Source organism: Pinus tabuliformis, chromosome 8 (assembly GCF_031772625.1).
Source record: "Pinus tabuliformis cultivar Carrire ecotype Pingquan chromosome 8, CPIR1, whole genome shotgun sequence".
NCBI classification, from domain to species: domain Eukaryota; kingdom Viridiplantae; phylum Streptophyta; class Pinopsida; order Pinales; family Pinaceae; genus Pinus; species Pinus tabuliformis.
Genome location: NC_142294.1, coordinates 1,382,946,313 through 1,383,018,401, shown reverse-complemented (window position 1 = coordinate 1,383,018,401; position 72,089 = coordinate 1,382,946,313). Strand labels below are relative to the sequence as shown.

Genomic DNA, 72,089 nt, shown 5'->3' with positions numbered 1-72,089 from the left:
GAAAGAGAGCATGGGATGATAAAGTAGTCTGGGGAAAAGAAGCGCAATTTCTAGGATATGCGTAGATTTGGCCAAACACAAAGGCCGCGGTCACGCGGAAAGGTGTGCGTTGATGCATTGCTAAGAGGAGAGGTGACCATTCCTGTCACTATTGATGACAAGATGTCTGCATTATGGCAAAAGGAAGTGGGCGGCGGGAAATAAGAGAAGGAGTAAGAGCCAGATATGGAATGAGATGCCACAGATTTTACATGAGGATGCCAGACCAGGCGGGAACTAGTGAATTTGAAATTTGAATCGCTTATAAATCATTGAGGGGCATCCATCGAGTGACCTACACTTCAAGAAAACATATGTTGGTTATCGATATGGAACTTTTCATTATCTTTGCACAAGGAGTAAGCCCGAGGGTGGTGATATGGCCGATGGGAAGGCAAGACTCTCTAAGGAACATGGTGTTGACACCTGAGGGTGTCCTGCAGCATGCAACATCAACAGTAGGTGATGTACTAGAAAAGGGGAGACAGGAAGCAGAATTGGTTCGGATTCGGTCGCCCCACTTGGGTGTAGGCCGGTGAGCTACAAAAAAACAGAGAAAGGATGGAAAGATAGAGACCACTGGTAGAATGCAGTGCATACATCATCTCTGAGGTACCTTGAGGATCAGGATTTCACGAACAGCAGTAAAGGTCTTGCAAAATTGCAACATAAGTTGCAACAGACAGTGCGAAGAACAAATACGAAGGTCGGAAGTGCCTGCGGTAGTACAAGGAGGTCCCGTATGTGGCTCTCCCGCTCAAGCTAAAATCTTATGAGGGGGTGTTCTGTGTTAACCGAGTAGAGCAGAATGAGCATTATCAGTCGCAAGACTTGAAAGAAACAATGAAGCAGGAGCTGGACGAAGCGTTGTAGGAGAAAATGAAGAAGCAGTAGGACAACGAGCGTCACTCAGAGGGAGGTGAAATGCGAAGCCAAGGTAGTGTGTCACGCTGCACAGACGAGTGACTCAGGATGAGTCATGATGATTGTGTTAGGGGACTATTGGGTTGCAGATGTCCCGTGTAACAGTTTTGAGTCTGATAGCCTATAAGTTAGGATAAAAATATTATAAACCTCCGAAATATGCGGAGCGCGAAATGTAAAAATTTGAGTCAAAGGGTTGTACGACCAAGAAATAATATAGAATAATAGGTAGTAAGTTGGTCCACGGACCATAGGAAGGTATAAATAGAGCACGACTCTATGGGGAGAAGGTAGTTCTAGTTTTTGGTATGTAATCTTGGATCTGATGTGTAATGGGTTTTTGAGAAGGATAGTTTTGAAGCATCTGTAAGTCCAAGTCAAGGGTTTGGGGTAGTGGATAGAGGCTCTAAAGCTGTGTGTGTAGAGGCCTGGAAGAGTTCGCAGCTATGTGCATGGACCCCTGCAGTTGAGTACGCAGGGAAAATCTAGATGTATTGGTGATAAAGTGGAAATAAAGATAAGTTACTTCTATAATTTTGTGTTAAATCTGAATTATCGCGGATCTGGATTTTTGCATGGTTAAAATAACTATCTGATCTATGCCCATATGCTTATGTTATGAATGTATGTGAATCTGAGTCTATTCTAAGTGCGCGAATTGGTTAAATTTGATAAATGTTTGCTTAAATATCACAATAAGTAGATTGAATACATAAACAATGCAATAAGTAGTAAGGATTATTCTGAGTTCGAATCTGCGTGAAACAGAGTAGCGTGAAGCTGCAGAATGGCATGCGAACCCTCCAGACCACATCTAGACATCCCAAGGGTGGAGAAACCTGGTTCCAACACCCTCCCCTGCTACCTCGAGTGAGACCTCAGTCCGCGCTTCGCGGGATGTTGCTGAAAGGGCTGGTAGCTACGGGATTTGTTTGGCTAAATAATTTTTCCGAACCTGGGTTAGGCCCATATAAGCCAACAGTCATCCACACAGACCACTGACCCCTGCAATTCATACAGACCCAAGAGAAATTGAAAATTGATTGCCATCATAAGTGGTCCACATACCTACAATAGTTCCATTTGAATATCAAGTATAATAAGGGTAGCACCAATAATGTTGCAAACTTCCTCAGTCGACGACCGATCATGGTGTTAACCACCGTGCTCAACTCTTGTGGGCATGAGACTTCTGATTGGTCACTTCTCTACAAAAGTGACCTAGAATTTGGCCACACATACCAGACACTCTTGGAGGGCCAGCATGTTCCAGATTTTCACCTCCAGGATGCCCTATTATGCCACCTGGGTCACCTTTGTGTTCCTTCAAGCGAGCGTGCCAAGATGATTTGGGAAGCACACTACAGTCGGGCTGCTGGGCATTTCGGGGTCGAGAAAATGGTGGTAGTACTGCAAAAGTATTTCTATTGGCCGAATCTTCGACAAGATGTCGGGAAGTACATCAGATCATACATTGCCTGCAACATTGCCAAACCGACCATCAATAAGAAAGTCCTCTATACCCCTCTACCTACCCCTAGTTGACCTCGGGAATCCATCTCCATGGATTACATGTTATGCCTTCCTTCCACTAAGCATGGAAACGACTGTGCTTTTGTGGTCGTCGACAGGTTCTCGAAGATGGCCATTATGGTGGCCTTTAAGAAGAATATCACAGCCGAAGCCACTACTAAACTCTTCTTTGAATGAGTGTGGGTACACTTTGGGACGCCACAGTCTATCATCTTAGATCGGGATAGTAGGTTCCTCAGTATATTTTGGTCCAGTCTTTGGTCGATGCTGGACACCAAACTCACTAAATCCACAGCCTTCCATCCTCAAACTAATGGCCAGACAAAGGTTGTCAACAGGATGATCGTACACATTCTCCACATGTAAAACTCAAAGCATCCACGCACATGGGACAAGAGCCTCCCCTATGTTAAGCACAACTACAACTAGGCTCTCAACAACTCAACTGGCCACAACCCTTTTCACGTGGGCTTGGGATTCCAACCACTATGTCCCTTTGACGTGGCCATGCCATTTGCATCTACTCACGCAGATTCGACTCATTTCTAGTCCGAAACAGATAAGACGAACAACTTCATTTAGAACATCCAACATATTCGCCAGCAGGTCCATGACATTATGGAGAAATCAAATGCCAAGTACAAGCAGTGATATGATTAACATCAGGTGCCACACAAGTTTCAGGTGGGTGACAAAATCTAGTTGCATTTGCAAAAGGGACACCTTACTGGAGCCTATCGGAAACTCAGCCCACTCCAATATGGTCCTTAAAACATTACCAAGGTTATGGGAGACATTGCATTTGAGCTCAATATTCCCCCATTCCTTGGCCTGCACCCAATGTTCAATGTGGACTGCCTTCAACCATACTTTCCACCATTACTAGACACATCCGACATTGATGAAGAACTCGCACCCAAAGAGTTAAATCCAGATTGCATGAAACAAGCTGCAACTAATCGGATCGTGGACACACAGATCAAGCACACTCGCTAGCAGAATATCCAACTATATCGATTTGTCAAACTAGACAACTCCTTCACCAAGGCAAGTGGCTCACCAGGGACCAAGTTGAATAGAAGTTTCCTCATCTCATGGAGGAACTCAATGCAATGGGGACCATTGATTCCTAAGGGGGGAGGAATGATCTAGGTGGATATTGGTGGCCACCCGCAAATTCCACTTGGATCCTCACCATTGGTTCTTTCAGTTTTTCAGTTTCCTTAATTGTAGCACAGTTTACTATTTTTAGCAGTTTTTCAGGTCCTAAACTTCCGAATCAGTTTTGCGGCCCTAAATGACATTTTCTTGGAAATCTAACACCAATGATTTTTTGTTTCAAATTTTATTTTTCATCGTAGTCCTTGGATAGATCTTTCCAATGGGCTGTCATGTGCGTCAAACAGAGATAATATGACCAAGTCACGACCCCAGGAAGTTGGTTGTCCAACTCACCCCAACAAGGCCCATAAATTCTTGGTGTTACATCTCCTCGGGTTAGGGTTTTGGTTGTTTAGGGTTTTCTCTTATTGTTCAATAATAAAAAGGCCCTTGAGCCTCATTATAATTGAGTTCAAAGGCATGTAGCTGCCACATCTCTTCTCAGACATAAGCTACCATCACCTAGCTGGTGTATTTCCATTTCTGTTTGTAAGCATATTTCAATATTTTACATTAATGAAATGAAGTATTATTTCCACTGCATCTCTGTGTTTATGGTTATCTCTATAATTTGTTGCGTTCATGTTTAAATTTGGATCATTATTGGAGATAGGAGTGTGATTTAACTGCTCCAAGACTACAAAATTAACTTAGCAGCTTGCAGTAGGGAGTTAAATATATTTTCAGTAGTGTTGCCTAGGAAGCCCTCCTTTCAAAAGGTTCAAGCATGAGGTCACACTTGGGCTGGGCGGGGTGACATGACTTATTTCACTTAGTTTCGGGTGGCGCGATATAGTGGAATTTTCACTCATACAAATTGTGTTATTATCACTTAGAGACCACTTGGGAGGTAACTCTCAAAGGCATTTTAGTCTTAGTGTAGTATACCTAAGGGGAATATTATGGGTACAGAGGAAGGTACTCAAGCGAATAATGTAATAATGTGATGGGGCATAGTTAATAAATAAAGTGGTTAAATGGCATCATGTAAGGAACCACAAGTATTTAGGAATAATGTGATAAGCCCATTGAATTATATATATGTTATTGAGAGACCCATGGTATTGTATGTATGAAGACTATGTAGAGGCTAGAGACTCCCCATTGAGAGATGTCAAGAATTATTGTATTGACAAGCATATGGCACGTGGAGTGTTCTCCTTCCTTAAGGAGTGATTGTATTGTGTTACATACCTCAAGGGTTTTGATTAATAAAGAGAAGCATTTCTATATTTCAATCTTGTTAATTCTGGGCATATTTTCTATTTTCACATATTCATAGGTCATATCTAATACAAATAATGTAGTCTACCTAGGGGGGATATTATAAGGTACAGAGGGAGGTACCCAAGGGATAATGTAATAATGTGATGGGCCATAGTTAATAAATAAAGTGGTTAACCCGCATCATGTAAGGAACCACAAGCAGTAAGGAATAATGTGATAAGCCCATTGTATTAGATATATGGTATTGAGAGACCAATGGTATTGTATGTATGAAGCCTATATAGACGCTAGAGACTCCCCATTGAGAGATTTCAATGGTTATTGTATGGGAAAGCATATGGTGTGTGGTGTGTTCTCATTCCTTAATGAGTGATTGTATGGTGTTACCATACCTCAAGGGTTTTGATTGATAAGGAGAAGCATTTATATATTTGATCTTGTTATTTTTGGGCATATTTCCTATTTTCATATATTTGCAGTTTAGATCTACTACAAGTGGTATGAGAGCACTTTCTTGGGTGAAGAGGGGGGTCATTTTTTTTAATATTTATAGGACTTTTGGGTGGTGAGTTTATAGATCAGATCTGAAAATTTTGGTACAAAATTTGAAAAAATAAATAGAAGATCTAAATTATTTGCGGAAAATTACCTGATTTTAAAAAACAAATAAGCCAAATCGGAGTCTGGATGAGGGATATATCATTGATTTAAAATCAGCCATGTTGCAAAAAAATTTCTGACGACAATTCATGGATGGCATCTCTCCTATCAATTTTCAGAGTTTTGTACAAAATTTAAGAAAATATATTGTTGATATGAGCTCCTCTTAAAAAATTACCTAGTTTGGAAAAAAAATCTGTCGAATTAGACTCTAGATGAGGGAGATATCGCTGATTTAAAATCAACTCCTTTTTTAGAAATTGGCGGGATAGTTGCAGTGCGAATCTGAAATTCCAGCCTGTCTAGATCAAGATTTCTATCACTCAAGAAGATGCAGAATGACTATTCCATTTTAGAAAATAGGATATAATAAGGTTTCTAAGCGATATTGATCGAGTTATGGCCCTTTTAAATTTACCGCATAAAGTAGGTAATTCTTTTTGAAAACCCTCATTCTACTTCATGGCTTCTAGAAAGATGTTTTTTACAGGAAAAGATAATGGTCCTACTATTGAAGAATTTATAAAATATATTATGTCAATATATCTGAACCTTTGGAAAGGGATGTCATGGCTTCATTTTAAAGATGAGGTGGCTAAATGGTGGAAGTCACTTGACAACAAGAAGTTGCTCAACCTTCCTAATCAAGAATTTGTAAAAGTCCTTTGGGACAAATCGTCTCATGCTAAAAAGAAGGAAAATGGGACACATATAGAGTTATTTTCTGATGGTATCTCCTTATTACAGGTTCATGGATGTATGCATAAGGAGAATATCATTGTGTTTATCAATCCTAGTTTCAAGTATAATTTTATAATGTTCATTTGGCTAAAAGATTGCAAGTCCCAGCCAAACAAATGGAGCACACACAGGTTAATAATGAGGACGTGCAAGTTTATAAAGATTTGAATATTTCTATGGATAACTATGTATTGCATTATGATTTTTATGCTTCAGATATGGCTAATGTGGATGTCGTTTTGGGATACCCTATGATGGAATCTATTGGTACTCTCAATATTAATGTGCAAAAGAAATTCTTGAAGCTCTGGTATAAAAAGAAGAAAATTACACTACAGGATATTTCCATCAATAAACATGTAGATTCCAAGGAGGATGAATCAGAAAATGTTGCAGGTAGTTACACATCAAATGAGGAGTTTGTGGTTGAAGCAATAATGGAAGATAAGAAACAACCATAGGTGCCACAACATATACCAAATACCAATCAGACTCCATTAGGTGGTGAATTAAAGAAAGATACACCATTGGTTAAAACTTCAACATATCACCACCCACATCACCCGGTAAGAAAATAACCAACAAGATGACAATGAATTAACAACAAGGACAACAACCCCTACAAGGAATACCGAGAGGTGCAAAAATCCACCCACAACACATCAACACAGAAGAACCCCCAGGATCAACTCCCATCTCAAGCGAGGGAGGCACCAGCTAGATCGAGTAATCACCTTTCTCTAGGATGGCTAGATGTGCGTGCATGGTACGAGTGGACTACTCTTTTGAGTAGATCTTATTATTTTTGTTCTACTTATGTTTCTGGGATGAAACATGTTTAAGGGAGGTGGAATGTAGTATACTTAGGGGGGATATTATGGGGTACAGAGGGAGGTACCCAAGGGAATAATGAGATAATGTGATGGGCCATTGTTAGTAAATAAAGTCATTAACCGCATCATGTAAGTGACCACAAGTAGTTAGGAATAATGTCATAAGCCCATTGTATTAGATATATGGTATTAAGAGTCTCATGGTAACAACCCATGGTATTGTATATATGAAGCCTATATAGAGGCTAGAGGCTCTCCATTAAGATATGTCAAGGATTATTGTATTGGAAAGCATGTGGCTTGTGGAGTGTTCTCCTTCCTTAAGGAGGGATTATATGGCATTACCCTACCTCAAGGGTTTTGATTAATAAAGAGAAACATTTATATATTTTGATCTTGTTATTTTTGGGCATATTTTCTATTTTCATATATTTGTAGGTCAGATCTACTACACTTAGCTCCTTTTTGGAGTTAAGTGTCCTGCCCTTTCATGTGAATTTGTCCTACGACTGGCCCCGCAGGTCCTGTTATTGTAGGTGGTGACCATAGTGGCATATCTTCTTAGGGCTCATACATAGGTGCATGGTTGACGTCATCTTCTTTGTACCTGGGACATATATTATTCATACTCTCTCAGTCCTCCCTGGGGGTGTTTCACATCTTTTGAGGGCACTTGTGCCAAGTTCACAACTAAAAATGTTTGGAAGCAGGTCGTTAGTATGATTATTCCACCACTAGCTTCTTTGTATTTTTGTTTTCGTGTGCTATCTTTTGGGACGTTTCTAGTGTGTGTTGTTTGGTTTGAGTCAATAGTTTTGGCCTTAGGGTGTTTTGCACTAACATAATTGGGTTTAAATAATAATTTATCACCTTGGCTAAATTTTTTTCATCGAAGGTCACATCATCTTTATGATTTACCTCTTGACTGAGGTGGGCTTGTTACTCCTGCACAGAGAGTGTTTCTCAGTGCTCAAGACTTAGACCAACACATTGTCTTCGAGTCTATATGTGGTCCTTTTGTTAGTGACCTAATTTCTATCTACACTTTGGAAGATGACTCGAACACTCCTGCCAATCCACCTTTGATTGACCCATTAGGACCGAAGTTATTCTGGCTAAACCCTAATGATTATACACCACGCTACACTTGTGTGCCATTCTTCATGATTTATCCTATGGCAGAGTCTGAGACCTCCTTACCTTTTGCATCTACAGTATCAGCTGCCATGTCATCATTGCCACCTCTTAGTGTGGCTATACCCACTCCTCTGCCCACACCTCTCACTTCTTCTTAGGGCATTCCACTAGTTTCTTCTATAGCACCCACAAATTTCTTGAACATTTCCATTCCCACACCATCACCTATGCCGAACGTGGTGCCTTAGCCTAGTTAGTCAGTAGGTTCAACAATATTTGCACTGCTCTTTGCCCAACCAACTATTCTTGTGCCTTAGTTAGGCATGGTTACTTCTAGTAATATGTGGGGGGAATCAAAAGTTGTTCCTAGTGAACCTAGGGGAAATGCTGCTTCTAGTATGTCACAAGCCTGGTACAATTCGCTCTTTGGAGGGGTGCCACCTATGAGTACTTTTATTGGAGGGGCTATTTTACTTGGGGGCAACCCCGCTTCCAATACCATTTCTCATGCAGGATATCCTCCTTATGTCGATTCCACTGTGCAGAGTGGTCCTTCTTTTATCCCTAGGTATAAACCCATCAACAACCATGCTTTTGGGGCTCCTTTTCTCTCTGGAGGTACTTATCCCATCGGCAACATCGATCCCACTGTGCAGAGTGGTCCTTCTTTTATCCCTGGGTATAAACCCATCATCAACCATGCTTCTCGGGGTCCTTTTCTCTCTGGTGGTACTTATCCCGGGGGAAACACCCATTTACCAGTCACCCTAGTCTGAAACAGTCTTATGTTGAGGTGAACCCTTTTCCTCACTAGCAGATACATCATTCTACTCCTTATATGGGGGGACCACACCATTGGTCAGGGGCTTCTCCTACTTATGACCCATTTAGTCTCTTCACAATCCATTTTTTATCTTCTCTTGATTTAACATATTTGGAAAAATTGACTAATGACCCCATCCTACATGATCCCTAATGGCAACCGATGCCCGCCAAATTACCATAAGATATTATATCATGTTTCCAATCTATTACGATCTCATGGTTTTATGATTCATGTGTAATATGTCATGATTTATATGTTTATTCTTGATTATCTTACATGTTTATTATGCAAACACTTTGAACTACTTGCTATGTATATGATTCTTTGAACTATGTTGAAGGACTGCTCTCTTGGGAGGTAACAGAGGGTTTAGACCATATGGGATTGACAACAAACATAGGACATACGCGTACTCCTCTCCAACCCAAATTTGGTAGTTTGTATAGTTTTCTTGCTTGAACATATGCTTCTTGTTGATTCTCCGCCTTCGATCTGTTGAGGTTGTCAACCCTCACCTTAGGGAAGTTTTTCCCGCCAACACTTATCCCTTGGGGTTTAGGTTAAGTTCCATATACTATTCGAAATCTCTTTGATAGGGCTATCCAACCAAGAAAATTTGATGTTATTTTAAGCAACATACCTACACACAAAATTCCTTCAAATATAGTCTAATCAATAATCAACCACGTCATCATAGGATCAACGCATTCTTAACATAAACAACCAAGACATAATAACATCATAAGGATCATGTATGAAAATATCAAAAAGTTTCTCTTGAACTTAACATTACTTGAAATCAATGACTATACTTAACATCAACGATAACTAATGCTAACATCCTCAATAATCTACCCCTTTGGCATTGATGTCATTTGTGCTTGACTCCCACTATCTCCTCACTCTCCCCTTTTCCTTGTGAAGAGCCAAGTTCTTATCTCTCTCCCCCTTTGACATAAATGTCAAAGGGATTTAGTTTCTCCCCCTTTTATATCACTTCCCCCTTAGACTATGGTTATTGATTTGAATTTTTTGTGGAACATATTTGTCGTGGTGTCTTAAATCAAGTGAACCAAGGGAATAAAGATAGAGAAAAGCTTATGAAAAATGGAAATATTATGTTTCATGGTGAATTTTACTCCTAGATGTGTAATATTATTGTCGATCATAAAGCTCACCTTGATCTTAGTCCGTTTTCTTTTCTCCAACCTCATAACATGCAACTATCCTTAACATATTTGGAAAATTTCCCTATGTGATTTTGATGAAACAAGTGAAGGGATAGGGATATATCACTCCCAATTTTTTCCTTAAATATTCAAATGTCTCTTAGGAAATAGGCTTGATGAAGATATCAACAACTTCTTCTTTTATGGATATGTACTCCAACTTCACAATCTAATCAACCACCTATTCTTTAAGAAAATGATACTTTATGGGAATATGCTTAGCCTTTGAGTGAAGAACATGATTATTGGGTATATCGATAGCACTTGTGTTGTCACATATAGAATGGGTTCATCATAAGTTACCTTCATTTATTCTAATGTTTTCTTAATGTACAAAATATGAGTACACCTAGTTGCAAGTACTATGTACTCAACTTCAACAGTGAAAAGAGAGATATTTTTTTTTTTTTGTTAAGGAAACTAAACAATTTCCAAAAAATAAAGCGCCACTACTAGTGAATCTCCTATCATGTACACTTCCATCTCAATCAACATTTATGTATGCAAATAATGGGATGTTTTAACCCTTTGTATACCATATACCATAATTCATTATGGCTCTTAAATATTTGAAAGTCCTTTTTGCAGTTAACACATGACTTTGTTTGGGGGTGCATTGATATCTTACAACTACACCAACAACTTACATAATGTCTAGCCATGAGATTGTTAGGTACAAAAGGATACCAATTATTGATATCTACATTTTTTTATATACTTTTGTTGACTCACCATATTTTCTTAGTTTGCATCGAGTGACCATAGGACTACTAACAAAGGAACATTCTTCCATCCCAAATTTATTCAAACTTTCTTTGAAGTATTTTCCTCAAAAAATGAATATACCTTTTATTGATTGAGTAATCTACATGCCAAGGAAAAATGAGAGTTCCCCAAGAATATATGTATATGTATATGTATATGTATACATATACATATACATATACACATACACATACACATACAGATACATATACAGATACAGATACACATACACACACACACACACACACACACACACACACACACACACACACACACACACACATATATATATCTCTCAAATTAAGCTTGCATATCACCCACAAATTTTCGGTTAAGTAAATATAAATCATTACCAAACATGATGTCATCAAAAATAAACAACAATAATTAAAAGATTGCCATTTTCATATCTTATATACAAATTACTACCCATTTTTTCTCTTTTCAACCCTTATTGTTATAGGTGTTTGTCTAATTTTGAATACCATGCCTTGAGTGTGCACTTTACTTCATACAATGCCTTTATCATCTTACACACTACCTTAGGGTTGTCTTACAATAAAAAACCTTCAGGTTTTTCAATATAAGATTCTTGTTTAAGATCTTCATTCAAGAATGTGATTTTACATCCATTTGATATACTTTGAAATCTTTGTGATAGGAAAAATATAAAAACATTCTAATTTCCTCTATTCTCGCCAGAGAAGAAAAGGTTTGTTCGAAATATATTCATTTAACCTAAGCATAGCCTTTACGTACTAACGTGGCATTATTTCTTACCACTTGTCCATTCTCATTAAGTTTTTTCCTAAAGACCCATTTTGTGTCAATGGCATTTTTATCTAAGTTTTGTAACTAACTCCCAAGTTTTGATTTTGATCAATTTGATCGAGTTCCTCATCCATAGCTTTTATCCAATCCTTATCTTGGCTTATCTTAGAAAAACATTTTGGCTCAATGATGGACAACATAATAATATGTCCTTGATTGGATTTATTTATTAATCTTCTTTGGCTTTGAATCCTACTTATTACCATCAATATGATTTGTAATATGATGGTTTTGAACATATCTTGATGGTGATTTTATGTGAGAGCACTCTGCCTTTTCTTCTTCTTCACTTGAATCTTCATGTTGTTCTTCTTCATCTTCACTGTTGGTTTAATTAGGTGCACTGATAAATATTGGTTGCTTGTTTTTTATAGGTAACACCTCACGAACATTTAGATCATTGTTGTCAACAAATTTTCATAGTATTTTATTGTAATATATGTATCCCTTGTTATTACTTGAATATCCTAAAATATCCCTTCATCAAAACTTACATCGAAATTACCCAAATTATCATCAATCTTCTTGATGCAACACTTGCTACCAAAGACTTTGAAGTGCTTTATTGAGGTTGGTTTTCCATTTCACAGTTCGTAGGAGGTATTGTCACTGTTTGGCCCAAGATGGCCTTTTTTTAAATATGAACTATTGTATGAACAAATTCAACCCAGAAGGTATTTGGTAGATTTATTTCATCCATCATTTCTCTTGCCATTTGTTGCATTGATATATTTACTGATATATTTTTCATTTCAACCACACCATTTTGCTATGGAGTATTTGTAATTGTGAATTGTCTTTTTATACCATGCTCTTCAAAAAAATTATCAAACCAATTTGAAGTAAACTCTCCACCTTTTTCTAACATTAGACACTTCAATTTGCAATCAGTTTGGTTTTAAGCCACAACTTTTACAATTTTGAACTTTTCAAGCACTTTAGATGTCTCCCTTAAAAATGCGACCCATGCAAGCTAGCTATAGGAATTAATGATTAACATAAAGTATCATTCATGACTTGGGGTGTCGATTCTTGAGGGCCTACATAAGTCGATATGAACCAATTGTACAGGCCTAATAGATAATTTTTCTTTGGTCTTGAAGGGTACTTTTATTTGCTTGCTAATTTGATATGATTTAAAAATTATATTTCTTGCATTAGATATTTTCAACAAGTCTCTTATAGCTTCCTTTTTCCCAAGCTTCACTATATTATCAAAATTTATATGTCTCAATCTTTTGTGTCATAACCAGCTCTCACCAAACTCTCCTAAACAAAATTTCTCATTTTCTTCATTAAATATGTATACATTACTTGATGTTCTTGTACCTATTTCGAATACTTTCCCTATGTCTTCAGTGTTTATTTCATATCCTTTGAGATGAGAAGTTAAAGCATACCCCTAGTCACACATTTGACTCACACTCAATAAGTTGTGTTTTAATCCATCAACAAAAACAAGGTTTTGTTCCTTTCCTCTTCCATTTACCAAGCTAACTATGCATTTTCCGATGATCTTGTCTAGAGCATCATTTCAAAAGGTAACAATGACTATATTATATTCGCTTAATGATAGGAATTTTGTCCTATCACCATTCGTAGGTTTATAACACCCACTTTCCACATACTAGTGGTTTCCTTTTCTTTGGGAATATAAGACAATGCCACATTCTTTAATTTTTTTGTCATTTTTCTTCTTCCATGTCTTGGGTTCCTCTTAATCTTGCTTTATCTAAGGAGCTAGCTGGAATTTTTTGGTTTCATTCTAAGCTAATTTGTGTCCATAATTATGATAGTTATAACATTCAATATAATCAAATATAGGAGCGAAAGGATTGTTGTCCCTAAGATTATTCCTTTGTGAATTTACAAATCGATTATCTCTATTTGACTAATAGGATTTATTTCTTTCATTTCATATCTAATTATTTCGAAGATATTCTCTATAATTTATACCATTTATGTCAAAAAATTGTACATGAAAAATAGTAACCATTAAAGATATTTTGGTAACTGGGAGAAATTTTCTTTTAGGATATGACCTATTGATTCATTTATGACTTTATTTGATGGGGATGAATTATTTGTTGATTTATCACTTGATATTTGTGGCTCTTCAAATTTTTCTTATATAACCTTTCTTCTGATGCAACTAAGTTATATTGTTGTGATTTTATTTTATTTTCTATCAGTGATTCTTTTCCTTTCCTTTTGTTGCATTGTTGTATGGTCCTTTGATTGCTTCAACAAAGTTGATTGGTTCTTTGTCTATATCTTTCTTGTTGCTCAATTATCCTTCATATCCCAAACCAATTTTAATGAAAGGAGACATATGAATACTTAGGATCTCATCTAACGCATTATATCCTTTAAGAAACTTTAAATTTTGGTTCAATTGAATCTTGTTTTTCCCCAATTCCTTTCTAAGAGAGACTATCTCTTCTTATAGATTTTCGAACTATTTTCCCTTCTCTTCCAACTATTGTAAGAAAGTTTCCTTGATTTTATTTTCTTCTTTTGACTTAACTTTTAGAAGAAGAAGTGATGAATATTCAAAGTTATCCTTTTGTTTTTCAAATTTTGTTAACATCTATTTCTACTTCTTATTCTTTTTCCTAATCCTTTGAATTTCTTTCAAGGCATTGATCAATTCACCTTCTAGATCTACTTCAACCTCTTCTTCATCAAACTTAACTTGTCTTGCATCTAAAGTTTCTAAGGCAATGAGCATGATGTATTTTTTTCTTTCTTCATTAGAGGATTGTTAATCTTCATATTTTTAGGAATTGTTATCTTCTTGGGTATAGAAAATTTTATGTTTGAACTTCTTTTCATTCTTTACTTTCCAATAATTACTCTTCTCTTTATGAACATATTCATTATTTTATTCCTTATGTGGAAATTTATATACATAATTATTTTCCTTTCCATAATTAAGGCATTTTTACGGTAGCTTACATTTGTACTTCCCGTATCCTCTCTTCAATCTCCTGAGAAACATTTCCTCATCTTCATCAGATCCATAGCTTAAGTTTTCTTGAACTTCTTTCCTCTTCTTGTAATCTTTAAAGGTGTCCTCCTTTGAGGTATATTTTCCTTCTGAGGTTATCATTTCATAGGCTATCAATGTTCCATGCAATTAATCCATTATTAATGTGTTGATATCTTGTATCTCCTCAATGCTCGACACTTTGGCATTGAATCTAGCACGAAGAGATCTCAACACATTTTGAACTACAAAGGAATCATTCATAGGTTCGTCAAGTCCTCTTATGGTCTTAAATATTTCATACAATCGAAGAAATAATTTATCTATGTCCTCATCTCCATTCATATTTAATGATTCAAATTCCATTTTATGCACTTGGAGTTTGGCTTCCTTTACTTTATTCTCACCTTCATAACGACTCATCATCTTATTCCATATTTCTTTGGTTGTTTCTTTGTGCATGACTTTAACCAACTTATATTTAGATAAACCACCTAGGATTGCATTCATTGCTTTAGCATTGTATGCGAACTAAAGCTTATCTTCTCTATCAACCAATACATCTAGCTATGTATAGCCAATTTTCATTGTATCCCAGACATTTACGCTAAGAAAAATTATGTAGGTTCTCATTCTTACCTTCTAAAATGCATAATTTGTTCCACTAAACATAGGGGCCTTTTTGGTGAGATTTCCATCATGGTTATCCATTGTGTCAAATCTACTTTCCAGTTGTTAGAATGTTGTTGAGGGAACCAAATATGATACCAATTGTTATAAACTAGGAAAATACTGATACGGGGCAAGGGAGGGGTGGGTCAATCAATATTTTAACACTTTTAATAATTATTTAACGAAATTAACATACTCAACAATACTATAATAGAAAATAGTGCATCAATCACATAAAGATTTGACGCAAGAATTCTATGTGGAAACCCATACAAAAGAAAACCATGAATTATTTTAATTATAAATTATTCATGTAAAATGCAAGTTCCAACTCCAAATTACATAAAATTATGTAGGAATCAAGATATAGGAGGCTCCAACCCCCTATTATTTGAAAGCACCAACTCCCGTAGTTTTCAAGCACCAATTCCCATTGATTTACAAGCACCTAATTTCTCAGCCTCTCATATCTCTCTTTCATCAATTTCCACACTCAGATATGAGGCCTTATATTTAAATTATCCATTGATACAATTGTTAAATCTCATTTTTTATTCTCCTTTCTATGTAGCCACATATTTTTTGTTTGGTCTTTTTATTCAATTAAGGTTCCTCAAAATTACAACATCTCGCATTATGATACATTCTCTAATACATTTTTTCTTCAATTTCATGCATAATTCTTCAGATCTATGAACTCTAAGTGAATCACCACTTTGGATCACAATCTATGCTCTCTCTCTCTCATCACTCTGTGTAGCATGTAACTATCAATTTCATCTTTTTCTTTGTTTTATATCTACTCTTGTTCACTCTGTTGGTCAACTCCTTCTCTTCTCTTGGATGCATTTAAAAAAACATGTGTTGTTGTGCTTTGAAAATAGCTACAATGATATTTCTTGCACTGGAATCACTCATTTGATGTCGTATATTTTCCTTGTATATATATACAACACCTTTAATTTTGTTCCTATATGACTTTAATTCTTTAACATAATTGGCACTCAAACATCAAATTTTGATCTCGTAGCACTTGGTTGTTAGCTCCATCGTCCATATGACTATGGGCTAGGACTGATGACTTGAGCCCCAGGGGAATTTAGCCTTGAACCACTATGAGCCACCCAATAGTTAAATAAGCCATAAATTTGATGGTGCACATAGTCACCTGATTAGATCAACAAAATATGCATTACTTCAAGGTCACCTCACCTATTTGAGCTTTAACGATGGGGGCTCTACAATTTGTTTCATATGTGACTTAATTGACCCCCACCTTCTTGGAGTGTGCCAAGTGATCTCATGCATCGATTAAATATTATGGAAGAGACATAACTTTAGGGCTCCCTTTCCTTTCTGAATTTGAACGAAGGGGGCTCCAAAGTTTGTCATATGTACCCCTCGTGCAACATGGCACCACATAGATTCATCGAGCCCATTTTTCTACCACTTGAACTCCAACTATCAGCTAAATTATCTAACATTGTTGAGTTTTGCAAAACTACTCCCTAACATGACTCATGAATCTCTACCACCTCACTTTCCAAGTCATTTCCACCTCATTTTCCATATAAGTTCCTTGCCACTTGGCATCCCACATCACTAACACATGTCACTCAAGAAAGGGCCACTTGGACATTCATAATGCCTAGAACTACTTGCCACATGTCCTCACCTTAGCGTACCACATCATCACCTAATCCATGTTTTACCTACATGGGCTACGACATCATGTTGGCTTGTTAGCCTACAACTCACTACACATCATTGTTTTGTGCACATCATTAAACTTGGCATTCCAATAAGCACATAGGTGCTTACCACGAAGATCCTTGGAAACTGGGAATTGTGATTGACGCCTTACTGCCCTACCTCCCATTGGCAGGTTCTATGGTTGGGTGAACATGACTGATGGGTGATGGGCAGTTAATAGTGGGCAATGTGTGTCAGTACTATTACCACATCACTTGCGAGGTGTCCACCAATGCAGTCTTACACATTATATGTCAGTGCCACCTATCTCTACCAAGTCATCTTTCGATATCAACTGGGGTCCACCTAGTGCCAGGGATTGAGTAATCCAAGTTTCATCTTTTTTCTTAAGTCTTGCATTATTTCTCTCTTAGAGGTCCAAATGCCCAGATGATCTCGAATCTTGGATAAATCTAGTTGACTCGACATCCACCTATTTAGCACTCAAATTCTCATCCAGCCTACTGCAAACCCACATGGTTAGATGTTTCTCATCCATTCATAACCATGAATATTTGGAACCATGTTTAACTTCAAACCTTAATTTCTCCTTATCACTTGGAAGTTAGGATGAGTGCCACATATCACTCGAAATCTCTTTCAGAGGGCTATCTAACCAAGAACTTTTCACGTTCTTTTGTGGAAGATACTTGTAAGAAAAATTCATTAAAACATAGGCTAACCAACAATCAACCACATCATGATAGGATCTACACATTGTTAGTAGAAACAACCAAGACATCAATAACAACATAAGCATCATGCATGAAAATATCAACAAGCTCCACATAAACTTGACATCACATGCCAGTAATGACTAGAAATGAAATTAATGACAATTACTACCAACAAATGCTAATATACTCGATAGGTCAACCACAATGAACTTGTTTAAATAATGTTTGGCCATGACCAACATGGCTAGCATAATTAACCATGGTCAAACATCCATGGTTGGTCTACATGGTCAACCATAGTCATTTATAGTTAAATATTAACAACCATGGTCAACCATGGTCAACCATGTTCTCTCATGGTCATCCATATTTAACCATAATTAACCTTTGTCAAACAAGCTCAACCATGATTAACCATGGTCATACATGGTCACCCATGCTCACCATGGTCTAATATGGTCACCAAGTCAAACATGGTCAACATGATTATCAATGGTCATGTTTAGTCCACCATAATCTATCATCTACAACACTAGTCAACCATCGTTGATCATGGTCAATTAATGTTAATTGTAAGTAACCATATTGAACCAAGGTGAACCTCAGTTGACAAAGGTCTACCTCAATCAACATTAGTCAACCTTATCAACCATAGTCAACTTCATGAACCCTCTTGTATCATTAATGTAACTATTATTGTCACATTAACATTAACATTAATGTAACATCAATAATGGTCAACCATGGTCAACCTTAATAAACTCTAAGTCAACCTCAATCAAACTCATCCACCCTCTTAAACCATGGTCAACCATCATCAACCATCAACAACTCTCAACAATACTATAATAGAAAACAGTGCATCAATCACATAAAGATTTGACACAAGAATTCTACGTGGAAACCCATACAAAAGAAAACCATGAATTATTTTAATTATAAAGTATTGATGTAAAATGCAAGTTCCAGCTCCAAATTACACAAAATTATGTAGGAATTAAGATATAGGAGGCTCCAACCCCCTATTATTTGAAAGCACCAACTCTTATAGTTTTCAAGCAGCAATTCCCATTTATTTACAAGCACCTACTTTCTCAGCCTCTCATATCCCTCTTTCGTCAATTTCCACATTTGGATATGAAGCCTTTTATTTAAATATGCCATTGATACAATTGTTAAATCTCATTTTTTCTTCTCCTTTCTATGTAGCCACATATTTTTTGTTTGGTCTTTTTATTAAATTAAGGTTCCTCAAATTTACAACATCTCGCACTATGATACATTCTCTAATACATTTTATCTTTTTCAATTTCATGCATAATTCTTCAAATCTATGAACTCTAAGTGAATCACCACTTTGGATCACACTCTATGCTCTCCCTCTCTCATCACTCTGTGTAGCATGTAACTATCAATTTAGTCTTTTTCTTTGTTTTATATCTACTCTTACTCACTATGTTGGTCAACTCCTTCTCTTCTCTTGGCTGCACTTAAAAAAAAACATGTGTTGTTGTGTGTTGACAATAGCTACAATGATATTTCTTGCACGGGAATCACTCATTTGATGTTGTATATTTTCCTTGTATATATATACAACACCTTTAATTTTGTTCCTATATGAATTTAATTCTTTAACATAATTTGGCACTCGAACATCAAATTTTCATCTCGTAGCACTTGGTTGTCAGCTCCCTCGTGCATATGACTATGGGCCAGGATGGAGGGCTTGAGCCCCAGGGGAATTTAGCTTTGAACCACTACGGGCCAACCAATAGTTAAATAAGCCATAAATTGGATGGTGCACATAGTCACTTGATTATATCAACGAAATATGCATTACTTCAAGGCCACCTCACATATTTGAGCTTTAACGATGGGGGCTATGCAATTTGTTGCATATGCGACTTAATTGACCCTCACCTTCTTATAGTGTGCCAAGTGATCTCATGCATCGATTAAATATTATGGTAGAGACATAACTTTAGGGGCCCCTTTCCTTTTTGAATTTGAATGAGGGGGGCTCCAAAGTTTGTCATATGTACCCCCCGTGAAACATGGCACCATATAGATTCATCAAGCCCATTTTTCTACCACTTGAACTCCAACTGTTAGCTAAATTATCTAACATTGTTGAGTTTTGTGAAACTACTCCCTAACGCGAACCGTGAGTCTCTACCACCTCATATTCCAAGTCATTGCCACCTCATTTTCTATACAAGTTCCTTGCCACTTGTCATCCCACATCACTTCCACATGTCACTCAGGGAAGGGCCACTTGGACATTCAAAATGGCCAAAACTACTTGCCACATGTCCTTACCTCAGGGTACCACATCATCACCTAATCCAGGTTTTATTTTACATGGCCTATGACATCATGTTGGCTTGTTAGCCTAAAACTCGCTAGCCATCATTGTTGTGTTCACATCATTAAACTTGGCATTCCAATAAGCACATAGGCACTTACCATTAAGATCCTTGGAAACTAGGAATTGTGATTGACACCTTACTGCCCCACCTCCCATTGGCAAGTTCTATGGTTGGGTGAACACGACTGATGGGTGATGGGCAGTTAATAGTGGTCAATGCGTGTCAGGACTATTACCACATCACTTACGAGGTGTGCTCCAATGTAGTCTTCCACATTATATGTCAGTGCCACCTATCTCTACTAAGTCATATTTCCATATCAACTGGGGTCCACCTAGTGCTAGGGATTGAGTAATTTGAGTTTCATCTTCTTTCTTAAGTCTTTCATTATTTCTCTCTAAGAGGTCCAAATGCCCAGATGATCTCGAATCCTGGATAAATCTAGTTGACCCAACAGCCGCCTATTTAGCACTCAAATTCTCATCCACCCTACTCCAAACCCACATGGTTAGATGTTTCTCATCCATTCATAACCATGAACATTTGGAAACATGTTTAACTTCAAACCTTAATTTCTCCTTAAAACTTGGGAGTTATGATGAGTGTCATATATCACTTGAAATCTCTTTGAGAGGGCTATCTAACCAAGCACTTTTCATGTTCTTTTGTGGAAGACACTTGAAAGAAAAATTCCTTAAAACATAGGCTAACCAACAATCAACCACATCATGATAGGCTCTACACATTGTTAATAGAAACAACCAAGACATCAATAACAACATAAGCATCATGGATGAAAATGTCAACAAGCTCCACATAAACTTGACATCACATACCATTAATTACTAGATTAACATCAATGACAACTACTGCCAACAAACTCTAATATACTCAATAGGTCAACCACAATGAACTTGGTTAAATAATTTTTGGTCATGACCAACCTAGCTAGCATAATTAACCATGGTCAAACATCGATGGTTGGTCTACATGGTCAATCATAGTCATTTATAGTTAAATATTGACAACCATTGTCAACCATTTTCTCTCATGGTCATCCATATTTAACCATAATTAACCTTTGTCAAACAAGCTCAACCATGGTTAACCATGGTCATACATGCTCACCCATGCTCACCATTCTCTAACATGATCACCAAGTCAAACATGGTTAACATGATTATCCATGGTCATGTTTAGTACACCATAATCTATCATCTACATCACTAGTCAACCATCATTGATCATGGTCAATTAATGTTAACCATAAGTAACCATATTGAACTAAGGTCAACCTCAGTTGACCAAGGTCTACCTTGATCAACATTAGTCAACCTTATCAACCATGGTCAACCTCATGAACCCTATTCTACCATTAATGTAACTATTATTGTCACATTAACATTAATGTAACATCAATAATGGTCAACCATGGTCAACCTTAATAAATGCTCTATCAACCTAAGTCAAACTTGTCAGCCATAGTTAACCTCATCAACCCTCTTCAACCATGGTCAACCATCATCAACCATCAACAACTCTCAACAACCATGGTCAACCCTTGTCAACAATTTTTAACCATGATCAACTGAAATGAAATATAGTTAACCATCGTTTATGAAATTGCACCATGCACAACAATCATCTATTAACACAACCACATTAGTAAATGTGGTTGATATCTGTCGATCAATGCCATTTCCATATATCAATTGAAAAGGTGAAAAATGATGATGACCAATGTATATTAACCACATTCACTAATATAGTTGTGCTAATTTTGCAAATAAACATATTAATTAAAACAATCATAATAAATAAATGGAAATTCAAAATTGAAAAAAACAAAACTAATTTTTTAAGAGAAAGAAAAACAAATGAAACTCTAATCATGCTAAGGTGCAAGGAAAGGAATAAGTAGGATGCTAATGAAGGTTCAAAATTTAAGTAGCCATTGCCTTAAAGAGCTCTCTAGCTTGTCATAGAAGGGCATAAAATTATTTACCATGTAAATGAAAATTAAAATAAAAAATTACTTGTCAACTTTGAAATAAAAATTATAATTTTTAGATTGTTTTCAATTAAAGGGTATGGAAATTTTTCATAATATGTTCTATTTTTCATATCTTAATGGTTAATTTTTTTAATTATTCATTTTCATATATATCACCACAATTAAAAAAATGAGAACATTAACAATATCTTCCCCTTCATAATAGTTTAAAAAAAATAAATGTTATCATTTTTATACAATAGAATGCAATGTTTATGGAACTTGTGCATACATGTAGCACCTATTCATGCAAATTACATCTTAGTAGTAGGTATTGAAGATCAAAATCTTTGGTTGTGGTGAATCCTCTTTCTTTTAACAGAAGAGAAAGTATTCCAATTCAATCAACTCCCCATTATCTTGTTGTGTGGATTTGCCAACCATACTAGCCAATTTTTTATGGCTCCATTCGGAATCTTCTTTCTACCTCCTTCACTTTGTTATAGACATTTTTGGGCGCTGCAACCCCAATCATAAATGTCCATAAACCAAGGACTCTTAATTCCCTAAAAGTGTTGTTCCAACCTCTAAAAGAACAAGGTCAACTGATTACATCTTCTCCCAGAAGTTCTCCATGAAAAACTGCTCAGAACTGGTCAAAACCAGACCATCTCACCTACTCCATGGTCAAAGTGTGTTGCATCCCACCTAAATACACACAGTAGGTGTGATGCATATTGAAAAGCCCTTCTATGGGGTGCGATGGGCGAGAGTGGACAAATGGCAGGGTCAATCTGCGAGGTGGAGGATCATGGAATCTTCTAGAAACTTCTCCTGTGACACTTGCCTCTCTGCATTCGCCCAGGGATGAGTAAGAGATCATCAATCTCCAAGTGGAATCAAGAACTATCATAGAGAGGACACTAATCAACTCTCAAAAGCTGACTCACCCCCCTTTCAAACATCTACTTATGGATCCCTCATCCCAGAGATCCAGGGCGGAATTTTGGATCTTGTAAGGAAGTGCTGCTGGTTTCTTGGTGCAATATCATAGTGTTGGGTGATCTAAGATTTTCATGAGGTGAAGAAGGGCTTTCTTGCTGAGAGGATGATGCTAGGTCAGAAGAATTGGTTGTAATCCTCTTTGCTCTTTCTTGATTATCAATAAAGCTATTCAAGTTTTACTCCACATTCTTGTATGATTGATGTTATGTGCATTTGTGTGGTCAATATATATCTGGTCCTATATTGTTTATGATAATAGATCTATGTTCTTGGATAGTGTTATGCTGCTTTGATTCTATAGGTGCTCTTTGAAGCTGGGTAGACAAGGAAGCGAGTAGCAAAGATCTATCAGAAGGGAGAGGAATCGAGCAAGGAACCAAGCGCAAGACAGAGGTTGGTCTCCTTATTCCCCTCTTATCTATTTCTCATAAAGGAAAACGAAAGTAGTTTTAGTTTGTTTTCTTCTAAGGTAGCTACTAGCCTTAGTGGGACTAGCAGCTCTGCATAGACACTAGTTTTCCCGATAACAAAATGGCGACTCCACTGGGAAGCAAATAGATTGATTGTTTATCTACATTTGTTTACTTTATAAACTTACAGATGGAGCCTGAAGTTAAGCCAGCTAACCTTCGAACTGCATTTGCTATGCAAGTGTAAAGTAGATCAATGTTGCTTCAATCTATCTTCGGGTTTTGTTTATGAACTAAACAATTTATTTACAAGCTCTCTAATTGCCCTTGTGGTGGCTCTAGTAACCTCTTTAGATCTACCCCTGTGATTGATTTACTGATTACCACTTGCTCGGCCTAAATCCCTGAACTGAGCTGCAAACTGTGACCCAGAACCCAGTTAAAGTCTCGTCCCTGGTCCAATGCACTGTCTCTTCTGTGAATTCTAGATGCATCGCACTTCCTGAGTGTAGTAGGTGCGCTGATCAGACAAGGCCTTTCCTGCTCCTAGATTTGGTTTCTGTGTTCACTCTTTTCAACTCTATTCAAGAGTTTTGTTGCCTGTAGTTAGTACACCTCTGTTGAAACCCCCTTCCGTTCCATTATTCCGCCTCCATTGTGCAAAGGACTATAAATTTTTTTATGTATTTTGAGCCATTTTCAGTTCTCTTTTACAAACAAGTAGCGTAATCGTACTGTCGTTTTGTGATTTAAAAGTGTCGCAAGTGTCGTTTTCAGTCATAGAAGCGAATCTGATTGTTCTTGATAGTTGATTATACTGTTACTCTTGTATTTGATTTGAATTAGTAGTTTTTCAATTTTCGAAAGCAAGTTTTCATTTCCAAATTGCAAAGTGTCGTCATTGTCCTAATTTTGTCTTGAAAAGAAACTTGTTAGTAATGTCGCTTTGAAAAATAATTCAGATTTGTGCTTAGTTTTCTTTTTATCATTCACACATTAAGAAGGTTGAAAACAAATACATGCACGTGCATTTGCATTTAGACTGTTTGTTGGTTTGATTTAGGACAATGCATATAGTGTGTGCTCTCTGCTCTATGTTGAAAGAACGCCATCTCTCTTTCCTTAGTAGCTAGGATTTTCATTGCAAAAAGAACATTAAACGGCTGTTTATCATCTTAGATTGCATTTTAGGAATTGTACGTCTACATCACGCAGTGAACCTGAAAGGCAAATTTCTTAAGCAAGATCAACTGTAAAATAAATTTTAATGAATCTAAAAACGCTTTGGAACCTAACGCACAACATCTAGAAGTCTAGGCTAGAGACGTATTCTAGCGTCGTAAAGCCTGGTAACTGTTTCTTTCATTGTTGGTTGGTTGATTCCTCCACTTTGAGACGATAAGTGCCAGTACGGACTTGTGCTCCCACGTACCGTCGAGTATATATTGGGAGACCACAATAGGCTTTATCCTTTATCCATAGGAAGCCGTGTCTACCACCCTATCGATTGCAATGCACTGAACACAGCATTCAGGAAGATTTACTGCCGTACCGTAAAAATTATTCTGCAGTTTTGCGATTGCTTTGGTAATCCCTCTGTCTAGATTTCCAGAGCAGTATATTTCATTCCTTTTCAGACTCCTTAAAGGAAAAGGTCCATCTGAGCACATGTCACTTCAGGCTCATTAAAAATCGAAGGAGACTAGAGTCATCTTTGTTTTTTCTCGACTCTTAAAAATTGAAAAAACAAGTTGTGTCAAAGTGTCTAAAATTCATCTAATTTGGAAACATACTTCCCCTTGATTTTTAGTTGATCGAGTAATCCGCAATCGTGGAAGAAAGTCAATTGAAACCCCGTCGTTCGCGGAGGCTTACGAGTCAACCGTCTTTGTCTCCAGAATCGAAACTGTTACGGACAAAGCGAACTCGTTTAACCGGTTCCAAATCCCCTGGTAAAGTTAGAACAAGTGTTCCAACACCATCGGAGACTTCGGTTACTCCAAACATTTCTGGTATCCCTGCCTTTACAGAAGAAGTTCAGCAGCCACCAAAGGACAGTAGAACTGATCCTAGTGTGAAGGTAAACACTTGTATTATTGAACCAGCTCCATCTACAGCTGATTCAGAAGGTGTTATTCCCTAAACATCTGTCGCTGCAGATTCTATACCTTCTTCGGCACCAAAAATATTTTACGGACCTGACGGTCTACCTCTTCCACCTGGTCTGATTGCTATAGAAGAGATTGTGGAGGATCCTCCATCTAGTACTCCATCGCAGCTTGGAGTTAGGATCACCCTATATCCTTCTTCATCAGAAATTAGTCTACCGTTATTCGAAGCTCCTATAGAATTGCTAGGCAATCTTTTTGATAGACTAGAAATGTCTAAAAAACCGTCGACATCTAGGACTATGTCATCTGACACAGCGACGACAGAACTCCCTGCTGTCACTCCAACAATGTTTGCTAGCATACCATCTGTCCCAACTAGCTCTCAATCGCTAGAAGGGGCCCACTCAGGGGCTATTTCGACAGTATGGTCCGTTCCTATTTGTTCATTCGGAATAGTGTCCAGGAACTCTTATGTTGAGTCTCAGCAAATTGATCCTTCAGGGTGTCAATTTGGGCAGTCCGGCCCTCAAGGACAAGCAATTCCTTTGAGTACCGAATTACCGCCGTATGGGGGGCAGTACACCCTTTCATTGTCTCCTCCGGGAGGACAACCATACGAGAGTTCACAACAAAATTCAGGTTATGCTGGAATTACATCTAGCACTTGGGTGCCAATACTGCTTCAACAACCAAGAGTTGTATATTCGATGCAACAATGTTTACCTATGTCAAATATATCAACTACGCTGGCTATTGTGACAGTGTCGCAAGTACAATCATTGCCTGTTGTATGCCAATCTCAGGTTTCTCACGTTGTAATGAAACAACCTCTTGTCCCTGCAACTCAACCACAATCGCCAACTAGTGGAATGACACAGGCCCAAACAGGTACAATTACCCCTCATCTTGGTCAAACGGTCAGTATTGGACAACAGCACATGGCTTCACAACCATGGCTGGTGCAATACCAACAACCGCAATTCCAACAAGTATACTAAGGATCTGAGCAACAAATCTTTGCAAATAGTGGGCAACTTTATATTCAAAACGGTCAAAATCGACTATTCTATAATGGTTATGCCCATCAACCTTACCAAAGTTACCAGCATCAAATGCATTATGTTGGTATGCAAAGACCAACTGCTCAGGCCATTCCGTCCTATCCTGGGTATGCTCCACCAAACTTGAATCAACAGTTACCCTTCGTGGCAACTTTAGAGTTACCATATCTAAATCGGCTAACGAACGATCCAATTGCTTACGCCCCTTGGTGGCCAGCGATTCCGCATAAACTTCCGTCAGATATTCCTAAATTTAATGGAAATCCGGGTGAAGACCCATCGAATCATGTGATGACATTTCATCTGTGGTGTTCATCAAACACCCTAAACGATGATTCGATTAGGCTTCGCCTTTTTCAGAGGACGTTAACTGGTCCAGCAGCAAAATGGTATGTTGAGTTACCCAGAGCTTCATTTGACAACTTCAATACCCTAGCCACAACCTTTTTAACCCATTTTCAGTTACCGATAAGGTACGAAATGGGAACAAAACTTCTTACCAATTTCAAGCAAACAACGGCCACTCACATATCCGATCATATTCATGAGTGGCGACGTCGTCATAGAATGGTAAAAACGTATGTTCCTGATCAGCTTTTAGCTAAATGGTTTATTAAGTCATTATTACCTTCCATTACAGAAGATGTGGAAAAAGGAATCGTCACTGAAAAGCAGGTTATTGCTCGTGCTCAATATTTAGACTTGATTTATACTCAGTCTGACATGCTCTACGATAAAATCCCTGACGCTCCCAGACCGGAATTTTCCGTCCCTCCTCCTCCTAAATCGAACAATGACTCTCATGCCGACGATGGCGTGATTGGTACGACAGACACGAAATCGACAAATGCTACATCTAAAAAGGCCCGTAAGATTTCCAGTCAAAATGAAAAAGAAGAACTTCTCACCTCCGAAGTAAATGCTGTCTTGACTGACAAAGGCAAAGAAACCAAGCAACCAGGGGGCAAGAAGAAAAACAAAGGGAAGAAGAAGAAATAGGAGGAATCATCACCTGAAAATTCTTCTGCAAACCCTCCTGGAGATAGGAAACCAAAAAGTCCATGCTTAATATGTGATGAGGATCATTGGACAAGAGATTGTCCACATAAAGCTGAGCTTAAAAGATTCTTCAAGAATTCAAAAACCTCGGCGGTATTGACTGATCCATTTCCAAATCTAGGGACAAATCTGGTTGCTAGTGAAAATTCTTCCCCGTCCCAAGTGCTGATGTTGTCGGTTTCGAAATAGCAAAATGATGCTTTGATATCGACAAGGAATAAAGATTATGGGAATCCACAGCTGTTGAACAACAAGGATAAAGATCAACCTAGTATTTCGACAACAACTTCGACAGAAGTTGCGCCGCCCATCATTCCAGAGCTAACAATAAAAGCACCAAAGGGAGTAGTACACAAGTCAACATTTAATCCTCGTGCCAGAGCAGCACAACATTATAACATAGTGGAAGATCTGGCCCAATCGCCATCTGCTATGTCGACACTTGAAGTACTACCAAATTTCCCATCCCAAAAGCAGGCTTTATTATCAGCCATAGGTGGGATAGACCCAAAGGATTCTAATCTTGTGTCCTTTAATCACAAAGTATATGATCCACAGTAACCAGCTCAACTAGCTTTCCTCATTCAAGTGAAAGCCCTCAACAAAACTGTTCATAGAACAATTATTGATGAGGGGGCATCTACATGTATTATGTCAATGAGTTGCTGGAAAAATTTAGGATCTCCAACCTTGTCACGATCTTCGACGACATTAAAAGCATTTGACGGATGAACATATACCCCGTATGGTATTCTAAGTAACTTGCAAGTTGAACTAGGGGGAAAATCAGTAGAAATAGATGTCAAAGTAATCAACGGAAACCTCGATTACAACATCCTACTGGGAAGACCATGGATATATGCTATGGCTGCGGTTGTGTCGACCTACTTTAGGAAGATTGCATTTCCTTTTCAAGGAGGAATTATAATCGTCGACCAACAAACATTTCTCCCCAATAGTTCCCAAGTTACGGGAAGCATTCCGATGATCCATGGAAGCCCCCATTGGCTTCAAAATATCGGATTAGGCCTACTAAAAGACCCTATATTAATGGAGACTTTTGCCCTCCCACCTCCAATCAATCTGGCGGAAGTGGCGATAGTAGGAACCTGCAATATGACATCTTCGGCCCAAAAGATCTCAGAAAACGATATTAACATGGATCATCCGCAGGTATTGCCTCCAAGCCCAATAGAAATATCATAGCAATCAATGTTTTCGGCATGGGAGGTAGACCTAAATCAATGCTCATCAAGCATTTGGATAGATAGGTCTAAGGAATATGGCACCCTTTCAGGTCCTTGGTCGCAAGTGCATTACACCGACGAAGGAATTATTCAGTCAATGATAATTGAAGGGGCATCATGGGAAGATTACCACCATCGTTCACATCTTCTGGATTATCAGGAAGATACTCCAGATGACCTTCATCATCCTTCAATTTTTGATTTCCTATCAAATACTGTAAACATGGTGGATTCCGAGCGAAACTTGTCCAATATTGAAGAGAAAATCACCATAAATATCTCGACCAAAACGGATGTCGTAGAAAATATTTATGTTGGCAAATGTTGTTCTCCTTCGGAACTGGAAATATATAACACTTTTTTTCACGAATTCAGAGATGTCTTTGCTTGGTCATACGATGAAATGCCAGGCATTGACTCAAGTATAGTTGAACACGAAATCAAGATGTATCCAGATGTCAAACCGGTGCGACAACGGCTACGGCAGGTGCACCCCAAGAAAGCCGCTGCTATCAAGGCAGAAGTTGAGAAACTTCTCCATGCTGGTTTTATTTACCTGGTTCCTCTAACCGATTGGGTATCGAACATTGTTCCTGTGATGAAAAATCAAGGAACAAATGTCATTAGAATGTCTATACGTTTCTCGTTTATTTTTTCTACTAATTTTATCTTCATTTTGACACACAATTAGAGTGTGCGTCGATTATAGGGATGTAAATCAAGCTTGTCCGAAAGACAACTACCCTACACCCTTTATTGACCAGATAATTGATGAATGCGCCAGATGTGAAATCTTTTCATTTATGGATGGATTCTCAGGGTATAATCAAATAAATATCCGCCCACAGGACTAGTCAAAGACTGCATTTATTTGTCCGTGGGGCACATTTGCATATCGCAAATTACCCTTTGGTTTAAAGAATGCAGGGGAAGCATTTCAGAGGGCAATGAATTATGCCTTCCATGACATCAAAAACATCGTTCAACCATATCTCGACAACCTTTCGGCTCATTCGCGAAAGCGAACCAATCATCCGCAGCATTTTGAGTGATATTTCTACGTTGCCGGCACTATAAAATACGACTCAATCCACACAAATGTGTGTTCTGTGTTAGTTATGGTCGTTTTCTTGGCTTTGTAGTCTCAAAGGACAGGATTCGTCTCAACCCATGTAAGGTTCAAGCAATCATAAATTTGCCTCCACCTTCAAATTTGCTTCAGATTCAAAAAAACCAAGGGAAAGCAAACTTTCTGAGGAGGTTCATTCCAAATTATGCCGAACTTGCTAAAGCTTATACACGTCTATTGAAAAAGGAAGTGCCCTTCATCTGGGATCAGATCGCGCAAGCTTCCTTTGATGCTTTAAAAGGATCCCTAATGAAAGCATCATTAATGTATGCTCCTGATTATAAAAAATACTTTAACTTGTATCTGGCTGTAGCGGATAAAACCATCGCAATGGTTTTAGTTCAAGAAGAAAACGGAATTGAACATCCTATATATTATTTGAGTAGGAACTTAAATGATACAGCAAGCAAGTATTCCTATGTTGAAAAGCTGGCTCTCGCAACTGTTCAAGTGATACAGAGATTTCGACACTATGTCCTCTTTCGAAAAACTACCATTTTGTCAGCTTGCAACCTCATGACTTATATATTGTTGTGACAGTTGGTGGGGGGCGAATATTCAAAATGGATAGCAATTCTCCAAAAGTTTGATATGGAATTAGTAAAATCCAAATCAAAGAAATCCCTGGTTTTCGCGGAATTACTATGCGATCTCCCATCGTCGTCCAACGATGAAACATCCAAACAAACCATCATGGATGAATCATTGTTTCTGATATCTTCAAGCAATCCGTGATATGGAGATATAATCATCTATCTCCAAACCCAAAAATATAGGTCTAATACCTCCTGCTTGGAACAAAAACGTATTCGATACCAATCAAAAGATTACATGATCGTCGGTGATACACTCTACTGTCATGGTGTCGATACAGTTCTGAGGAGGTGCCTCACCCACAAGGAGGCCGAAAAAGTCCTGAATGATTTCCATTTAGGCATGTGTGGGGGGAATCAATCTGGTTATGCTATAACGCAAAAAATTTTACGAGCAGGATACTTCTGGCCAACGATGTTCAAAGATTGCATAACCGCAATCAGAAGTTGCCATGCATGTCAAATTTTTGATAGCAAAACCAGAAAACCACCCGCACCTATGCAACTGATAGTTGTTGTTGGGCCATTTGCCAAATGGGGCATTGATTTCATGACATGTAAACCCACCTCGCCCGGGGGGCATGGGTATATCATAGTCGACGTAGACTATTTTACCAAATGGGCTGAGGCGATGCCTACATTAGATAACACTGGTGAAACAACTTCCCTTTTCTTTTTCAATCATGTAGTCGCCAGATTCGGCATCCCACAATCTATAGTCACAGGTCATGGATCACATTTTCACAATCACATGATGGTTGAATTGGCTGCCAAATTAGGGTTGTCCCACAACAGCTCTACTCCATATTACCCACAGGCCAATGGAAAAGTTGAAGCAATCAACAAAGTCCTGAAGCGGATGCTGAAAAGGATGATTGGAGTCCATAAAAGGAGTTGGCACCTAATCCTGTACTCAGCCTTGTGGTCATAGCGAACATCGGTAAGGAATGCAACCGGGTTCACACCTTTTCAACTGGTGTATGGCCTAGAAGCAATCTTACCAATTCAGTGTGAAATCTTGTCCCTCAAACTCGCAATCGACCTTCTCCTCAGAACTTCAGAAGAGAAGGATTGTTTCTTGGAACTAATCCAATTGGATGAAACTCGTCATGATGCCGCTTTGGCTAACGAAGCCCATAAGAAACGAGTCAAGGCGCAGTTCGACAAGAATGTCAAACCCCGTGTCTTCTCAGAAGTTGACTTGGTCTTACTTTATGACCAGGAATCCGATAAATTGGGAGCAGGTAAGTTCAAGTCTTTATGGATGGGCCCCTATTTTTGAGCGAGTGCTAGCAAAAGAAGCCTACAAGTTAATGGATTATGACGGGATTCCACTGGCACAAGTCCATAACGAGTTGTACCTTAAGCGTTACTACGCATGATTCAGTGTGGTAACCTATATGCTTTTGTTACATTTTTGTTTTCGCTAAGAGTAATTGTTTTGGTCGAGTAATCCACTTTTTACATTTGTCGTAGATGTCAGACCCATTGGAATCTTTTGTTGGATATGCCGACGGAGCGAGTCGTAGTTCGTGGAACCTATCTTCTGTGGCCTGGGCCAATTTTGATCCAAACGGCAAGTTAGTAAGTTTAAAAGGGGTATGTATTGGTCGGTCAACAAATAACATCACTGAATATAGCGCGTTGATAGAACTTCTTTCTGATGCCATCACACATGGCATAAGCCAACTTGCCGTCAGGCTAGACTCACAGCTCATCATACTACAACTCATTGGTATCTACTCCATCCGAAATCCAGCTATCTATCGTATGTTCCTAAGGGTCAAGATTTTGGAAAGACAATTTTATTTTATTCAATATCAACATATTTCCAGAAACTTAAACACATTAACAGACTCATTGGCAAATTATGTGTTAGATAGACATTTGCAACATTTATAAAAAGAAGAATTTCATCAGTATTTGCATCAGGATCATGTAACCTAACCAAAATACAACTCCAAAAAACAAAAATATACATATAACTGTTTATGGCTTACAAATAATGTTCTGTAACCAAGACAAAATTGGTCAAATGACCCAAAACTCAAAACGCTAGGGAGCACCCCAGTCTAATGATGCTGGTGATAACAAGTCACCACCTGTGCAATCATGCGTAAAAGCCTAGTCCACCGACTCGGCACACCAGTAGTATGTCACTAAAACCTCAGGGGCAGCTCGTCAGTCCTCACGTCCGGAATAACAAGAGTAAGGTCCTCGACCTGATCCTGCAATGTTGAAAGAGTCTCGACCACATCAAGGTTGCGAAGGATAGCCCTTCCTGCACCCTCTCCCGTTGGAGCGGCAGCTGGCACTCTCAGGCGTACTACTGGTCGAACTGGTCCAACATCTGCATGAGCACATGAGTTTTGATTAGTCCTGATAGAAGAAAGCACAAGAACATTATAAATAGAAATGATAAACAGAGATATGGTCAGAGAATTTACCGATGACACCCCACTGCTCGCCAGCAGGCAGTACCAAATCTGGATCATCCCGGAAATCCATACCAGCATATGGATACTCGGAAAAAACCATCTCCTGACGGTTGAACCACTCGTAAAAGGTATCAGAGAAGGAAATCTGGGATTGACCAGCATGTCTGGCCATAAGGTCGACCCATCTCTGCATCTGTGGCTCAGTCAGTGGAGGCAAACCAAGTGAAACATACTGCGGTTGCATCAGCGGGATCTTTTCCAAGGTGAAAGCTATCAGGATAGAACCATATCCAAAGTTCTTCAATCTTCCATTTTTCACCTTGGTCAGTTGTTCTTTCATCACAGAGAGTACTGCATCACACTAGTTGAACACCTTTGGTTCAAGGCATTCCAAGGTGTACTGCATATAAGACCTGTTGGCCACGTGAAGTGCTGCACTACCAGCCAGTCTAGCAAAAGTGAACAGAATGCTCCTCAGGGACCTGTAAGTGACGTCTCGAATAATGATCTTGCCATCCTTACTTGGCTGAGATCCCTCTCTGCAATACCTGCGAATGTAATCTCTCACAGATTCACCCCCATGGGCCAAACCTGATAATGAGATAGGGGCACCCGGCCTCGCTAAGCCGGTCAAAAAATAGATGTCCACGACAGTCAAGGGGATCAACTTGCCCCTAATCTGGAACACCTGGGTGGTAGGATCCCATGCATCAAGAAAATATTGCAACAAGTTGATTTGTTGCCTCATGCAAGAGATGCGAAAAAAACTTGAACAGGCCACAGTTCTGCAGTGCATTTACCGTAATCGGATCATGTAAAGCAAGCATGTCCTCTTCTTCATGCTCACGTTCTCGCCATGTAATAGGCATTTTGCTCCAATGAATCTCTGAAACAAACAAGAGAAGAGTCAAGGTCCTGATTTGGTGAGAAACAGGCAAAAATTTCCATGAAAAACTGTGCATAAATGGCCCTCTTTGCGCCCATCGCACCCCCAGCAGTGTTCTAGGTGGGATGCATGCTGAATGGCCAATGGCCAAGCCAGCATGCATCGCACCTTTCGATGTAGAAGAGGTGCGATGGAGCCAGGGCGAGTTTTTCAAACCCCAGAGGCTCAGAAAAACCAGAAAACATGCTCAGAATGCAAAATGGAAAGGATGAAATTAAAGAGCTTAGGTTTAGCTCCTACCTAGTCCAGACAACGCTAAGAATCATCCACAGAATCTCCCGGAATCAGCTAGTGAAAACCAAGGGGGAAAGCACCTCCAAAGCTCCAACAAACCAAAGTTCAAATGAAATGGTAAAATGAGAGGTAAAAAGCACTTTTAAGTTACATTTCACGTAATTCAAGTAAAATATTAGTGTTTTAACTCATTTTTCAAACGTATATTGTTCGTTTCTAATAGTTTGATGAAGCAATTGAGCAGACAGTACAACCTTTGAAAGAACAAAGTTGTCAATGGTAAAATCAAGACAATCAATGACCATGATTTCGAGCAGTTTTAACGTGGAATTCAAGCTCGTTAAAAAATAAACATAAGCAATGAGCAAATGTTCCCCCAGAGTTTAAGCTTATTAAAAAATGAACCATTTTCCGGTAAATAACCATTGTGAATGTATTACCATTAGCCTTTGAAGCCTTGGTCGTGTTCTCATCATCACCTGCACTTTGTTTTGGCCGATCATTCACCTCCATTTGATTGTTTACCCTTTTGAGGAACAACTGTGAAGAGTGATCCTGTTAGCCATCCTTGTGACACTGCCGTGATTGGAAAATTCCAAACCTTACCTAGAATCAGCTGCTACCCATATTTATCACTCGTTCCTCAAAAAATGAGTCTCCTTTAAGCTCTTTTCAACTGACTCGTAAAATATGAAAAGATTGCCGAGCCATTGGCCTCTCCAGCTCGTTAAAGGGACTGGAAGTGCTATCCCTCCTTTAGATTTTAATCTTTTTGGACTTGAGGGATTATTACACAAAAAGATCGAGCGCTTGCTTTTTTCGGCTCGTTAAAAGTACCGAAAATCCATCCCTTTTGTATTGTTTTATACTTTTTTCGGACTCAAGGGATTATATGACGAAAAAGGACTATTAGAGTTTTCTTTATGTCCCTTTTTCAGACTCTTTAAAATTGAAAAGGACCGAGTTATCGTTGTCGTTAAACTCGTTAAAACCGAATAGCGACAAACTTGTTCGTACAGACAAGAATGAGTTTCAATATTGCTAGGCTCGTTAAAACATAGCGATGGGTTTGCCCGAAGGGCAAATTATAGAACAAACATATGTTATCCTCCTCAAGCTTGACAAAAATAAAGAGGTACTGGTCAGCAATGACTGGGGAAAAATTGGGAAGAAAACTTGAAGAAACTTTATTGGTAGCAAGTCGCTCTTGAACGTGACACTTTCACTCCACATCCAAGTCGGGTTGGGTTATTCTATTCACTGGTCACATCACCATGGTTCCGTCACACCATCCATATTTGGGGTTAATGCTACCAATCCATCATGTCAGTGTCGCCGATATGTTCAAGAGAAGTCACTCAGAGAATACACCTGTGTCTCACCCACTGCAATACATTCACACTCCATTCTTTCATGACCGCCACCCTGAACCTTATATCATCAGATCGTTTTCACCTCCATTAAAATCATTTGCTTCGTTCCGTGTCATTGATGTGGGATTCACTAAGGCCCTCCTATGACGGATCGCTTCTTGTTGACATTAGCTCACTATCCAAGAAGTCGATCTAGGAACAACCCTTTCAGTACTTTGAAGCTTGCATGCCTCAATGGCAAGTTTCTTACTTCCGGCGACAGGTTTACATCAATGGCCTTCGACCGAAAGATTCTGTGTGGTGTTTGACGCCAAGTCCCTTATTCACACCACGTGAATTGTACTGCAGTACCTTGAGGGTCATCATCATTATCGGTGATTCCTCTCGCACCTGTTAACAACTTACATCATTGGCTAGTAATCAGGCGATGTCTTTCCATGTTCGACTCCAGAACATCTCTCACATGGGTTGACTTATACTTTGAGTGAAGATCGAACGAGATTGAAGACCCCGGATCTAGTTTCATCCATCTGGGCTGCGATATATTTAGGATATATTTAGGAAAATAAAGACATCAAATGTACATCATTACTGCACAGATAATCATCCAATCTAAGGGATGATGGCTCTACCAGAATCATCAGTCTACACTCAGACGATTATCTGTCTTATGTACATGAAAATGAATTTATAAAGTTGAGCATGGGAATGCCCGCCTCAGCTAGATCATGAAAATATTATGAAGATAATGTATTGTATTGTATCTTATTACAGGTCTCCTTCCAGCTTGAAAGAACTTCAGATCCTCATGATAAAGCATTTCACCCGACATCAACAGATTAAAGACCTCATGCTTTAGGGGGCAACTATTATAGACATTTTTGGGCACTGCAACCCCAATCATAAATGTCCATAAACCAAGGGCTCTTAATTCCCTAAAAATTTTCTTCCAACCTCTAAAAGAACAAGGTCAACTGATTGAATCTTCTCCCAAAAGTTCTCCATGAAAAACTGCTCAGAACTGGTCAAAACTAGACCATCTCACCTACTCCATGGTCAAAGTGCGCTGCATCCCACCTAAATACACACAGTAGGTGCGATGCATCTTGAAAATCCCTTCTATGGGGTGCGATGGGCGAGAGTGGACAAATGGCAGGGTCAATCTGCGATGTGGAGGATCATGGAATCTTCTAGAAACTTCTCCTGTGACATTTGCCTCTATGCATTCGCCTAGGGATGAGTAAGAGATCATCAATCTCCAAGTGGAATCAAGAACTATCAGAGAGAGGACACTAATCAACTCTCAAAAGCTGACTCACCCCCCTTGCAAACATCTATATATGGATCCCTCCTCCCAGAGATCCAGAGGCTGGAATTTTGTATGTTGTAAGGAAGTGCTGCTGGCTTCTTGGTGCAATATCATAGTGCTGGGTGATCTAAGCTTTTCATGAGGTGAAGAAGGGCTTTCTTGCTGAGAGGATGATGCTGGGTCAGAACAATTGGTTGTAATCCTCTTTGCTCTTTCTTGATTATCAATAAAGCTATTCAAGTTTTCCTCCACATTCTTGTATGCTTGATGTTATGTGCATTTGTGTGGCCAATATATATCTGGTCCTATATTGTTTATGATAATAGATCTATGTTCTTGGATAGTGTTATGCTGCTTTGATTCTATAGGTGCTCTTTGAAGCTGGGTAGAAAAGGAAGCGAGTAGCAAAGATCTATCAGAAGGGAGAGGAATCGAGCAAGGAACCAAGCGCAAGACAGAGGTTGGTCTCCTTATTCCCCTCTTATCTATTTCTCATAAAGGAAAACGAAAGTAGTTTTAGTTTGTTTGTTTCTAAGGTAGCTACCAGCCTTAGTGGGACTAGCAGCTCTGCATAGACACTAGTTTTCCCGATAACACACTTGCTTGGATTTATCAATAATATCTTCATATTTTCTTTGTGGGTTAATATGAAGACGATGAAAATTGATTGTGTGTACTGTGAAGCAAAATTGATTTAATGTAAGTTTGTTTCCTTATTATGATAAATTTAATGTTAAATAAATAGTATTCAATTCAATTATTCCTTTTTGTTGACAAAAAATAATGTTATTTATTTCTTCTTCTATATGTGGTGTTTTGCACCATAATGCACATGTGCACCAATCATTACACCTAAATTTCTTATGGAAAAATATTTTAGTAAATTATATATATATATATATATATATATATATATATATATATATTATGGGAAATTGAATTATTGGAGGTTTTAAATAGTTTTTGTTTTGTTTTTCATGAGACATTGTAGTGATACCCTTAGAATAATACTATATTTTGATTGTCATTAAAAAATTCATTGCAATTGTTTAAATAATTGGTCCAATTACCCTATTATTAAGAAGAACATTTTCATCACAAATACAACTCATACATAGGAACCAAAAAGTTCTAGATTGACCCTCGGGAACTCACAATGACAACTCACAACAACACATGGAGGCATTAATTCCAATAATTCATTATAAAACAATTTCATTACCCTATTATTAAGAAGAACATTTTCTACAAGACTACAACTCATACATAGGAACCAACAACTTCTAGATTGACCATTGGGAACTCACAACAACACATGGAAGCATTATGTCCAATAATTCATTGTAAAACAATTTCATTACCCTATTATTAAGAAGAACATTTTCATCACCACTACAACTCATACATAAGAACCAACAACTTCTAGATTGACCCTTGGGAACTCAAAATGACAACTCACAACAACACATGGAAGCATTACTTCCAATAATTCATTGTATGTAAAGAATGCCATCCAAAAAATAAAAGAGTAAATAGTGTTATTGAATTCTCTTCATGTTATTTTTATATAGCTTATAAATAAATGGTCCAATTAAATTCCTTCTATATAATTTCTTTATATTTTCTAAACAAATAGTCTTATTAAATTTCCTCCAGATTATTTATATATGAATTATACCTATTATTTATAATTTATAAATTATACCTAATATTTATATATAAATTACAGTGCATCATTACCATATATTTACTTATTCCAACCTATTTGAAGTTCACACTTCAAATATTAGTTTGCGCAATTCAATGTAATAAAAGATGTGATATATAAAATATATATTAAATTTAAAATTATTATCAATTTTCCTACGGAATATATATATATATATATATATATATATATATATATATATATATATATATATATATATATATATATATATATATATATATATATATATATATTACTCATCATTATCGAAAAGCTAAACTGAAATGAAATCCTGAAAGTCAAATGTGATCTTTCTGTTCACATTTGATCTCTGGCGGTCGTTCATTTCACTTATTAAGATAATAGTTGAAGCGATTATTAATTATAGATCACAAACTTCGTGCAGATTAATATATATTTTCTGCCGAATGGATACCCATCTCACAAATTAAATTATTGTGGTTTCAATGGGCTGTGTAGGGGTGTCAGGCTACCACCAATAGTTATCACAGTAACGATCACGACCTCGCTCTCTTAATTGCTTCCCACCTTCGTCTCCACTCAACTGATTCCACGGAAGCAACTTGCGACGACCTTGCGTTCGTTGATAGTTGGCCATGTAATATGAAACTGAAGATGAATGCTATAACTCTAACTTGCCAACGCCATTGCCGAAGCACCTGCTCTCTTCTAATTAGAGTAGAGGAAAACATTGCGAGAACGCCTGGACAATGGCTATGAAGATGAAAGATTTAATTAGCAGCCTCGTACTTACCGCAAGTGTGTGTATGCTTATGCCCCTGTTCGCTGCTAATCCGTTCAATATTCCCGTTAGACGGTTTTGTGAGAATAGCGAATATACGAACGGTAGCGCTTTTCAGAGTAATCTGAACCAGGTTCTGGAGTCACTGGTGGGGAACGCTTCTACGAGTGGATTCAATACATCTAATGATGATGAGGGGCAAAACAGCCATAGTATGGTTTATGGGTTTGCACAATGCAGGGCAGATTTAAACTCCTCCGATTGCAAACAGTGCGCGGCCACTGCAAAAGCCACGATTATATCCGGCGCTGGTATCGGCACTCGTATTGTTGGAGAATGCAACAAAACTTCTGCGTCCATGATACTAGATGCCTGCTTATTACGTTACGACAATCATAGTTTTTCCAACAATTTTAATGAGAACGCATAAAACTTTTTTATATGCAATGCCGGGGAAAACAGTCAGCCAGATTTCACAATTACTATTAGGGCCATGCTCCAAAATGTTCTGTATAAAGCTGCGAAGAGTCCCAATCTTTTTTCTGCGGAGCAAGACGTTGCGCCCTATAATTCCACAGTTCTTATCTACAGCTTGGCGCAGTGTTGGGACGCTCTGTCCAAAGAAGACTGCGAGAAGTGCCTGAATTTTGCGTTGTCCCAAATATATAACAACTACAAAGCTGGAGTTATTGGGTCACAATTCGGATCTGTGAACTGCTACTTGCGTTCCGAGCTTTATCGATTTTTGATCCTCCAATTATCTCGCCGTCGCCATCACCGTCCTCATTGCCCTCGCCGCCAGAAAGCCCTCGAGTATCAAGTATCTTCTTTCACATAGTTTATAATTATCAGGAATATCGTGGGGGATTTTGTCAAGATTTCATTTGGTGATTTCTGAGTTTCCTTGTGTGAATTTTCTGAGATTTCTTGTGCAAATTATCTGAGATTTGTTGTGTAAATTTGCAGAAGCAAAAAGATCTCAGGCGCTCGGGGTAACTCTAGGAGTAGCGGCCGCTACGATTGGATTAATTGCAGCCATATCCCTTCTGAAATTTTTCTCTCGCGGAAAAAATTGGGAACATGATTCTCAAATGAGAGGTCTTGAAATTGTAGATGATTCAGTGACCGATATTATGAACCGTTTCCCTATTTCTTTTTCGCAAGATAATTAAACGATTTGTAACTGTTTCCGCAGAAGCCTAAGGAGAAATTGGCTTGTGGGTGACTATAGCGAATCCGGAGTTTGTTTTCAAATACGAGACTCTGAGAGGGGCCACGTCTAATTTTCACGCAGAGAGAAAGCTTGGCGAAGGCGGTTTTGGATGCGTCTTTAAAGTGAGTGTTTCGTGTTACATTCAGGTTAATTTATATTAGTTACCATTGTTAATGGAGAAACAACAGAAATATTATTGACCTGGCATGATGCTTCTTGATCGGCAGGGGGATCTACCAGATGGCAGAGAGGTTGCAGTTAAACGGCTGAAAATAGGTTCAAGTCAAGGAGATGCGGAATTTTTGAATGAAGTAAATCTCATCAGTCGTGTTCAGCACAGGAATCTAGTGAAACTGCTTGGCTGCTCAATCGAAAACTCCGAAAGGCTACTAGTTTATGAATACCTCCAGAACAGTAGCCTCTATAATTTTATATTCGATTGTTTCTCCCTCTTCAATCGCTGCGCCGATCCTTATTTGTTCGAGCTTTCAGTTTGTTTTGTACTTTGCTAATCTTTTTGGTGTATGTTTTGCAGAAATAGAAAAACGCCATTTACTTGATTGGAGACAGAGGTATGAAATCATTGTTGGGACTGCACGAGGGCTGACCTATCTTCACGAAGAATCTGAAATTCGAATCATTCATAGAGATATCAAAGCAAGCAATATTTTACTGGATCATAGATACAAACCCAAAATAACAGACTTTGGGTTAGCCAAACTGTTTGAAGACGATAAAACGCACGTCACTGTTGGGTATTTTTGCTGGGGAAATACCAAAACCAATTTTCAAACACACACACAGAGACAATGCTCTGTTTTACTTTACTCCAGGATCCTTTTGTGCACAGGAAGACTCAAATTTTTTTTTACTGAGAGACAGAGTATTTCACCACCATAAAAACATTCTATTCATTAAAACCTGATACAAAGATTTATCACTGTAAAATCCTTTTTATATTCACTGCTGTGAAAAAAAACAACTTACTATTGTAATAAAAGTTTACATAAGTTTACTGTTGTGAAAAACAAAATTACACAGGCTTACAAAATTCGCTCCACCATTTTCTTTATGCACTGCTTGTGCAAAACCACACATGGTTTTTGCTATTCCAGAAATTACATCATCTGGTTCTTCTCATTTTACACACTGTTGTGTGTTTTTTTCTTTTACTGCACCCTCGTATTTTTTGTGAGCACACCCTAAAAAAACTTCCCGTGTGCCATACATTATATATTTAACACATGCCGTATATAAGAAATATAAAACATATAAAAAAAATTAAAACTATGCGCCCATGCTCATATTAATGGGACTCCACCAAAAATTACGTATGTGCCCATAATCATTTAAGACGAGCCTCCACCAACCTTCGTAAATGCATTAAAGGCCTCAGCGTTTCCTCCACGGCGGTCAACGAAAAGACAAACATTATACAATTTGGTTTTGGGAAGCCATCGGGTCCGCACTTCATCGCATCGCAACTTTACTCATGTTAAAGACCCCGACCCTATGACATTGCCGATAGCGATGTGCTGATGCGATATCGGCGATCGCTCATCGGCGATGTTTCATATTGCTGCCACTGCCTGCCTCCGATGCTCCAACCCGCCGATATGCCGACTTGCCGATATGCCGACACGATCTGGACCGCTGATCGGCCAGATTTAACGGTTGAGATTTAAAGTGGATCCTTTATTCTGCAATTTTAAATTTTGAGTGTTTCTGCCTCCCGATCCTTGGTGAAGTGCGCGGCTATAGTCTTCATGCTGCTGCATGGCTCAACTGTTGCATAGTTGAAATTATATTTTCAACACTCCCCTTTAATTTCAACTGTCGGGCATTCAATCATACCCAAACACTTCCTCAAAAATTCAAAGCTTTTCTGATCCAATGGCTTTGTCAAGATGTCTGCAACCTGTTCCTGAGTGCTGCAATGTTGCAAACTGATTTCTCCATTGCTTACCAATTCTCTGATATAATGAAACCTTGTATCAATGTGTTTCGTTCGTTTGTGAAACACTGAATTCTTTGACAATGCAATAGCAGAGCTATTGTCACAATAAATTACTGTTGCTTTTGCCTGCTCTTGGCCTAGACTTCTCAACATCCTTCTCATCCACACTGCTTGACATGCTGTTGCTGTAGCTGCCACATATTCAGCCTCTGCTGTAGACAATGCTACAATGGACTGTTTCTTAGAAGCCCATGAAATGGCTCCTGAACCCATATGAAAAACATAACCGGAAGTGCTCTTCTGATCATCTACACTTCCAGCCCAATCGCTATCAGTGTAACCAATTAAATCTGAACTTTCTGAGACACTATATAATATGCCAAACATTTTGGTACCTTTGACATACCTCAAAATTCTCTTTGCTGCCTGCCAATGTGCCTCCTTAGGCCTCTCCATAAATCTGGAAATCAAACTAACAGCATACATTAAATCAGGCCTAGTTGCTGTTAAATACATAAGGCTGCGTACAATACTTTTGTACAAGCTAGGATCAAAATCCTTGCTGCTGTCCTCTCTGCTGAGTCTTAATCCCATTACTGTGGGAGTGATGGCTGCCTTGCATTCTTCCATGTTAAATCTGCCCAAAACTTGATTTACATATCTTGCTTGAGATATAAAAATTCCTTTTTCATTTTGATCTACTTCTATGCCTAAGAAGTATCTCAACAAACCCATGTCAGTCATTTCAAATTCATCCTTCATGACTGATTTAAAATTCTCAATAAGATAACTGTCATTTCCAGTGAAAATAACATCATCTGCATACAAGACAACAATTAAAATTTTACCATCCTTTTCCTTGATGTAGACTGTGGGTTCTCCTTCACATTTGTCAAATTCATTATCCAATAGATATGAGTCTATCCTGCTGTACCATGCTCTTGGCGCTTGCTTCAGCCCATAAAGAGCTTTCTTCAATTTGCACACTTTGTGCTCTTCACCTTTCTTCTCATAACCGAGAGGTTGTTCAATGTACACCTCTTCTTTTAACACTCCATTTAGGAATGCTGACTTCACATCCATTTGGTAGACTTTCCATTTGTTTTGAGCTGCTATGGACAGCACTGCTCTCACGGTTTCCATCCTTGCAACCAGTGCGAAAGTCTCCTCATAATCTCTCCCATACTGCTGCTTGTACCCTTTGACAACCAGCCTTGCCTTGTGCCTTTCAATCTTGCCTTAAGCATTGCTCTTGGTCTTGTAGACCCATTTCACACCAATGACTTCTTTGCCTTTTGGTAACTCTACCAAATCCCATGTTTTGTTTCTCTCTATGGCATTCATCTCCTCATCCATAGCTTCTATCCATTTCCTATCTTTAACTGCATCTTCGAAATGAATAGGATCATCAACATGACAATACAAGGCAAATAAGGAATTCATTCCTTCATTATAAATGTCACTTAGATTTCTAAACTTCTTACCTCGTTCACTTGGTGTGCAAGTGCTTGAAGATGCACTTGAATTTCCTCCTTGTGGTGTGCTTGGAGAAGCACTTTCATTTGTCCTCAATGGTGTCCCTTGCTGTCCTTGTGTTGGCGCTACTGTTTGGGGATGCATTTCAGCCACCTCCTCTTCATCTTCATCATGAGACAAACAGTTCTTGACATTAACTGTTTTCTCTATGCTTCCATCCCAAGCTTCCTCTTCAATGAATTGAACATCTCTGCTGACAAAAAACTTCTTGGTAGATGGGATATACAGCCTGTAGGCTTTGGATTCCTCACTGTATCCAATGAATAGACATTTCTCCCCTTTGCTGTCCAACTTCCTCCTTAGCTGATCTGGAATGTGTGCATAAGCCACACATCCAAAAACTCTCATGTGGGTGACTCCTTGCTTTCTCCCACTCCATGCCTCTTCTGGCACTTTGTTCATGACTGCTTTTGTAGGACACCTGTTCAGTATATAAACTGTACAATGTACAACTTCAGCCCAATACTCATTTGGCAAATGCTTTGCCTTCAACATGCTCCTTGCCATCTCCATGATGGTCTTGTTCTTCCTTTCAGCAACTCCATTTTGCTGCGGAGTGTACCTTGCTGTAAACTGTTTATGAATTCCATTTTCTCTACAAAATCTTAGGAATTCCTTGGAGATATACTCACCTCCTCTATCAGTTCTCAAAACTTTAATGTGCAGCCCGCTTTGGTTTTCAACAAATGCCTTGAAATTTTGGAATTTCTCAAACACTTCACTTTTGTTTTTAAGGAAATATATCCAAGTCTTTCTTGTAAAATCATCAATGAATGTCAAGAAATATAGGCTACCTGCTAATGATGGAGCTTGCATTGGTCCACACAAATCTGAATGGATAATCTCTAAGGGTGCCTTTGCCCTTATGCTTTTCCCTGATGGAAAACTTTCTCTGTGTTGTTTTCCCAATATGCAGCCTTCACAAAGGCTGTCCGGCTTCTCTATCAATGGCAATCCTTTCACCATTCCTTTCCTACTCAACAAATTCAGACCTCCAAAATTTAGATGCCCGAATCTCAAGTGCCATAACCAATTCTCATCCTTTGGCACGCTTTGGAAGGCCTCTTGGGTGACTGCTGCAATTTCACCTTTGTTTTTCATGTCTGCCCTGATCCGGAGAGGGAACATCCTGTTCCTTGTCATCTTCACTTCAACAATGCATCTTTTGCTGGGTGGTATATCCATGATGGTGCACACATCATTTACAAAATAAACATTGTAACCCTTTTGGATAAGCTGTCCAACACTCAATAGGTTACATCTCATTCCGGGGACATAGTAGACATCTGCTATGGTTTTCCTTTCTCCTTGTTTTGTAAATATTTTTACCTCCCCTTTTCCCATAACAGACACTTTACTATCAGTTCCTAGTGTGACCTCTGATTTCAAATTCTGATCTAAAGCAGAAAAGAAGGCTATGTTTCCTGTCATATGGTTGCTGCAACCTGAGTCTAAAAACCAAATTTCCTCACTGTTTGTTTCAGCCATGTTACAGGCTAACAACACATTACTTTGACTGCTTTTTTCTCTAGTAACATTTGCATTTTGTCTAGTGTTCATATCATGCTGTTTCTTTCTACAATCACTTGCATAATGTCCATACTTTTTGCAATAATAGCATTGAACATTAGATTTATCATACCTTTGTCCTTGAGCATGATATTGTCCTCCTTGTTGGTTGCTGCCTTGGCCTTGGTTCTGATTTGGATTGCTGCCTCTTCCTTGTTCATTTGCTGAGCTGTTCCTTCCTCCTCTGTTCTGGCTTCTGCCTCTTCCTCTCTTGTTTCCTCTGCCTTGACCTCTTCCTCTTCCAAAGGACATCTGGGTCTTGAAGGCTTGCTCTAGAGATGAGTTTTCATTTCTACTCAACCTCTGCTCATGTGTTATCAGTGATGCATGTAGCTCATCAACTGAAAATCTTGAGAGATCCTTTGTCTCTTCAATGGTGGTGACAATGGCATCAAACTTTGAGGGTAAGACCCTCAATATTTTCTCCACAATCCTCCTATCTTCAATGGTTTCTCCATGAGTTCTCATTTGTGTGATTACACCAATCACATGAGTGAAGAATGAGTCAATGTTATCTGACTCCTTCATGTTCAAGTTCTCAAAATCCTTTCTTAGCAATTGAAGTTTTGTTGTATTCACTCTCTCCATGCCTTGATAGGCTGTCTTGAGGGTTTGCCATGCTTCATTGGCTGTCTTAGCTGCTGCTAACCTTGGAAACATACTCTGGTCTACTGCTAGATACAACAACACTCGGGCTTTTGAATCCTTCTTCCTATTGTTCTTAAGCAGATCCTTCTCTCCCTGAGTTAATGCATTGAACTCAGTTTCATCTGCTGGTTCTTCAAAGCCATCTTCAACTATTTCCCATAAGTCTTGGGAGGCAAGCAGGGCTGTCATAGTTATTGACCAATAATCATAGTTCTTCCCATTAAACTGTGGGAGCTGGGTGTTAAACAAACCCATACCAGTGCTTGTGCTGGCCATTCCTTGTATTCTGATCTATGCCACTAAATCCTTGACTATTTGTTTAAACGGCTGACTGTTTCTTCAGCAACACAAAAAAAACTTTGTGAAATACCTGAGTATTCTCTTGACTGAGCCTTCACTTTGCTTGAGAAGTTTTACTGCTGCAACAGGTCCTTCTTTCAGCTTCTTTGTCACCTTCAAAGAGCCTAAGCCTGCTCCGATACCACTGTTGGGTATTTTTGCTGGGGAAATACCAAAACCAATTTTCAAACACACACACAGAGACAATGCTCTGTTTTACTTTACTCCAGGATCCTTTTGTGCACAGGAAGACTCAAAAAAACTTTTACTGAGAGACAGAGTATTTCACCACCATAAAAACATTCTATTCATTAAAACCTGATACAAAGATTTATCACTGTAAAATCCTTTTTATATTCACTGCTGTGAAAAAAAACAACTTACTGTTGTAATAAAAGTTTACATAAGTTTACTGCTGTGAAAAACAAAATTACACAGGCTTACAAAATTCGCTCCACCATTTTCTTTATGCACTGCTTGTGCAAAACCACACATGGTTTTTGCTATTCCAGAAATTACATCACCTGGTTCTTCACATTTTACACACTGCTGTGTGTTTTTTTTCTTTTACTGCACCCTCATATTTTTTTTGTGAGCACACCCTTGAAAAAAACTTCCCGTGTGCCATACATTATATATTTAACACATGCCGTATATAAGAAATATAAAACATATAAAAAAAATTAAAACTATGCGCCCATGCTCATATTAATGGGACTCCACCAAAAATTACGTATGTGCCCATAATCATTTAAGACGGGCCTCCACCAACCTTCGTAAATGCATTAAAGGCCTCAGCGTTTCCTCCACGGTGGTCAACGAAAAGACAAACATTATACAATTTGGTTTTGGGAAGCCATCGGGTCCGCACTTCATCGCATCGCAACTTTACTCATGTTAAAGACCCCGACCCTATGACATTGCCGATAGCGATGTGCTGATGCGATATCGGCGATCGCTCATCGGCGATGTTTCATATTGCTGCCACTGCCTGCCTCCGATGCTCCAACCCGCCGATATGCCGACTTGCCGATATGCCGACACGATCTGGACCGTTGATCGGCCAGATTTAACGGTTGAGATTTAAAGTGGATCCTTTATTCTGCAATTTTAAATTTTGAGTGTTTCTGCCTCCCGATCCTTGGTGAAGTGCGCGGTTATAGTCTTCATGCTGCTGCATGGCTCAACTGTTGCATAGTTGAAATTATATTTTCAACAAGCACTAGAGTTGCAGGAACTTTGTAAGCATTCTATCTTCAATATCGTTCATATAATTTTGAAAGGGTTAAGATATGGAGATTTCATTGTACAACGTATTGTGCAGTGGTTACATCGCTCCTGAGTATGCATATCGCGGATAGCTAACAGAGAAAGCAGATGTATTCAGCTTTGGAGTGCTTATACTTGAGATTATCAGTGGAAGAAAGAATCAGTGTTCACCTCAAGACACGGAGTTCCTCATCGAACGGGTACAGCCATTGTTGATCTCATCTTTGAAGTTGATATTTTTTAACATGCTCATACAACTATGATTCGTTGCTAACCAAAGTTGTATGCGTGGTTGATATTGGTCAATTACCAGACATGGAAACTGTATAACGCAGAGAGAGCTTTGGAAGCTATGGATCCTACATTGGAGGGTAGTTATTCCGGGAGGTAGGGATTAGGGTCATTAAAATCGGTCTTCTGTGCACACAAGCAGCTGCTGCGTTGACGCCTTCAATGTCTCGTGTGGTGACGATGTTGACCTCTGAGAAAGAACATCTTCCTTCGCCCACAAGCCCCCCTTTCATAGATCTGCATAGCGAGGGCGTATCTGCACCTCATAAAGCATCAGGCTGTATAGCAACTTCTAGTACATCACCCAATATTCACTCTGCAGCTGCCGATCCTTCATCAGGCATCTTATAGCCGAGGTGAAAAATCTGCAAAAGCTTTGTATTATACTAGATTTTGTTGGACTTCTCTCTGTGTATTTACCTTACTGGAGAGGAGATTACGGGGTTGTACTAAGATTAATGATCAGTGATTACTGTGCAAGAGAAAAATGTTACTAGGAGGAAGACGGTGGAGTGTCCATGATTGTCTACTCGGTCAAATTTACATATGGTATGGACAGCTTTTGGGTAAAAGTAAGGACTGATTTCATATATGAAAATAAAGTTATATTTATCATATATTTTCTATTTTAAATTCCAAATTATGTTTATTATTTTGAATTCAAGAATATGTATTAATTGGGACATTCCAAATAAGAAATTCAATTTTCTTGCGGACCCGAGATCATAAGGAATTTCATGAATTAAAGTCATCTTTTTTACATACACAGAGAAGTCAGCTTGATATGAAAGGTTTTAGATTAATTATTCATTAATTATTAATTTTACTTTTTAAAATATAAACCACTAAAAGAAAATAAATTCAACTTTATAAACTTTTATTTGAATTTAACATTGGTTTCAATGTCCCAAGCTTATCATTAGTTCTTTATTAATTTTTACATGAATTACCTTTAACTACTAAATATCACGACAATACTACTCGAGTGAAATTCATAGTATCTATAGCTAGCAATTGTCCCAAAAGTACAAAGAGAGGCCGATAGACATATGAAGTTGGAATTATTGAATTTCTATAAAAGATTAAAAAGTACAAAAATATTAAAAATAGAAAATAATGAATATTAGAAACCACGTAACATCTATAGTCTAAATTATTATATATATATATATATATATATATATATATATATATATATATATATATATATATATATATATATATATATATATATATATATATATATTAAATTAATTAAAATCTCAATTGTATTGTCAATTTGGGTATTGGTTGACTTTTACACAAACATATGCTTCCACAATTGTAACTCTTCTCCAACATTGATTCATATTCTTTGTGAAACCTGCCACACTAGTGCAGTGCAATAAGAAATATTTTAAAGAAAAGTTGAGAAATCTTTCTTTATATATAAATATATATTTTTAATATGTTTTGAATTTATTTAAAAATGAGCAGTTTGTATCAAATCTATGTGTGCTTGGACAGTGCAGACCATTGTCACTATGAAGCTCTGACAAACTGTATAATTCATACAGCTGGGCAGTACTTCTTAAGCAAATGTTGTGAACTTTGCATGGTCTTTCCATAAAAGTACTTCTTAAGAAAACGCTGTGAACTTTGCATGGCCTTTGCATAAAATTGAATGCACCAAAAATGAGATCCATAGATTTAGAGAAGCCTACACCACTGATTGAGAAAATCAAATGATGTAACTCTTCAAGAAATTCCATTTCTAATTTTTCATTTTTCAATTCCGGTAATGACATGTAGCATATTTCCTTCAGGTTGACATCTCCTCACGTATCACCTTAAGAGAGGATTGAGAGAGTCTGAAGTTCAACAATTGTTTTTGTGGAATTAATCTACCTAGCACATTTTAGATCACTTAATGGCTCTATATATGCGCATTGCAGGATTCACTTCACTTTCATACAAAATTATTTACATCAATATTTTCTTCCTTATCGATGTTATCTCAAGACTAAGTACAAAATTATTTACATCGATATTTTCATCCTTATCGATGTTATCTCAGGACTAACTATGGTCAGTATAGTGAAATTTAATGCATGTTTCAAAAAACATCCTCGCCTCTGATGGAGAGGCATAAACAATGAAATATAAATTTAATTTTTATTAAATTCAGTTCCAATTTTGAGGAAAGGACTTTGGAATGAAATGCTACCAACATTTACCATACCTACATATCTACTTAAAGCGAAAACGTCGACCCTCTCACTGGCAAGCATCAATGACTATTCATCATTTAAATTTTCTCTAAAATAATGAATATCAATTGCAATGAGACATTGTACCAGACCCACTAATTAATTTTTGCTTAAAGGCCACCATGATCAAAGCTTTTGGTTCTTGCAGGAAGGAAGACCCACAGAGGCGATCATTGTGAGCATAAGCAAAAGACAGGAAAACAGTTAAGGGTTTTGCTTGTGGAATCTGGCCACAGAGACAACTGTTTCTTAGATTCATATGCTTCAAATGCTTCAGACCCAACATATGCCCTGGAATTTTCCCTTTGAAACTGTTCCATGACAGATCCAACCATCTCAACTCCTTCAGCTCGCCCATGGGCCTTAGTATCTTGTCCACCATCCGATTTCTTGAGAAATCCAGGCGCTCAATTTTCTTTAACATGGAGATCGAAGTTGGAACGTTGCCCTTCAAACGATTAACTGATAAGTCCAGCCACTTGATGATGTGCTCGCCATTGATCTCCGAGATCCTGCCTGTGATCTCGTTGTTGGCCAAATTGATGAACTCTAGGCATCCCCCTAGGGATGGGCAAGAATATGAGATATTGTCACTGAAGAGTTTCTCTATAGACCCATACAATTTATTTGAATGAAGATCAAGAACTGAGATGGAATCAGGCAAGGAAACCTTAGAGAGATACATTCATCTTCTCTCTGCATCTAGCAGCGGGGGCAAAGTAACATCGAGGTCTTCCTCTCAGAGTGATAAATTCAGCATTCAGTGTTTTCTCTGCATCTAGCAGCAAGGGCAAAGTAACATCGAGGTCTTCCTCTCAGAGTGATAAATTCAGGGAGCTTGCTAACAACTACCCGCACCCTCTCAATACGCTTCAAGGTAAGGTGTGCACCCCTGCTTGCATTGTACCGGTTTTCATCCTGTCAAAGTTATCAATATCCACACGCTTGTGTCACAATGAGGAAAATTTTGACAACAAAATTCCACTATCTCTAGTTCTTGTCTTCCTTACCTTGTTATAATCTTCAAGCCAACTCTCTTCTTCACAGGCAGCTAACCATTTTTCAATTCTTTCCAAGATTTCTTTCCTGCTAAATGCTTCTTCTTTAGTCTTTGCAATTTTCTCTTCAATGCTCTCAAGAAGCTTGGAAGGGTCAACTAACCCTGTGAACAAATAAAAGGAAAGAAAATAAGTATCACCTAACAGATAGGAATTACTCCAATAATTTTATCAAAGATATGTTCTCCCTACAATAAATTATTATTGTTTAAGTATATACCATGAAAAGAGATTACGAGAATTGAGCAGTAAAAGAAACAATACCCAAGAGAACTTACCATAATCCATGGAGGTAATTGATTTGTCCAGCGTAGTATTACTTTCATCAATGAGATGTGTTCTCCTGCAAATTTCTTCTAACTCTGTTCGTTTCTTAAGAACAAGCTCCTTCATCTTACTTCCTTTTAGCTCCTCAAGTCTTGAAACCTTTGCTTCAACCTGTATCATCATAATTTCACTAAGAATCTAAACAAACAAGATGGCTCGCACCACATCAATATGCATAAACACTGCATGCATGCATGCAGAGGATCATCCAAATTTCTCAAGCCTACATGGTTAATAAATTCCATAGACAGGGCATTGGGAGAACATATTTCATGCTCTGAAGCTGCAATGTTGCAGGTGACATTCTGGAACATCTATTGCTCTTCCATAGGGGTGTCCATTAGATTCCAAAGCTCCAGCATAGTCGTGGCCAAATATTGACGCTGGAGATATGACAAAATCAAAAGAATCAACCCAATGCACCACATTATGTTGCAATACAAATCAGGGTAATAGCAACCAACAAAACAAGGGGTAAACAAATTGCATGGGCAATCTCATGAAAATAACCTTTTGCATTCGTTTCTTTTTTTCTTCTCGCAATGTTTGAATTGTCGCAGCCAACCTATCAACAGTGTCATTACTAATGCTTTTGGATTGTTCAGACTCATCCAAGCTTGGATGCACATCGGTTACTGTACGTACAAAATCCAAGCCAAGGACAGACCATAATGCATGGATTGTGTTGACAAATTCGATGACTTTGTAGAGACGCTCACTCTACATAAAAAACGAATGGCAAAAGTACAGATCAAATACACAAAAATACATAAAAAAACAAAGGCAAAAGGACAGATCACAAATTCAAAAGACATATCCACAGATTAAAAATAAACAAGGGGTTTAGACACTTGAATTAATTGAGAAAATTAAAAGTATTTAAAAATTAAAGGAACTATGATAGATTTGTTAGCAAAACTCAAACCCCATTAAAATCATAAATGTGTAAAATTGGGTCCTCATGAATTTCGGCTCTATGCATGAGATGAAACCCATCCCAGAGTGATACAACATGCTGGACTGGCTCCATCAAGCTTGATCTTTTCAAAGCAATCTATACAGCAATACACATCTTATCACCATTTTCTTACCAATTTTTTGTAAGCTTGAACTTGTTTTCTTGGTATAAATTTTTGGTTTTTTGGAACATAGCTAATACGTTTAAACCCATAAAATACCCTAATAGACTCGGTAAATCCTAACTCTCTTTAGGGTTATCCCACATTGCAGCTATTAGCAAAAGCATAAGACAAAATAAAATAGTGAAGCAGTAGTAATTCTTACCTTTTCTCTTTGAAGCGATTGAAGTTGCTTCTGGTATTCTTCAAAATTCCTAAGAGATAGATCATTTTCGTCCACTGAAATGGTAGATGGACTAAGCTCTACACGTCCCAAAATTTCATTTGAAATCCTCTGAATCTGCATTTTGACATCCCAAATTTGCTGAATCCGTTCCTCTTCCAACATAGGATTTATCGCTTCCAGCTGCTCATTCAGGCTCCTTGCTCTTCTATCTCCCTAAAATGGAGCAGGTAAAACCAATATCAGAGTCTTGCAAGATTTAAAATTCAAAATGAAACCATGATATAAACTGCAAAGGCGTCTTTTCGGTCATGTTATTTTAATCTGTTTAGGCATGGTAGGGCAAACTCCGAGGGCAGAATAAATCGATCCGAGCTCTGCTTCGGAATCGGAAATAGCTTGGTGAAGTTGAGCCCTTGATCGATTTGATTAATCTACTTTCCTTCTGTAATCTTCCAAGCATTCTCATTCAAGCTGGGGCAACATTTTATCTCTTTCCTCGTCTGGCTCACCCATTTTGTCCCACATTAACTGAAATTGAGTATATTTTTAGCCACCAAACCACTATACAATCCATATCATATTTTTCATGGTTAGCTGAAATAAATATAAGAAACATTAAACATTACCTAGATCTCATAAAGAAGAGATCCACAAGTTGTCTCCAGTTGCAATAACTGATCGTTCTACAAGCTCGACATTCTGAACGTATGCCCTACACCAGAGACATTTTTATTATGGTAAACGAAACCGTGGAACAAACCATAAATTATGAAATTAACATAGGATTCCTCTTCCAGCAGAAACCTTAAGCATTATGGCAGCAGGTTGTGGAAGAGCCCGTAAACAGTATTGCAGCAGGTCATGGAAGAGAACAGGAAGAGAAGAAAGCGGAAAGAGGAGGAACATAAATGGAAAGCAGATTTGGTTAAACCAGATGCCAGTTGGAGTTTGATGCCGTCGTGGAGGAGCCCGGAAACATTGCAGCAGGTTGTGGAAGAGAACAGGAAGAGTAGAAAGTGGAAAGAGGAGGAACAGAAATGGAAAGCAGTTTTGGTTAAACCAGATGCCAGTTGGAGTTGCACACCAGATGTCAATCATATGCCAGTTGGAGTTGCATGCCAGATGTCAATCATAGAAAGAAAGGTAGATGAAGAAAACTCATTCAAAAGAAGGCCTATCGATGTAAATATAATGGAATCCATAATATGTATAAATATAAAAATACTTAACGTAATGAAAATTAAATCTAAATTAGGTTATTTATATATATTATTTAATTTGAGCTGCTTGTATTATAATATATTAAAAAGGATACATCAAGACAATGTATCTTGTGTTTATTTTTTTGTTATATGGAAACTAGAGTAGTAAGGTAGTTTATTTTTTTTAGTATGTTATAAAATATTTTCCACGTTATATAATATAGAAAAATTATTAGATATTGTCCTTATTCGACATTTTAATGTTGGATGTATCACATAATATGTTTGGTTATGTCTATGATATAATAAATAAATATTAAAAAATCAGTAAACATGTGCATTAGATTGTAAGGGAAGGTGAATGGTTTTAGGTGGATCAACTTCGTCCTTTTTGTCAGTGAACTCAATTTTTACGGGGTGTTTGGAAGGTGGATCAACTTCATTTTTTTTTGTCGATGAACTCAATTTCTACGGGGTGTTTGGAAGGTGGATCAATTTTTTCTTTTTTGTCGGTGAACTCAATTTTGACAGGGTGTTTGGAAAGTATGTTGATTTTCTACTCTATTTTGTTTATTTATTTTCGTGCTTCATCCAATTGTATAAGTATTTCTTGTTTCTCTTTTGACATTTCCGCCAAGAATTTTCCCATGATCATTTTGACATGCCAATAAATTTCTATTGTTTGGATGCATCAGGTTCAACGTGATTACGTGTAACTTATATCTAGGACCAAGCATCCAATTTTCTCAATAATATTAGCATCTGATATATGTATTCTCCTTTGATTAACATCATCCTCAGTTGTTGCAATCTCTATTATGATGTAGGGATGAATAATCATGTAATGATGGTCAATAGAGTGCTTAGTAGCTATTTGAGCCCTTGAAGTGGTACCTTCCTTTGGATTTCATCTACCTTTATCATCCACCTCTTCCTATCCCATGAGACATTATCACTTCTCTCACAATGCAAACCGAACCAAGTGTCCACTGATGTGACTTACTTCTAATGAAGAAACCTATTTTTCCATCAACTGAGTGCCTTTCCCATCTTGACTTCATGGCCCAAGTATTTCTATGTCCCAAGGATAAAAATACTGAAAATCATAGCCAACAAGGAGGGTTAAATGGGTTCACTCAAAAGAAACATGAATCAGACTCATGGCCTCTACATAAAAATTGACTAGGATTGCAATGAGTAGTCTCAACTCAGAGGTGAGAGTACACATTTACCAACCAAAGTAAATATTGCCAACCTTGTCCCATAGAGATAGAAAGAGATATAAATGAGAGTACAAAATTCTATCTCTATAATGTAGGGCGAAGAACCCAAATACATAGTAATTTTAGAGAGAGTCAATATAAGCAACAAAATTGTGAAGCACATAATGAGATATGTCAACCATTGGAATTTTTCCACCTAGAAGAGAGGCTTGACCCTCTAGATAGCACAGGTAACAACAATCATGGGGAATCTAAAACTTAGCTTCCTTGGTTTCTGACAAAGAGACTGTAATTTATGGAGGAAAAGTCATGGCCCAAAACTGAGGATAGACCCCCAGTTACTAATCCCCAAACATAAGACAATACCCTAAAGACTAAATTTAGACACCAAATAGAATGAAATGACAGAAAAGAAACAATAGATCAGAAACACAATTACAGACTAATTATCCTGAACAAAGTAAGAGAATTTCTGAACCTTACCCTGAAGCGAGAGCCCATAAAAGTGATTTTAGGGGGAATTTTGAAGTAAAAAATGGGTCTCAAAACAAAATGTGTAGCAACAAAACTAACTTTAAAAGAACCAATAGGATCCAAGCTAATGATGTCATCGCCACGGGAAAATATTTTGGAGGATAAAAGAAGACAACCATTGGATGCAAAATTAAATTCCACATCCAATGTGTACCCACTCTGCATACTTCTCAGTAGACCCACATTAAAAAAAATATTCGCGAAAAAAGTGCATTACTCGTTGCATGTGGAATTTAATTCGATATAACAGGCATCTATACTCAACATTTGATTAAATGTATAAGGAGATAAGTCGAAAATATAATAAAAAAGTAGTTTCCTTTCTTTTCCTTTAAACATTTAAAAATATTATTTTATTATTTTAACTATTATCTTATTATTTTCCTTAGGAGACCCATTTTATACTTCAAAATTCCCTTAATGCACAAGACTTGACCTAAGCACATACATGGAAAAGATTATACATTTTCCTATGGAAATTATATGTTCACTTTGTTACAACCCTAATTTCCACTCCATTATAGTGAGAGAAACCGAATTTTAATTTACCTCAGTTGTTTGGTTAAAATTCATCCCTTTTCACCTTTTCTTTTACTTATATGAGATTTATCCCATGATAAAATGGTGGAATTACATGATTGATTTGTTTCTCATAACTAATTTGCCAAAATATTATAATTATGAGATAATAATTATTTCATAATTAAGATTATTGAGAAACAAACTCATAATTGTGAAGAAGGCTTCTGGAGTATGTCATTCCTGAGGAGATCAACTTGACCGACTTGTGTATCAATTGGCTAGGATTCCATTATTGTAGAAGTTTCCTAACTTCTCAAACCCCTAGGTGTCTAGATACATTCTCCTAGAGGATAGAATGAACCTTTATAATCTCACCAAGAGGAAAAGGGGAAAAGGAGAGAGTATCCAAACCATAGCGCGAGAACTCTACGATATTGGGAGAGGAGAACATATTAGAAGCTAGAGGAGAGGATATTATTTTTTGAAGCTATATTGGTGTACATTCATTTATATATTTAATAAACATATATGTTCCTTCCCCTTATATTAGTCTTGCAGTAATTTATATGCGTGATTTCTAAATGTTTTGAGCTGACGATCTTCTACGGAAGATCACTTGTTGTGTTTGTTTGGTTGTTTTTGTGTGCGAACTTTAGATCAGAGGTGGATGAAAGAGATTTCTTGATTGGAGCAAAAGGATTTTGCATCATGACCAAAACCCTTCACCAACATGCAAGGAGACAAAGTACTTTCTCACACTTTGTAGAATCAGAAATTGCATCAAAATTGCATTATTAGATTGTCTTAAACAATTGATTTTATTATCTAGTGATCTCAATTGTGCATGAGATTGTGGAGAAATAACTTCTTGCATAATTAATTGAAGCAAAATTGGTGCTTTCAATGAGACCATTTTTCTTTTTCCCTCTTTGTTTTTAGATCTCTTCTTCTTCTTTATATTTTTTGGGTTTCTCTTATTCCCATTGAGTTCTTTGTAGTTTTTCGGATTCATTTTGATCTCCATTGATTTTTCTTATTTAATATCTAAGCAGATCTTAGATCTGGAGTTTTATTTTTGTTTTTTCTATAAGAGAATAACAAATCAAGCATTTAAAATAAAATTTTGGAATTTTTTGTACACAATTTAATTAAAATAACCACATATTTGTATTCCACTCATATTTCTACCACAAAAAAGAAGAAGAAAAAACAATGAAAACGGACTCTATATGAGCAAGTTATGGCCAATTGAAAGTTTGCCAGTGTTTTTTTCTTCTGCCCTCGCATGCAGGTGTTTTTCTATCCATTTTTGTTATTTTCTATACATAACCAAGGAAAAATAATTACATATATGTAGTCCTCTTTTAATTTTACTTAAAAAAAGAACCACCTGAAATGGAGTCTGTATGAGGAAGATATGACTGATTGGAAAATCAGTCTATTTTCTATTCATTTTTCCAATTTTTGGGTTTTCTTTCAGCGTATTTTCTTGAATTTTCAGGTGACTTTCTTTATAACTTGTTGATCTATTAGAGACTTGTTCGATCTATTGTTTTTTTTGCTATCAGCTCCTATCTTTGTCGGATTTGAGCCATTTCTTATTCATTAGTTGGAATCTTCCATTGCTTATGTCCTTCAAAGTTCCCTTGAAGGTTTCTTTGTGTGCTTTGGTTGAGGACTATTGTTCTCATCTCTAGATCTCACTTTCAAATCCATTTGGATACATTTGGTGACTGCTTGGATCTGTTTTATATCTCGATTTCATATCCTTATGTCGCTTGTGCACTTTTATTTTCACTTGTTTTTGGGTGATCTCTTTCACTTTTTGGTATTTTTTTTCACAATTGCTGGTGTTGTGCTTGGTTGTGAAATTTCCATCTAGAAAAGTTCGCTTGAGTGTGTTTTGATTGTTTTGTATCACCCTCAATTGATCTTTTTTAGGCCTTCCTACCTCTAGGGTCTTGTTTTGACCTTTGTAGAACATTGGCCTTAGTTGAGCCATTGTGCTATAGCCCTAGCTTGTTGGCATTTCCTTCCTTCTTCCAGTTTTGGATTATGGTTTGATTGCTTTGAAAGTGTTTGTCTGATTGAGCTTTGTTTTCCTAGTTGTGATGCTTTTGGAGTGCTTTGCATTCTTTCTTGGGGAATTTACTTTGGTCTTTTCTCGGTTATTTTGATTTTACTTTTGGTTTGTTTTGGGTCATTAATTCACAAAATTTGGGATAATTTGCATTTAAAAATATTTAGTGAAGAGGTGCATCAAAATAGGCATTAGTGTGTTAGAAGGGTTCTACCCTCCTATAGTTAGCATCCATCGAAATGAAAATAAAAAATTACATATAGCTGCATTCGGGTGACTAACTAAGAGTCATTCACACCATGTCAGTTTCACGCTGCATCCAACTTGTGTAAACAACAACCATTAAAATCAAAACGATAATAAAATTAACTAGATTCATCTTTTGTTTTCAATGGTAGTACACCAACACTAACTTAGGCTAGGGTCTTGGAGATAGGAGTGTGAGTTAACTGCTCCAAGACTACAAAATTAACTTAGCAACTTGTGGTAGGGAGTTAAATCTATTTGCAGTAGTGTTGTCTGGGAAGCCCTCCTCACAAGAGGGTCAAGCATGAGGTCACACTTGGGCTAGGCAGGGTGACATGACCCATTTCACTTAGTTTCGGGTGGTGCGGTATAGTGGAATTTCCACTCATACAAACGGTGTTATTATCACTTGGAGACCACTTGGGAGGCAACTCTCAAAGGGGTTTTAGTGTTAGTGTAGTATACCTAGGGGGATATTATGTGGTACAGAGGGAGGTACCCAAGGGAATAATGTAATAATGTGATGGGCCATAGTTAATAAATAAAGTGGTTAACCCACATCATGTAAGGGACCACAAGTAGTTAGGAATAATGTGGTAAGCCCATTGTATTATATATATGGTATTGAGAGACCCATGGTATTGTATGTATGAAGCCTATGTAGAGGCTAAAGACTCCCCATTGAGAGATGTCAAGGATTATTGTATTGACAAGCATATGGCTTGTGGAGCGCTCCCCTTCCTTAAGGAGTGATTGTATGGTGTTAACCTACCTCAAGGGTTTTGATTAATAAAGAGAAGCATTTCTATATTTAAATCTTGTTATTTCTAGGCATATATTCTATTTTCATATATTCGAAAGTAAGATCTACTACAAGTAATGTAGTATACTTAGGGGGGATATTATGGGGTATATAGGGAGGTACCAAAGGAAATAATGCAATAATGTGTTGGGCCATAGTTAATAAATAAAGTGGTTAATCCGCATCATGTAAGGAACTACAAGTAGTTAGGAATAATGTGATAAGCCCATTGTCTTAGATATATGGTATTGAGAGACCCATGGTATTGTATGTATCAAGCCTATATAGAGGCTAAAGACTCCCCATTGAGAGATGTCAAGGATTATTGTATTGGCAAGCATATGGCTTGTGGAGTGTTCTTATTCCTTAAGGAGTGATTGTATGGTGTTACCTTACCTCAAGGGTTTTTGATTGATAAAGAGAATCATTTATATATTTTAAGCTTGTTATTTTTGGGCATATTTTCTATTTAAATGCAGGTTAAATCTACTACAAGTGGTATGATAACACTTTCTTGGGTGAAGAGGGGAATCATTTTTTTCATTTTTACAAGACTTTTGGGTGGTGAGTTTATAGATCAGATCTAAAACTTTTGGTACAAAAGTTAAAAAAATAAATAGCAGATCTAGATTCTTTGTGGAAAAATACATGATTTCAAGAAACAAATTTTTCGAATTGGAGTCCAGATGAGGGAGATATTGTTGATTTAAAATCAACCATGTTGCAGAGTTTTTTTTCTGACGACAATTCATGGACAGTGGCTCTCCTATCAATTTTCAGAGTTTTGTACAAAATTTAAGAAAATAGATTGCCGATCTAAGCTCCTCTCAAAAAAATAACCCAATTTGAAAAAAAAATCGATCGAATAAGAGTCTAGATGAGGGAGATATTGTTGATTTAAAATCACCTCTTTTTTTCAATTTGTTTTGTGATGGCGGGATATTGGCAGTGTGAATCTAAAATTCCAGAGTGCCCAGATCGAGATTTCTATCACTCAAGAAGATGTAGAATGGTTGTTCCATTTGAGAAAACAGGCTATAATAATGTTTCCAAGCGATATTGACCGAGTTATGGCCCTTTTAAATTTGCTGCATAAAGTAGGTGATTTTTTTTTCAAAACCCTCATTCTACTTCATAGCTTCTAGCAAGATGGTTTTTAAGGAAAAGCTAATGGTCCTAATATTGAAGAATTCATAATAGATCTTAAGTTAGCATATCCAAACCTTTCGAAAGGGATTTCATGGCTTTAGTTTAATGATGAGGCAGCCAAATTTTGGAACTCACTTGACAACAAGAAGTTGCTCAGCCTCCCTAAGCAAGAATTTGAAAAGGTCATTTTGGACAAATGGTCTCATGCTAGAAAGCAAGAAAAGGGGACACATAAGGAGTTATTTTCTGGTGGTATCTCCTTATTACAGGTTTATAAATGTATTTAGAAGGATAAGATCATTGGCTCTATCAATCCTAGTTGCAAGTATAATTTTATTATTGTTCATTTGGCTAAAATATTACAAGTTCCAGCCAAACAAATGGATCACACACAGGTTAATAATGAAGAGGTACACGTTTATAAATATTTGAAGACTTCTATGAATATGTATGTATTGCATTCTGATTTTTATGCTTTAGATATGGCTAATGTGGATTTTGTTTTGGGATACCCTGTGATGGAATCTCCTGGTACTCTCAATATTAATGTGTAGAAGAAATTCTTGAAGCTCTGGTATAAAAAGAAGAAAATTACATTATAGGATATTTCCATCAATAAAAAAGTAGAGTCCAAGGAGGATGAAGTAGAAAATGATGTAGGTACTGACACATCAGATGAGGATTTCGTGGTTGATGTAACATGGGAGGATAAGCAACAACCATGGGCACCACAACAGGTACCAAATACCCATTAGACTCCATTAGGTGGTGAATTAATAAAGATACACCATTGGTTAAAACTTCAACATATCACCACCCACATCACCCAACAAGAAAATAACTAAAAAGATGGAAACGAATTAGCAAAAGGGACAAAAACCCCTACACGACAAATAGATAGGTGTAACGATCCACCCACAACACATCAACATAGAGGAACCCCCAAGATCAACTCCCATCTCAAGCGAGTGAGGCACTAGCTAGATCGAGTAATCACTTGTCTCTGGGATGTCTAGATGCACATGCATGGTAACAATGGACTACTCTTTTAGAGTAGATATTATTATTTGTGTTCTTCTTATGTTTTGGGGATGAAACATGTTTAAGGGGGGTGGAATGTTGTATACCTAGCGGGGATATTATGGGATACAGAGGGAGGTACCCAACGGAATAATGTAATAATGTGATGGGCCATAGTTAATAAATAAAGTGGTTAACCCACATCATATAAGCAACCACAAGAATTTAGGAATAATGTGATAATCCCATTGTATTAGATATATGGTATTGAGAGACACATGGTAACGACCCATGGTATTGTATGCATGAAGCCTATATGGAGGCTAGAGACTCCCCATTGAGAGATGTCAAGGATTATTGTATTGGAAAACATATGGCTTGTGGAGGGTTCTCCTTCCTTGAGTGATTATATGGTGTTACCCTACCTCAAGGGTTTTGGTTAATAAAGAGAAGGATTTATATATTTTGATCTTGTTATTTTTTGGAATATTTTCTATTTTCATATATTTGCAGGTCAAATCTACTACACTTAGCTCCTTTTCGGAGTTAAGTGTCCTACCCTTGCATGTGGATTTGTCCTGCAACTATCCCTCCAGGTCGTGTTATTGTAGGTGGTGACCATAGTGGCATATCTTCTTACGAATCATACTGAGGTGTAGGGTCGGCATCATCTTCTCTGTACTTGGGAAAGATATTAGTCATACTCTCTCAGTCCTCCCGGGGGGTGTTCCACATCTTTTGAGGGCACTTGTTCCAAGTTCACACCTAAAATGTTTAGGAAGAAGGTCGCTAGTATAACTGTTCCACCACCATCTTCTTTTAATTTTGGTTTTCGTGTGTTATCTTCTAGGATGTTTCTAGTGTGTGTTGTTTGGTTTGAGTCAATAGTTTTGGCCTTAGGGTGTTTTGCACTAACATAATTGTGTCTAAATAATAATTTATCACCTTAGCTGAAATTTTTTCATCGAAGGTCACGTCTTCTTCATGATTTACCTCCTGAATGAGGCGACCTTGTTACTCTTGCACAAAGAGTGTTCTTCAGTGTTCAAGACTTAGATCAACACATTGTCTTCGAGTCTATACATGGTCCTTCTGGTAGTGACCTAATTTCTATCGAGAGTTTGGCATATGACTCTGACATTCCTGCCAATCCACCTTTCATTGACCCATTAGGACTGAAGTTATTGCGGCTAAACCCTTACGATTGTACACCACCCTACACTTACGTGCCATTCTTTGTGATTTATCCTATCGCAGAGTCTGAGACCTCCTTAACTTCTGCATCAATAGTATCAGCTGACGTGTCATCATTGCCACCTCTCAGTGTGGCTATACCCACTCCTGCATCCACACCTCTCACTTCTTCTTGGTGCGTTCCACTAGTTTCTTTTATAACACCCACACATTTCTCGAACATTTCCATGCCCAAACCATCTCAAATTCTGACCATGGTGCCTTGGCTTAGTCAGTCGGTAGGTTCAACAATATTTGCACCGCTCTTTACCCAACCAACTATTCTTGTTCCTCAGTTAGGCATGGTTACTTCTAGTAATATGTGGGGTGAATCATCAGTTATTCCTGGTCAACCTGGGGGAGATGCTGCTTCTAGTATGTCACGAGCTTGGTACAATTCACTCTTTGGAGGGGTGCCACCTACCCGTACTTTTACTAGAGGGGCTAGTTTTCCTGGGGGCAACCCTACTGCTAATACCATTGCTCACATAGGATATCCCCCTTATTTCAATCCTACTGTGCAGAGTGGTCCTTATTTTATCCCTGGGTACAAACCCATCAACATCCATGCTTTTAGGGGTCCTTTGCTCTTCGAAGGTACTTATACCGGTGGAAACATCCATTTACAAGTCACCCTAGTCTGCAACAGTCTTAAGTCGGGGTGAACCCTTTTCCTCACCAGTAGATACATCATTCTATTCCTTATATGGGGGGACCACATGGTTGGTGAGGGGTGTATCCTGCTTATGGCCCATTTAGTCAACTTCACAATCCATTTTTTTATCTTCTCTTGATTTACTAGATTTGGAAAAATTGACTAATGACCCCATTGTACATGATCCTTGGTGGCCACCCATGCCCGCCAAATTATGATCAGATATTACCAAGTTTGAAGGAAAGCTTGGCGATAATCCATGAACACACATTACCACTTATCATTTGTGGTGCTTGTCCAATTATTTGGTGGATCATTCTGTTAAACTTCGTTTATTCCAATGTACATTCACTGGGGATGCTGGAAAGTGGTACATCGAGTTAGATACTGCATCCTACAGTGACTTTACCGCCCTAGCTAAAACATTTTTGACACACTTCCAGTTACGTACTCGGTCTGACATCGACTCTGACCTCTTGCCTAATTTTAAGCAAGACGTTGCCATGCTAATTTTTCATCATATTCATGAGTGGCGGCGTCACAAGAGGTTGGTGAGAACCATGTTACTTGATGAGATATTACATAAATGGTTCATCTGATCTCTCTGACCTCAAATTGCCAAGGATGTGTCTATGTTTCAACTTGTTACTGAGGAATAAGCCATTTTAGCTCCCCAAAAGTTGGATCTCATCCATTCACAATCGGGTACGCTCTACGAAGTCTCGCCTAAGGCCCCTAGGCCTTCTTTTGACCCTCCCAAACATGTTCCTAGCCCATATGTCGATGGCATGATCGAGTCTGTTTCTGATTCTATGAGACAACTTGCTGCCCAACCTGGGAGCCTGAATGTTACATCTCAAGCCCCACCAAGTGCATCTGGCTCAACTAAAGCACACCCTCCTAAGCAGTCCACTGATGTTCTCACAGTGAAGTCCACTCATCGAAGAACAACTAAAAATCATATGGTAAAGAGAATGATAAGAGGAATTAGAAAAAAAACCAAAATGCTCAAGAGTCCTGACCCAACCCTCAGAGTCACGGAGGGGGCACTAGTGAACGTAGTCATAAAGTCGAGCCCACCTATAAAATTTGTCAAGGTGCCCACCTTACTCACAAATTCCCTTGAATGGATGAATCCCATAGGCTTCTTTCACCACCATCTACTCAACAACCTACCATTTTGAGTCATCCATTCCCTGCATAACCCCAACAACAAATGGTTGCTCAACGTCCTCGACCTCCGCAACGAGGCAATGAGTAGTCATCTTCCCATCCTCCTCATAGTTCATCCATCTTCATGTGCAAGGAAGATGTGAATTTGACTATGCGAGCCAAATTATATGATGTTCCTGAGTTGAGTTCTTCCAAAGACTCACCAGCTCCACCTACCTCCACTAGACCTCTTACTTTGGATATGTTGGCATTATGAGATAAGTGTTGTCCTTGATGGCAAACCTCACTGATGACAAATCATAGTACAGAAGGTCAGCGGCAAGGAATTGATGATCAGATTATAAGAAGAAGAGAAAGTTCATACACGCAGGTTCGTTAAGCCCAAGTCGCGTGTACACGCAGGTTGGCTTTAGCAAAAGCGCGTGTATGTGGAAAAGTACCTTTGGTCCATGGCGGTTATTCCTTGGAAGTTGTGCCTATGGTTTTGGACCTTGGCGTCTCGGCAGACGTGTTGATCCCTAGTTTTGAAGTTGATGGTATTGGATTTCTATGGTTTTGGCTCTTGGTATTGAACAAGGCCTAAGGCTATATAAAGGGAAGGAAATCATTAGGCAAGTGTATCTGAAATGTCTTGAATATCTGATGAAGCATTAGATCCAATATACAGGGTTATGGGTTGATGATGCATTGCTTGATCTGAGCTAAGGAGAGATCTCACCGGTTGATGGAGAACTAGATCTAAGGAGAGATCGGGATCAAATGGTTTGAAATGAACTATCTTTATGATGCTTATTCTAGATCTACATACTGACGCATGTATTGTTCTATAAGTATTATGAGTATGACTGATGTCTGGTACAGCTGCAAGTTATGAGAAATTATTTTTAGATCTGTACGCGGGTTGGCTTTGATAAAAGCGCGTATACACGCGGGTTTGATTCATCGAAGTAGCGTATACATTGTAAATCTTAATATTTGAAGTTGCAGATGGATCTGATGGTTATTACAGAGTTCTGTGTCTGATCTGTGTTCTGGTGACTGTTGTTAACAGGGTTTCAGTGATTCAGAGTTTGATGATTGTTTTGAGCTTCAATGATAGTTATGGGTCCAGTATGAAAATTGGATGAAAAGTGGCCTTACAGATTATGTGTTGTGCTTCAGTGTATCCAGTCTGAAAATTGATGAAACGTGGTACCTGGAGGTGAGAAGATTGTAGGCAAGCACTTACGTACTAGTATCTAAGCTAGTACAAAAGCTAAAGGAGATCTTTGGAGCATTGTAGCAGGTAGCAGCCTGCGTACTAGTAAATGGATCGGCTAGTACAAGAGCAAAGGGGGTTGTAGCTCCCGTACTGGTATACGACTGCACCAGTACAAATATTGTAAAAGGATTTTCTTATTAAGAAGAAGATTGAGATGACTTGCAGCAGGTGGTTTTCACCCACATTGGGTTTCCACCTTATATCTTTGTGTTCATGTGTGTGGCTCTTGTGTGATGTTCTGTTCTGTTATTCTGCACCTGTTTACTGTTAATATGCTTAATAATGATCTGATGCATTTACTGAAGATTAATCTAACTGAATTATAAGATCTCTGGATATACACGAGTTTCATTAGACACAGTTGCGTGTACACGCGGGTTCACTTAATTGAAGTAGCGTATATGTTTCTGAGTATGAAATTCAAAAGTTTGATTGATCTGATAATACTGATTCACCCCCCCCTCTCAGTATTATTTCCAAAAATTGGTATCAGAGCAGGTCCTTTGATAGAAGCTTGATCGCTTGAAGGAGATCCATGGAACAATGGGAAAGAAGCTTAAGAAGAAATCTCATAAGAAGAAGAAGACATCTCAGAAGGAATATGACAGTGGGAGAATCGATTGGGGATTAGGTATAAGAGGCTCTTCAGATTCAGAATCAGATTCAGAATCATTATCAGGTATGAATGTGTTATCCTCTGATGTTCCTGCTATATTTCCTTGTGAAAGTGATGGAAGTGATAGTGAAACTACTGAACATGCTTTTATGGGTGAGCAAGAAAAGTATCAAATAGAGGCAGTATTTAGAAGGCTTACAGACAAAGTTAAAGATCAACAAGATCTATTGAACAAAAGGGAATGTGCTTTCAAAGAAGAAGTTACCAAACTAAAGGCCCAACTAGAAGAAGGAAACAAGGTAAGAAAGCTACTCAAGGACAAGGAAGACCAATGTCAAAAATTGCAGCATGAAGTGACATCATTAAGAAAAGAAGTCAACGAAAGAAGCACAACCATCAAGAAACTCAAAGATAGATCTAGCTACTATGAAAATCTTGAAGCTACGATCCTCTCACTAAAGGAAGATCTTGAAGAATCAAAGAAGCAGAATACAGATCTACTCCAAGCTATTGCAAAACAAGAAAACGAAGTCACCAGCTTAAAATCTCAACTAGAATGTGCCTTCCGAGTTCGTCAAATGCAGCAGGATCTGAATGAAGAACAAGAAAAGGAGATTCTCAAACTAAGGCATCAGTTGGAAGAAGGAAGGAAAGATGGAGAAGACATGAAGAAGCAATGTCTAGAAAAGGAGGAACAACTTCAAGTTGAGGTAAATATCTTGAAAGGTAAAATAGAAGAAAAGGATAAGCTTTTACGATTTCAAGATAGTTCTAAAGTCTTGGATGATATTCTTAGTAGTCAAAGGTCTCCTGCTATCAAGACTGGTCTTGGTTTTCATGAATCTGTTGAAGGTGAATCTAGTTCACAAGGTGAGGCAGGAACTCTAAAGAGAAATCCAAAATGATCAACAAGGAGATGAAAGGTCAACCAAGGAAAGAAAGTCTTCAAAGAAAATCTTTTACTCCTCCTATGAATAATGTTGAATGTTATGTATGTCATAATCTTGGACATGTTGCAGCTAGATGTGGAAGAAGAAGGGTTCAAGACCATCATGTAGAAAGATCATCACATTCAAGGTACTTTAATGGATATTGCTTTGCTTGCAATATGTTTGGTCACAAAGCTGGTGATTGCTACAGGAGGAATATGAAATATGTAAGATGTTATGCATGTAACACACTTGGACATATAGCAAAGGAATGCAGGAACAAAGGATGGACATCACACCAAAAGGAGAAAACCTCATCACACTTGAAGATATGGAGGAAGAAGGAAGTACAGTCAGCACAATGTACTGAGACACAGCACAACACAGACATATCAGACTCAGAGGGAGCTGAAAGTGTAAAACTTCAGTGTCCTGAATCTCATACGCAAGTTCCTTAAAGGGAAGTCGCGTATATACGCGAGCTAAACACTGCAAAGTCGCGTATATGTCAGTCTGAGGAAAAGCAGTGGGGACAGGATCAGAAAAAGGATCTGATATGATTCAGTCTATTATTTGCTCTATTGGTTACAGTCTGCTGAGGATGTGTGGAAATGTTTTGTTACTTGTATGATGTCTGGAAGTGTTTTGATCCTAACTTGAGGATGATGATGTTTTGATGCTTATTGATGATATATGCATGATCAGATCTAACAGATGGCACAGGTTGAGGGGGAGCATATGCCTTTAGCAATTCAATGTTGGCATTATGGTTAATAATCCTTGGTGATGATTCTTATATGGCTAAATGATATATCTTGCTATTGTGAGTTGTCTATGATAAACTCTCATATGATTCTTGGAGTTACATAGAAGATGTTCAGATCAGATTTATGGTTGATTCTTTGATGATGCATATATGGTGCTTACATGGTGATCTTCATAAGAACAAGGAGAAGTACAAAGCTTGAATACACATCTTCCTCACTTGATGATGAGTCACTTATATACTGCTGTTGTCATATGCATAAATATCATACAGTTATGATGCAGGCACTCATGCGGATAAGGATTGTTGCTGATGATGATATCAAGAATATTTGCTCAAGATACATAGTGCTGATACATGGATGACTACTCAAAGTTGCTTTATTGAAGACATGGTGATGAGTTCTTATCTATATGATGATAGGTTGATCCTTACATATGTTAATTGATACAGATGTTCCCAAGTAATGATACTTGGATCATGTAGAGCTTGATGAAATGGCTATGGTGGTTTCACACATGATACAATGTGAATGACTCTGAATTCTGTTCAAAGGGATGAATTGATGCAGATATACCTTGTTATAGGTTGATGACCTATTCTCTACAGGACATTTACAGGTTGCTGATATGGAAATTTGTGTACGCGTGTTGTTTAAAGGATATCCGCGTGCATACGCCGTTTTACAAGGGGATAGTCGCGTATATGGTGTACGCGTGTTGCGTAAGGGATATCTGCGTATATACGCCTGTTTATGTGTATACAGACGCGTATATGGAGATTTGAAGGAAATCAGCAGGGACAGATGTTGGTTGCAGAAAGTCTGATATAGGTCTGACAGAGATCATCTGGCACAGGTTCAGGGGGAGTAGATAATCTTCCAATGATGCATTGTTGGCATTATCTTAAAGCTTTTGGTTCTAGTTCACATTTGGTGTTGATTTCAGGAGGAACAAAGGCGAAAGGAGAACAGAAGGATCTCTTGGTTGCTGATCTGAATGGTGATTATCAGATGCTGCTAGTGACTTTCATAAGTCTTGGTCTAGTTATTTCGTCTCTATGTCATATATCTCTTTTGTGGTATCTCTTTCATGGTGTCAAGGTCATGTAACGGCCTATTTTGGTTTCCCCACTATGCCTGGGATGATTGATGCAATATGATTGGTTGTCATATGTAAACTTTTGATGTATCCCCACTTGGTTGGGTGGATGAGTCAATTTTTTCCTCACTTAGTTGAGAGATGGATGTATGTATGAGTCTTTGATGATAGGAAGGTCTTTTATGATGTATAGAGTCATGTTCTTCTTGAAGAACATCTTATGCAGATCTTGCCTACAGTCAGGAAGAGCATGAACAACACACTTCAGCAGTACAGAGACTTGGCATGTACTCAGGGGGAGCATTGACAGATTGGTACACCTTGGCATATACAAAGGGGGAGATTATTCAGAGATTTCAGCAGGTACTCAGGGGGAGTATGGACAGTGGAATGATTCAGCAAAGGAAGAGAATATCTTGGTCCACCCTTTGCCCTTGATGTCAAAGGGGGAGAGTGATTTGGTGTTGTTGCCATCAAGTCCAAAGGGGGAGATTGTTGGCATTATGATGCATGTGTTGTACTTGATGGCAACCCTCTCATAGAAGAATATCTCACTTATGTATAACTGGGTGAATCTTCAGAAGAGATATCAGATGTGACCGATGGAGGACAGCTCAAAGGAATCAGATGATGAATCTTCAGAAGAGATATCAGATGTGACTGATGGAGGACAGCTCAAAGGAATCAGATGATAGTTCTAAGTGTGACAAGTTAGCTTTGCCATCAAGTCCAAAGGGGGAGATTGTTGGCATTATGAGATAAGTGTTGTCCTTGATGGCAAACCTCACTGATGACAAATCATAGTACAGAAGGTCAGCAGCAAGGAATTGATGATCAGATTATAAGAAGAAGAGAAAGTTCATACACGCAGGTTCGTTAAGCCCAAGTCGCGTGTACACGCAGGTTGGCTTCAGCAAAAGCGCGTGTATGTGGAAAAGTACCTTTGGTCCATGGCGGTTATTCCTTGGAAGTTGTGCCTATGGTTTTGGACCTTGGCGTCTCGGCGGACGTGTTGATCCCTAGTTTTGAAGTTGATGGTATTGGATTTCTATGGTTTTGGCTCTTGGTATTGAACAAGGCCTAAGGCTATATAAAGGGAAGGAAATCATTAGGCAAGTGTATCTGAAATGTCTTGAATATCTGATGAAGCATTAGATCCAATATACAGGGTTATGGGTTGATGATGCATTGCTTGATCTGAGCTAAGGAGAGATCTCACCGGTTGATGGAGAACTAGATCTAAGGAGAGATCGGGATCAAATGGTTTGAAATGAACTATCTTTATGATGCTTATTCTAGATCTACATACTGACGCATGTATTGTTCTATAAGTATTATGAGTATGACTGATGTCTGGTACAACTGCAAGTTATGAGAAATTATTTTTAGATCTGTACGCGGGTTGGCTTTGATAAAAGCGCGTATACACGCGGGTTTGATTCATCGAAGTAGCGTATACATTGTAAATCTTAATATTTGAAGTTGCAGATGGATCTGATGGTTATTACAGAGTTCTGTGTCTACTCTGTGTTTTGGTGACTGTTGTTAACAGGGTTTCAGTGATTCAGAGTTTGATGATTGTTTTGAGCTTCAATGATAGTTATGGGTCCAGTATGAAAATTGGATGAAAAGTGGCCTTACAGATTATGTGTTGTGCTTCAGTGTATCCAGTCTGAAAATTGATGAAACGTGGTACCTGGAGGTGAGAAGATTGTAGGCAAGCACCTACGTACTAGTATCTAAGCTAGTACAAAAGCTAAAGGAGATCTTTGGAGCATTGTAGCAGGTAGCAGCCTGCGTACTAGTAAATGGATCGGCTAGTACAAGAGCAAAGGGGGTTGTAGCTCCCGTACTGGTATAAGACTGCACCAGTACAAATATTGTAAAAGGATTTTCTTATTAAGAAGAAGATTGAGATGACTTGCAGTAGGTAGTTTTCACCCACATTGGGTTTCCACCTTATATCTTTGTGTTCATGTGTGTGGCTCTTGTGTGATGTTCTGTTCTGTTATTCTACACCTGTTTACTGTTAATATGCTTAATAATGATCTGATGCATTTACTGAAGATTAAG

The 72,089-nt window shown here is 38.0% G+C and overlaps 2 protein-coding genes and 1 pseudogene across 2 annotated transcripts; 2 read left to right on the top strand and 1 right to left on the bottom strand.

Moving 5' to 3' along the window:
- The first annotated feature begins 39,712 nt into the window (after positions 1-39,712).
- Positions 39,713-40,174, top strand: LOC149240708 (plasmodesmata-located protein 8-like). Its single transcript, XM_089370288.1, has one exon. The coding sequence runs from the start codon at positions 39,713-39,715 to the stop codon at positions 40,172-40,174; it is 462 nt and encodes a 153-aa protein (XP_089226414.1).
- Positions 40,175-40,237: 63 nt separating this feature from the next.
- LOC149240707 (cysteine-rich receptor-like protein kinase 27) lies at positions 40,238-41,498 on the top strand. Its single transcript, XM_089370287.1, has 5 exons — positions 40,238-40,557; positions 40,711-40,736; positions 40,976-41,103; positions 41,185-41,268; positions 41,493-41,498. Exons 1-5 carry the CDS (start codon positions 40,238-40,240, stop codon positions 41,496-41,498), a joined length of 564 nt encoding a protein of 187 aa, XP_089226413.1.
- A 9,885-nt stretch (positions 41,499-51,383) lies between these two features.
- On the bottom strand, positions 51,384-53,804 carry LOC149240706 (65-kDa microtubule-associated protein 1-like; annotated as a pseudogene).
- Positions 53,805-72,089: the final 18,285 nt, after the last annotated feature.

Coding starts and splice junctions, on each gene's coding strand:
- LOC149240708 (XM_089370288.1), top strand. CDS start 39,713: ATGGCTATGAAGATGAAAGATTTAATTAGCAGCCTCGTACTTACCGCA.
- LOC149240707 (XM_089370287.1), top strand. CDS start 40,238: ATGCTCCAAAATGTTCTGTATAAAGCTGCGAAGAGTCCCAATCTTTTT. Junction 40,558..40,710: donor CGCCGCCAGAAAGCCCTCGA/GTATCAAGTATC, acceptor GTAAATTTGCAG/AAGCAAAAAGATCTCAGGCG. Junction 41,104..41,184: donor GTGTTTCGTGTTACATTCAG/GTTAATTTATAT, acceptor CTTGATCGGCAG/GGGGATCTACCAGATGGCAG.